This window comes from Tupaia chinensis, unplaced genomic scaffold, assembly GCF_000334495.1.
Source record: "Tupaia chinensis unplaced genomic scaffold, TupChi_1.0 Scaffold138568_1, whole genome shotgun sequence".
Lineage (NCBI taxonomy): Eukaryota > Metazoa > Chordata > Mammalia > Scandentia > Tupaiidae > Tupaia > Tupaia belangeri.
The window spans coordinates 295,466-367,554 of record NW_006198462.1 but is presented as its reverse complement, the minus strand read 5'-3'; positions in this window follow the sequence as shown (position 1 = coordinate 367,554).

Genomic DNA, 72,089 nt, shown 5'->3' with positions numbered 1-72,089 from the left:
TTATTCAGATATTCTTTATGCTCAGTTTATGGTTTTACTCAAGAAAATTTTTGCAATTTTTTTTTCTAGAGAGCACATGAGCTTGCCAGAGAGAAACAGAGAGAGAGAGAAAGAGGAAGTGAGAAAACACCCCCCACATAAGGAATAATCATAACACAATCCTTTCCTCTCCATTTCTCCCTGCCTTTGGGTTTCGGGCATGCACATACCCAGTGTGTTTCTCAAGATGCCTGGTCGGAGACTCAAATCAGGTAGATGGCCATGTGGGATCTAGCCAAATTAACCACCACACCACAGGGAGCCCACAAATTTCTTTTTCAAGTTTTCTCAAAGTGTCTTAAATGTGTTGTTATTATAAATGTTTTGATTGATCGTCACTGCTATATCACAATTTTTTAGATTCTTAGTTTTAAGTGGTTTCTTTCTCTTGTTAGCTATAACCGCTTTCCAGTGGATTCTCTACGGATTTCTAAGTAGATAATCTGTGCTGTCTACAAATACCAATTCTAGAACCCTTATTTTGTTTTCTTATTTTTTGCATTATTAAGACCTGTTTTTGAATCACTGTGCAGATAGCATAAATTCTTGCCTTATTGTATTGGGAGTGTTTCCAATGTTGCAAAACTACAGTGCTTGCTATTGGTTTATGGTAAATAATATTTTTCAAGCTAAAGAAGTGTGGTTTTTTTCCTCTCAGTTTGCTCAAAACTTTAGATTTTTAAAAATTTGAGTGTGAGTTTGGATTTTTAAATTTTTAAATTGCATTAATCAAAGCAATTATATAGTTTTTCTTTGACGTGCTAATAAATCAAGGGGATTGCATTTAGAATCTTTTTTTTTTTTTCTGAGAGAGTTTTCTTTGCTGTTGTGTGCATGCACTCACTAGAGAAACAAACAGAAGGCAAGAAACCACTTCCCATGGGGGATGGCCATGCCATAATCCCTTGTCTTCCATTCTTCTCTTGTGATTTCAGACACACATGGACATGTGCCTGGTGTGAGTTTTAAGCCATCTGGTCCAGGACTCGAACCACGGTCAATAACGTGGGAGTCCAGTGACATAACCATTACACAATCTGCTGGTTTTATAATCATTTATAATCTTTCTAGGGAAATACATTTGGTTTTTCTTTGTAATTGCAATTAGAATTTCTCTAATGTTAAGTGTTTTTTTTTCATTCCTGGGATAAAATCTACTTCATGTTTTAGACTTTGATATCTTGTATTCTATTTTCTTATAATTAACCTAAGGCTTTTATGCTTACTTTTTAAAGTGAGTTTTGATCTATGCGTTTTCTTTCAGTTCTATTTATTTTTTCTTAATTTGTTATATGGTATATATGCTCTCTGGAGAGACAGAGTGAACGAGAGAGAGGGAAAGTGAGAAATCACCCACCAGAAGTGATGGCTACATTTCCATTCTTTCTCCTTCATTATCTTGTTGAGATTTTGGGGCATGCATACACCTGCACCTAATGTGTTTTTCAAGCCTCTGGGTCTAGGGCATGAATCATACAGCTGGCCATGTGGAATCCAGCTGCCCCCAAACCATGCCACTGGCTGGGCCTCAATGCCATTCTAATATGGCCTTAGATACTAGACTCACTTAATGAGTTAAAACTTTTTCTGTCTCTCTATGCTTTGGAGTGATTTATAAAGCATTAAAATTTACCATTCATTGAAATCTATCCAGATCTGTTGTCTTTTTTTTTTTTAAGTTTTTTTGTCATAGGGTACAACAAGAGCAAATAGAGAGAAATAGAGAGAGGGAAAATGAGAAATCACCCCCTGCCCTGGAAGGGTGGCCATACTGCAATCCCTTCTCCTTTATTGGGTTCCTAGATCTTTGGGCATGCATGCACATGTGTCTGGCATGATTTTCAAACTGTCGGGTCCGGGACTCAAAGTATGGTCAGCCGTGGGGGAGAAGCAGATATTTTACTACCTTTTCAATTTCTTCAGTTATCATTAGTATATTGAATTTTCTATTGTGATTCAAATTTGGTAACCCACATTTTCCTAAAAATTATTTGTCTAATTTATATATTAGTCAATTAATTTATTATACTGATATTTTATTTTAAAATATCTTTCATATCTCTATCTAAGCCAGCTTTCAAATTCCTAACACTATATGTTTATATAATGTCTTTCCTCATTTACTGATTTAAATTCCCAGGGGGCATATGCACTCACCAGAGAGACACACACAATCACAGAGAAAGCACCATCAATGGGATGTGGTCATGCTACAATCCCTCTCCTTCATTTCCACATCCTGTTGGGACTTGGGGCATGCATGCATTCAATATGGGCTGTTCTTCAGGGGAGAGTAAATGAGCAAGCCAGTTCAAAATGAATTTTTATTTTTTCTTTTCAGACTTTTAAGAAGAAGCCAGACCACTTTCCATTCTTTTTTAAGCATATCTTGAAAGCAGCATTAGCCGAAACTGATGGTGAATTTTCACTCCATGAACAGACAGTCCTACTACTTTTTCTTGATCATTGCTTCAATAGTTTGGTAATTTTGCTTTATGTCTTTAGGTGAATTGTCACGTTTTCTTGTCTTTTAGATTAAGTTTACATGGAATTGCTTCTATAGCCAACATTTCATTCATAATAATGGAGAATAAGGATAATGCTAAAAACTTGATTCTAGGGCCACTTCTCAGTAAACCTACTTATTAAGATAAACTCACTTTTTAATAGATTTGAAGTTAATATTTCCTTTTTTCTAACTAGACTCCAAGGAAAATAATAACGGTAACTCCTGAAGGAAAGCACAGAAATGAGAAGCAGCAGAGTCTGGTTAATACAGACTTTGAGTAGTGAGCTCTATGCTACAAGCTCCATACAAAAATGTAGTTTCACTTCTTTTTAGTTATGTTTCATACACAGGTTGGCTGTCAGTAAGAGAGAGGTTATTTGTGTTGACTGATTAAGGATGATTTTGAAAATCCCTTGTTTTGTATGATGCAATCTCAACCTTCTTAAAGATTATATTTTAGGGTCAGCAGGTGGCATAGTGGTTAAGGCGCTTGAGTCCCACCTGGCAGACTGAAGTTTGAATACTGGGCCCGGCGGCCTGAAACTCATGCTACATGCATGTGTGTGCACCCAAAATCCCAGAAGGAGAATGGAGGAGAAGGGATTGTGGCATGGCCATCTCACCTGGTGGGTGCTTTCTCAATTTCATTCTCACTGTCTCTCTCTAACTAGTGCACGTGCCCAATGACAAAAACCTTTAAATAAATGGTAATCTTACCTTTTATAAATGGGTATTTTATTTATTTATTCAGATATTCTTTATGCTCAGTTTATGGTTTTACTCAAGAAAATTTTTGCAATTTTTTTTTCTAGAGAGCACATGAGCTTGCCAGAGAGAAACAGAGAGAGAGAGAAAGAGGAAGTGAGAAAACACCCCCCACATAAGGAATAATCATAACACAATCCTTTCCTCTCCATTTCTCCCTGCCTTTGGGTTTCGGGCATGCACATACCCAGTGTGTTTCTCAAGATGCCTGGTCGGAGACTCAAATCAGGTAGATGGCCATGTGGGATCTAGCCAAATTAACCACCACACCACAGGGAGCCCACAAATTTCTTTTTCAAGTTTTCTCAAAGTGTCTTAAATGTGTTGTTATTATAAATGTTTTGATTGATCGTCACTGCTATATCACAATTTTTTAGATTCTTAGTTTTAAGTGGTTTCTTTCTCTTGTTAGCTATAACCGCTTTCCAGTGGATTCTCTACGGATTTCTAAGTAGATAATCTGTGCTGTCTACAAATACCAATTCTAGAACCCTTATTTTGTTTTCTTATTTTTTGCATTATTAAGACCTGTTTTTGAATCACTGTGCAGATAGCATAAATTCTTGCCTTATTGTATTGGGAGTGTTTCCAATGTTGCAAAACTACAGTGCTTGCTATTGGTTTATGGTAAATAATATTTTTCAAGCTAAAGAAGTGTGGTTTTTTTCCTCTCAGTTTGCTCAAAACTTTAGATTTTTAAAAATTTGAGTGTGAGTTTGGATTTTTAAATTTTTAAATTGCATTAATCAAAGCAATTATATAGTTTTTCTTTGACGTGCTAATAAATCAAGGGGATTGCATTTAGAATCTTTTTTTTTTTTTCTGAGAGAGTTTTCTTTGCTGTTGTGTGCATGCACTCACTAGAGAAACAAACAGAAGGCAAGAAACCACTTCCCATGGGGGATGGCCATGCCATAATCCCTTGTCTTCCATTCTTCTCTTGTGATTTCAGACACACATGGACATGTGCCTGGTGTGAGTTTTAAGCCATCTGGTCCAGGACTCGAACCACGGTCAATAACGTGGGAGTCCAGTGACATAACCATTACACAATCTGCTGGTTTTATAATCATTTATAATCTTTCTAGGGAAATACATTTGGTTTTTCTTTGTAATTGCAATTAGAATTTCTCTAATGTTAAGTGTTTTTTTTTCATTCCTGGGATAAAATCTACTTCATGTTTTAGACTTTGATATCTTGTATTCTATTTTCTTATAATTAACCTAAGGCTTTTATGCTTACTTTTTAAAGTGAGTTTTGATCTATGCGTTTTCTTTCAGTTCTATTTATTTTTTCTTAATTTGTTATATGGTATATATGCTCTCTGGAGAGACAGAGTGAACGAGAGAGAGGGAAAGTGAGAAATCACCCACCAGAAGTGATGGCTACATTTCCATTCTTTCTCCTTCATTATCTTGTTGAGATTTTGGGGCATGCATACACCTGCACCTAATGTGTTTTTCAAGCCTCTGGGTCTAGGGCATGAATCATACAGCTGGCCATGTGGAATCCAGCTGCCCCCAAACCATGCCACTGGCTGGCCCTCAATGCCATTCTAATATGGCCTTAGATACTAGACTCACTTAATGAGTTAAAACTTTTTCTGTCTCTCTATGCTTTGGAGTGATTTATAAAGCATTAAAATTTACCATTCATTGAAATCTATCCAGATCTGTTGTCTTTTTTTTTTTTAAGTTTTTTTGTCATAGGGTACAACAAGAGCAAATAGAGAGAAATAGAGAGAGGGAAAATGAGAAATCACCCCCTGCCCTGGAAGGGTGGCCATACTGCAATCCCTTCTCCTTTATTGGGTTCCTAGATCTTTGGGCATGCATGCACATGTGTCTGGCATGATTTTCAAACTGTCGGGTCCGGGACTCAAAGTATGGTCAGCCGTGGGGGAGAAGCAGATATTTTACTACCTTTTCAATTTCTTCAGTTATCATTAGTATATTGAATTTTCTATTGTGATTCAAATTTGGTAACCCACATTTTCCTAAAAATTATTTGTCTAATTTATATATTAGTCAATTAATTTATTATACTGATATTTTATTTTAAAATATCTTTCATATCTCTATCTAAGCCAGCTTTCAAATTCCTAACACTATATGTTTATATAATGTCTTTCCTCATTTACTGATTTAAATTCCCAGGGGGCATATGCACTCACCAGAGAGACACACACAATCACAGAGAAAGCACCATCAATGGGATGTGGTCATGCTACAATCCCTCTCCTTCATTTCCACATCCTGTTGGGACTTGGGGCATGCATGCATTCAATATGGGCTGTTCTTCAGTCCTCTAGGCCAGTCTTTGAACTGCAGTCACCCATGTGAGATCAACATTCTTCACCACTAAGTTACAGGGCCAGCCATCTTTTCTCCTTATCAAACACTTCAAATATAGGTATACATATATATATTTTTCTGTTTGTCTCTCATAAAGTCTTCTACTTTTAGTAAATCTATTGGTTTATTTTCTACTTAATTTTTTTTACATTTAATTTAATTTTTAGTTCTTTATTCTTCTGAGGATTTTTTTATTAATCAGATTTGGCTTCTTTACTTAAATTCTTAGTTCATGTACTGTTCATCTTTCTGTTTGTTATATAAGCAACAAAAAAGTGTGTCTTTTTTTAAAATAAAGGATCTTACTATGGTGTTATCCTCCCACCTAATCTAAGTAACTGGGATTATAGTTGTAAACCATTATAGCTGTCCATCATTTTTAGAGTGGATTAGGAATAAAACCCAGCCCCCCAGGTGGCTTCAATTTTCTGAGAAATAGTATCTACCAGAGCACAGTAACAGTTAGGCAAAAAAATGTGTTTAATTATTTGATTATTCCAATTATTATTTAATTATTCCAAGCACTGAGTTTAATGCTGTAAATGTCACTCTAAATTCTGCTTTGGCTGCATCAAAAAGTTTTGATATTGTAGATTATTTCTAAAGAGTTTACTATTTAAATTTTAATTTCTTCTATAATATAAGTTACTTACAATATAATTTATTTATGTTTATTTCTTTTAGCTTGTACTTTTATTACACTATGACCAAAAAATAACTGCCTGGATTTTATTGATAAATTTATTATAGTTAATCACAATCAAACTTTTTTTAACAATGAGTACAAATTAATACATATTCTCTGAATCGAGGGTGTATCAATTTTTGTGCTTAATATACTATCAAGTTCATGAATGCTGACAGTGAAGACAGTATGTAGTATTTGATTTGTGGCAGATTAATTACCACAAAGTTATCATTTGTGCTACTTTATTTTATAACTACTTGGACTGTTGATCTGCGCATGTTAAAAACTCCTAAGATGACGCCCAGCCACAATGACATATTCAGTTATGACACTATGCTCTGCAGGCTGGGACCATATCATTGGCCCAGATTTAATTCCTAGTTGAAACTAAGGTTAGTTATGCATCTGTAATCCCTCAAAAGACTGAGGCAGGAGGATTGGAAGCTCAAAGCTTGCTGGACACCATAGCAAGAACCCGTTTCTAAAAAGAACTAGGCATGGTGGTCGCACCTGTGGTCCTGTCTGGGAGGTTAAGACAGAGGTTTGCAATATGCAAGACCTTGTCTTAAACAAAACAAAACAAAACACACTCTCAGTAATTGTTGATATATTTATTTATTTATTTATTTTGGAGAGGTTTTTGCCACAGAGTGTGTGTGCTCACCACAGAGACAGAGAGACAGAAAGCGAGAAATCACCCCATCCCACTCCTCGGGGGATGGCCGTGCCACAATCCCTCCTCCTCCGTTCTCTTCTCGGTATCTTGGGCATGCACACACATGCAGCCGGCATGAGTTTAAACAACCGGGTCCAGGACTTGAACCGCAGTTGACTACATGGGAGTCCAGTGACATAGCCATTATGCCAACTGCTGGTCCCTGTATTTCTTGTTTTAATTATAAAAATTTTGCTTGATGTATTTTGAAATTATTATTTTAATAACATTCTTGATGAATTATAGCCTTTCATCAATATAAAGTATACTTCTTTGTTTCATAAAATGCATTATACACTAGAGATTATCTGGTGACCAAGTTTTACCTAATCTCTAGTGTTTTGCCCAAGGTCTTAGAGTTTAACTTGTTTTTGGACTTTCAACTTCATTATTTTAACTTTAATTCCTGAGCTCTTTGCACTCTTCTTTATGGATAGGAGTAAGTTGGGTGACTTTCTCAGGAAACATTGTTTTCTCCTCTAGATAGACATGGTGATTTTTATTTGTCCATTCCAGTGTAGTGATACTTAAGACATCTTAGAAATATCAATTAACTCTGGCAACACATAGTAGTTTTCTGCCAAAATGGAATAGAAACAAAATAAAATGAAGAGCAAATAAAGATACCCTAAGAAAATAATAGACGTAATGTTTTGTCATGTACTTTTCTTATCCTTTGTAGGCAAGGCCACTACAACACTGATAAAATTTAAAAGAAAAGAAATCACATTTAAGGCAAAGTCTAAAATGCGGCTAGTAGTGTTGTAGCCTATCCTCAATATTCACATACAGTCATTTTTTTCTCTTTAAAATATGTCCATATGTATCTTCCACACGTGAGAGAAACAGAGAGTGAGACAGACAGACAAGAGACAGAACTCCCAATATGGTTTTTTACATCAAAACTCAGTTTCAGTCAACCACAGATCATGGGCCCATGCCCAGGATGTTCAGGGAGTTCTCTGGATATGAACCTGGGATTTTCCCATGTGGGTCAATGTCTTAATTCAGTTTTGTATTGTTAACAAAAATACCTACAACTGAACAAATTGAAGAGAAGAAATATTTATTTTGCCTCATAGTTCCATTAACTGGGAAGTCCAAAGGCATCACAAAATGACAGAAGGCTTATACCATGACCAATAAAGACACAGAGGATCATGTTCATACAGAGAAAGACAGCTGAAACAACTCTCTCTCTCTTTTATAGCAACCAGCTCTCACAGAATAAACCCTTCTCAGAAGAGCTAAAACTCATTTGGCCTTCCCAGGTATCATTAATCTCTTCACACAAATGTGCCTCCATGGTGCATTCACCATTTATCCCATTACCACCCACCAGGCCTCACCACCTCCCAACACTGAATTCTTTGATAAAACTTTGGGGGATAAACCATTATCTAAACTACTGCATTGTCAGAAAAGGTGATGCATTTTTGTATCATGAAAAATATGTCATGACTTTTCCAACAATCCAATTTAATAGTGTTACTGTCTGGCCCACAACCTCTTTTAATCAATAATTTACCTTGGAAATTCATGAACCTTTAGATAGCACATTAGGGCAAAAAAAGAATGGTTAGTTTAAAGCTGTGCTTCCTCTAGTTCCGTTTCCTTTCCCCAGTTTTTCCTGAAGCATACACCGCAATCACCTAGAGAGCTATTTAAAGATCACAGACCCCATTCTCAGAATTTCTGATCTCCAAATTCAGAATGGGACCTGAGAATTTGCATTTCTAAAAAGCGAATTCTGAAACTGCTGGTGCAGAAATCACATTCCACTCGAGAGCCACTAATTTAATAACAGTAGACTGAGATACATGACCACAAAAGACTTCGTTCCCCAGGATCTCTTGCAGCTAGGTGTGCCCACTTGCCTGGGTTCCCCACTCAGTGGGTTGTGAGTGCATGGAATTTGTGTACATCTGCGTCATGTCTTTAAAGACCAAGAAACATGCCCTCCCTTTCTCTTCCTGCTTTCCTTCAGGTTGGTGAGTTGTAGTGGTGAGCTGTCTTTTGACTATGAGAAGATGGGATGCACCCTGGGGATAATAGAGCCCTGAAACACTGCTGAGTTATTTTACCAATCCCAATGGCAACCTTCACTGTTTTTGCTTTTTTCGTTTTCTTTTTTGGAGAGGTTTTTGTTATATGTGCTCGCCAGAAAGAGAGAGAGAAACAGAGAGACAGAAAGTGAGAAATCAACCCCAGGGGGGATGGCCATGCCACAATCCCTTCTTCTTCATTCTCCTCTCAGGATCTTGGGCACGCACACACATGCGCCCAGTGTGAATTTAAGCCACCGGATCCGGGACTCAAACCACAGTCGGCTACATGGGAGTCCAGCAACATAGCCATTACACTAACTGCTAGTCCCAACAACCTGCACTGTTTTGTGAAATAAATAATCTATCTTTTTTAAAGTCATTGACTTCTGGGACCTTTTAGGACTGCAATCCAGACTGAGCCAAACAAACACAAATATTTAGCTGTGTGAGTCTATTTTTAACACATCAACCAGAGAGGTGTTTTTAAACTGTAAATCACATCTCAACACTTCTGCACTTGAAAACTTTTATGGAGTCTCAATCCAGTGTAAAAGCTAGAGTCATACTGAACCAGGACATATGCATCAGCTCCTCCTTTCCTACTCCTGCCCTTGCACTCTGCTCCAACCATGTGGGCCGCCTCACTCTTCATGGCACACAGGTCAGTCATGGCTGCCTTCTTCACTCTTTCAGATCTCAGCTCCTTCTCAGTAAGGCTTTCCCCAGTGACACCTATTTTAAAATGGTCACAACAACCTTCTTTCCCTCAGTACTGTCTTTGTCCCTTCCCTGCTCTATTTGTCTTAACAGCATCATTCCATCTGACATTATGTGAATTTTATTCTTATTTGTAATGTCTGTCTCCCTTTGTTCCAGAAGAGTGGAAATTTTTGCCTATTTTGGTCACTGCTCTGTCCCAGAACCTATATGTAACTTGGAATCTATGTAGGTATTCAAAATACAATTGCTCATTAATGAATTAGTGCATTCTTGAACACATGCACACATATATGAATTTAAAAATAAAAACCTTACAGGAGGCAGCACCACATGATGAAAAGCAGATACGGGTGTTGATTAATAACATTGACTTGAGGACAAACTTGTGTTTAAACTCCAGTTCTGCTATTACCAATTTTGTGACCATATGACCTTCTTCATCTTTTGAATTACTTTATGTAATCAGAATAAACATAATACCTATTTACTGCAATTGTTGGGAAGATCAAATGGCCATGTGTTTAAAGCATGTACCATAGAAGCTGATGGTGGCAGTAAAGTGAGATGCTGTAGGGCTGACCCACATGGAAAGGTTCCAGGTTTGTGTCCAGAATCCTCCTTGAGTACAATGGATATATGCCTGGCCATGATTCAGAACTGGCTAAACCTAGAGGACCTAGCAAATCTATACATAGGGAAACTACCCAACAGGCTGGAACTGGTATCAAGAATAAATTATGGGGTCGTTAGTTGGCATGGTGGTTAAGGCTCTGGATTCCCATATGGCCGACTGCAATTCAAGTCTCAGACCTGGCAGCTTGCTCTCCCACGTTCCCTCTCTCTTGCTCTCTCTAGTGAACACATGTGCCTATAGCAAATAAAAATAATAATAAATAAAATTTTTAGAAGTATTTGTTAAAAAAGAAAGAAAAAAATTTTAAGGTGCACTAAAAGGGGACTAAAAATTGAAAAAAGGTAGCAATATGCATACTTTGAAAAACTTTAAAAAGTTTTTTTATTTTTAATTATTTAATTATTTAATTATTTATTTATTTATTTATTTTTAAGTAACCCTTATCCTTTTTTCACATTGGCTCTTCAGAGGCACCACCCTGTGGAGGTCCTGACAGCTCCATCTTATTGCGTAAGTCTAGGTCGATTTTGTCTACAATGCTGCCTTCTTCAAGAAGAACTGTGGGAAGTCAGAGAACCAGAACAATAAAAGCAAAGGATGGATTGGTTAGGAGGCAAGGTGAAGGAAATTGCATTCATAATGGCGGCAAAATAGTCCAGGATATGAAAACAGGCTGAAGATCTATACCAAGCTGATGGAGAATATGACACAGAAAAGATTAAACATGAATCAAAGGCAAATAGATGCTGTAGGCTGCAGTATGTCTTACAGTGTGCAGCTTTGCACTCTGCTCAGTAATTTATTTCTTACTTGGACAAGGGCACAGATATCTAAGTCTCTTTATTTTTTTCCCAGCTCTAGTCTGATCTTTTGCTTGTGCTTACTTCTGTGTAATGCAGGCTAACTTTGTTAATGGGGTCACTAAAGTTCACTCTGTCCACCTCCTGACCTCTGTGCAGTTCACAACTTTGACCTGTCAGGACCTGTCATGACCTCAGAGACTGAGGCTACTGGGGGCCTTCTTTTAAGTCCCCTCTAAGCCTAGCCTATCTCTCTTGTACTAGAGCTAAAGATGTGATTTTTACAGCAATATGTGAGGATATTTAAAATTGATCCTTGGTGTAGGAATTACTTCATTTCCTTCAGTGATGTGGTTACTTATTTTGTCTTCACTTAATTCCATGGGTGAGTGCCATATAGCTCTGGCGAGTTGTTTCTTAAGTTAGGAATGATCAGAAACAGTCTTGGCCTCTGAATTGCCCTGATGTATGAGCACAGCCCTGATGTGAGTGCAAAACTGGGCAAAAGTCCATGAATAGGAGTGTGCCAGGGGATGGATTCCCAAAAACTTCAACTTGGAGAACTTCCTCCTTTTTAAGATTCCTAACAGACAACATTCCTCATTTGTTGGACACGTTTGAGGAAATTCAAAGTTACAGAGTGATTCTCCACTTTGTGGGATACTGATGAGAAGCTTCCAGGCAAGTAGTAACCAAGATTGGAGAGAGAATGTTCTACCAAAGCACACTGAGAACTTTATGAACCTACAGAAGTGTTTGTTTTAATAACCCCACAAAGCAAAACAGAATTGTTTCTTAGGAAACAGATACAGACAGCACTGTCACAGGCCATGAGACTTAAGTCCTGCCACTTGGTAACTAAGTTCCCCAAATAGTTAGAGAGAGACCCATTATAAGAAACCTATTCTATTTTTTTTTAAATTATTAATTTAATTTTGTTTATTGTTATTATTATTACTAACTTGACTAGAGAGAGACAGAGAGAGGGAAAGTGAGAAAGCAAGACACCAGGTTCGGGACTCAAACAGCAGTCAGCCATGTGGGAGTCCAGAGCCTTAACCACCATGCCACTTGCTGGTCTCAGACTAGACTATTTTTTTAAAAATTAATTTATATGACTTTTTAAAATTTTCCGGAGGATGCATATGCTCACTGGGAGGGGGAGAGAGAGAGAGAGAGAAGAGAGAGAGAAAGAGAAAGTGAGAAAGAATCCTCCCTTCCCCACCATATGACATGGTCATACCACATTCCTTTCTCCATTTATCCCTCCTTTTGGGATTTTGGGTATACACACACACACACACACCTAGCATGTTGCTTGAGCTGCCTATCAGGAGCTCCAAATGCTTGGTTGGCTGCATGGACTCCAGCCTCCTCACCCACCACTCCACTCGCTAGCCATCACTATTATTTTAAAATTTTAAACTTTTGAAGCCTGAATTCTGTAAACTCAGCTCCTACACCTTCCAGGCACATGACTTTCTATGTGCACTATTAAAATGGAGATGCTTTGGCCTCACTCCACATCTCCTGAGTCTTAACCCATAGGGAGAGGCATGGCCACATGTGCATTGACAGAGTGCTCCAGATATCTGTGATGGGTGCCAGGGTTAAGAACTTCAAATGAACCCTGTTTCTGAAAGAAGGGAAAACCAGTTTAAATGACTCCATGTGGTTGCTTTTCTTTTATTTTCTAAGATTAAAAATCTTCATGACAGGGATCAACAGATAACATAATGGTTATGTTGCTGTACTCCCACAGAGTCGACTGCATTTCAAATCCTGGACCCAGTGGCTTAAACTCATACTGAGTGCATGTACATGTATGCCCAAAATCCCAAGAGGAGAATGGAAAATAAGAAATTGCAGCGTGCCCGTCCCTGTTGGGGGCAATTTCTCACTTTCTGTCTTTCTGTCTCTGTCTCTTCGGTGAATGCACAAGCCATATAGACAAAATCTCTCTCTCTCTCTCTCTCTCTCTCTCTCTCACACACACACACACACACACACACACACACACAAACAAAAACAAAAAACAAAAAACACAAAAACATGACAAAAACAGGGTTTTTTTCCCTCAGATACAATAAATTTAAACTTAAGTATTTAGAACAGCAAATATTAATACATCCTGTTCTAAAGACAGGCCTCAGAAAAGCTGAATTCTTTGCCTATTAGAGAAAAATACTTCTAGAAAATCTAATTAGATTCATCCTCTCTTACAGTAAACATTAGGAATGAGCTGGTGTGTGACCTGAACCTGGTAGTTTGGCTGGCTTATTGAGAGTGTCTTGGGTAGAAGCTTTTGATTTGTCCTAGAGGACTTTATTTATTTCAGTACAGCAAAACTGAACTTAATTTTAAAATGCAAATGCCATCCTTTGTAGTCTCCCTATATGTGAAGGAAAAAATAAGAGATAATGCACTAAACAAAATGGGATAGGGTACTTATTTTCACTTATTTAATATCTTTGCTAAGACTTGATACTGTCATTGTTTTTAACGTTAGCCATTCTGGTAGGTATATAGGGATTTCTCATCATAATCTTTATCTGAATTTCATGATGTTTAAAGACATTCATCACTTTTTCATATATTTGTTAGATATTAGGTGTCCTTCTAATACTGTTATATTTTCATTTTTATATTTTTACAGAAAGATAGAGGCAGAGGGAAAAAGCACTCCCCCCCCATGAGGTATTATGCTACACTCCCTTATCTTCCATTTCCCTTTCCTGTCAGGATTTTGGAAATGCACACACATGCACTCGCGTATTTTCAGTCTGCTGGGGCTGAGATTAGAATCACATTTGGCCATGTGGGATCCAGCTCCCTTAACCACTAGGCCACAGGGCTAGTCCTAAATATCCTCTTTTGTGGAATTCTTATACAAGTGTTTTGTTCGTTGTTCTATTAGGTTATATATGTCTTTTTGCTGATTTTTAAGAACTTATGGGCTTTTTCACTTTTCAATGACATTGAGTTATTGGAAAAGTCATGAATACTTCTTTTTCATAGAAGTATTTTTCTATGCAAAAGTGAGTCATGACTTCCAATAACCCGATATTTATTGATAAATAAAGTTTCTAATTTTAACCTTGTCCAATATACAAATATTTCCCTGTATAGTTGGTGCCTTTTGTATTCTCTTTAAGAAAGCCTTCTCTCCAGAAAGAGCATAGACTCTGGAATTATAGGGTCTGGATTTGAATTCTAATACTGATATTCACTAAAGTGTAGTTTAAAGTGGGCTATTTAACCTTTATATGCCTCGATTTCTCTGCTAACTCATGGAGTTACAGGAATTAGGCAGATTGATATATAAAAAGTGCTATCCAGAGTGCCTAGCACATTGTAAGTATGACATTAGACATTTGCTAGAATTTGCCTCTAGTACATCATTTTATAGACTCTATCTTGTCATTTTCTAGATTCAACTTCAGCATGAAGTTGTGATTATTCCCATCTGACTAGGTGATTACATGCCTGCCTTCAACATGAAGCCTTGTGAACTTGTCATCTTCATTCCAATGGTATCTCCTGATTCAGCTAGAGATGACCAGAGAAATGAAAATGACCTGTAAAGTAGCAGCAAGTTTGTGAAGAACAGGGAATATATCAAATTGGTTTTCTCTCCCTTCATCCTGGCTGTCAATAACATTAAACATTAGGTTTAAAGTCTTGATTTCAATTTTCAGGTAATTAAAAGGCACATTTTTAGTTGCCCTTGAGATTATTATACTCCTAACTTCTCATTAGTGCTCTTGACCTTTAGTAAACACAACGGATAAAGCTCTGTAACTTGCTATGCTAATGATTTTATCATAGGACTATTGTATTTATTTCTACTCTAAGAATCACTAAGAAGTACTCTTTTATGTAATTTGTGGTCAATATGTTACCAAGGTAAGCTCCTTTAGTCAAGACACTAGGTATTTTGGCAGGTATAATTTACCTGTCAGTAGTTCATCATGAGTTGACAATATTGATTTAATGAATATTTTATATATATATATATATATATATATATATATATATATATATACACACACACACACATATATACACACACACACACATACACACATATATATATATCATACACACACACACATATATATATATCACACACACACACACATATATATACACACACTACACACACACACACATATATACACATACACACATATACACATACACACACATATATATACATATACACATATAATATATATATATATTTAATGAATATTATATATTATAACATAATATAAACCCTTATTCAAATGCACTAATTGGGTAAATAAGTGAATACTTCACTTTTCTAATTTAAATTTTTTTTTCATGAATGAGGGGGAGAGAGCATGCAAGAGGGAGAGAGGAAAAGAGAGAAAGAGATATTTTTATATAATGTCACCACTGCCCAAGTGTCCCATTTAGTTAGGACTACAGGCACACACTGTCCTATTTTGGATGGGCCAGGAACCAAACCTGGTCTTCCTTGCAACCTTGCCACCAGGCAGCAGTGCTCTCTTGCTTGTGTCACTGTGGCAAGGCCTCTAATTTACATCTTGATTAGGGCTCAGCTCAACACTGGAGGGAATGTTGATTGAAGCCATGAATTACAATCAACAGGCTTCAACCATTTGGATTCTAACATGTTTCCAGTCCTGATTTATCCATCTGAGCATCAGAATATTTGTCAGTTGCATAATATGTTTAAGGCATTGTGTTACATATTGTGGAGTACACAGAAAGTAAAGAGATGTGTCTGTCAGTTCTTAGAGAAATGTTTACTCAGGTGAATGACTCCTGTAAGCAGTAGTGATCAAATTTTAGTTTTAAAGAAATTTCCTAGAAAATATTTAAAGTGCTCAGGCTCCCCTGGCAAAATATCCACTTAGTAGATCTATGTTTCAGAGTAAAAAATCTGCATTTTAAACAAGCTCTCCTCATAATTCTCAGAGTGTGGCAGGGTCTGTAGTTCAGGAAACATGGTTCTATATGTAGATGAAAACATTAAAGGTAGAATTTTAACTGCTGCATACTACTAAAGTTGAGGCAGTAGACTCCAGTGGGTGGTGGGAGATATCTTTGTCTATCTCTAGGTCATAGTGGGGCTCTTGGTCTTGTCTTTACTTTGAGAGCTGGGCTCAAGAACAACTGAGGACTTGGAGCTCTGAAATGTAATACTCAAGATAATGATGGAAACGTTCTCAATACCAAAACCTACAAATGGTATATAAAATACAATACATTTAGTAAATTTTAATGCATAGCTCTATTTGCCAGATACTTAATGGAAATCCATAGTTGCCAGAAATAGAGATAAAAGACAAAGTGAAAATAATAAATGAGCAGTCTGATATTGCTTTAGCTCTGAAAGGTAGAAAATAACACCTAAACATTTGGGCCTATATGAAACTGAAAGATGGAGCTGAGACTGGATAAAGCAGGGACTTCAGTAACTCACTGACTCAGGAAAATTACTAGGAATCTTGTTCCTATCCCAGTACAAGGGGCAAAAATAGTCTCTCATGAAAAATTGATGACCAAGCCTGAGAGTCTTATGGGTTTAGTCTCATTTTATATTATTCATGTAATTCTAGAGTTCCCAGGACCAAAAACTAGCAAAAGATTAAAGAATGACTGACAGAAGAAAACAAAACCACTGAGGAGGAACACTTGCATAATTCAAAACATAAACATTTCCCAAAGTAAAAAAAGAGTCCCAGTGAACATGAAATCCCAATCAAAATTTACAAAATATATGAGCAACAATAAATCATGAATAAAAAAATCAGAAGATGAAACAAATAGATAAAATTAGGTGTCCAGAAATTTGGAACAATAGAATAGCAATCATAAAGAAAATAAAATAATAAGTAAATTTAAAATGATTAAACAACTCAGAAAAAAGAGTAAAAGTGCTTAAAGGATAAAACTAAGAGAAATTTAAAACCAGACAAGTTAGTAAAAATTTAAGAATTAATTATGGTTTAGACAGCAAATTAGCAATAGCTACAGAGAAATTAATAAACTAAAATATGGTACTAAGGAAATTACCCTTGGTGCATATCAGAGAAAGTAAAGACTGAAAAATGAATAATTTAAGAGACAGGAGAATAGGAAAAAAATGAGCTATTATTTAACATTTGTCTTACAAAGAGAATAATAATAATTAAAGATATAATGGTTGCACGTTTTCCAGATTTGATGAAACTTACGAATCTTAAGGTTGTAAAATCCTAGAAAGCCCTAAGGAAAAAAAATTTTTAAAAAACTCTAAATCAAATGATTCTTTAGGGTAACTTTAAGATACCCTAGTGTTCCAAAGGAAAAGGGAGTCTCGAAAGCAAACATAGATAAGAGATAAATCACTCATACAGAAGCAATGATAACTAGAGCATATGTTTTAACAGTAATGAAAGGCCCATCCTCTGTGGTACAGCTAGTAATGTGCCAACTGAGGAGCCGGAAGACACATGCCAACCGCAGTTTGAGTCCTCAGTACGGTTGGCATGAAAACTTGCCAGGCATTTGCACATGCCCAGGATCTTGGTCTGGAAGACTGAAGGAAGGTGTGTGACCAGTTCCTATGACAGATCCTTTCCCCCCCCACTCTTTTTTTTTTTTTCTTTTGAGAGGTTTTTGTTATAGGACATGTGTGCTCACCAGAAAGACAGAGACAGAAAGACAGAAAGTGAGAAATCATCCCCCAGTGGGGATGGCCATAGCACAGTCCTTTCTCCTCCATTTTCCTCTTGGGATCTTGGGCACACAGGCACACACGCCTGACGTGAATTTAAGCCACCAGGTCTGAGACTCAAATCGCAGTTGACTATGTGAGAGTCCAGAGACATAGCCATTATGCCAACTACTGGTCCCATCCACCCCACTCTTAAGTGTACATAATCTGTTTAAAAAAATATGAGTCAAAAGACAATATAATAGTATCCTCCAAGTGCTCAGAAAGAATAAATTTCAATTTGGGATACTAAGCCATCATTCAAAACTGAGAAAGATAAAGGCATTTTTCAAACAAACATAAGAGATTTACCACTAATGGAACTTCTAAAGGAAGTTTCTCAGAAAGATGGAAGCTGAACTCAGAAGAGAGAAGGAAGATGCAAGAAAATGCTGAAAAATAATGACAACATAGCACATATGTGAATCAATGTAAAGAATACTTGACTGAATAAAGAAAAAAGAATTACTATTATGGCAGAGTAGTTACAAATAGAATCAAAATAAAAATAATTAGGAATATGGAGGAAGATAGTGATCTGAATTAAGTAATCCAAGGTCCTTATATTATTTGTGAGTAGAATGAAGGTTTTGATTAATTTCACACCTTGCTAAGTCAAATATTCATGTTACATGTTTAAGGGTTAACATTAAAGAAAAAAGAAAGAAATAGGTTTATATAACTTCCAAACTAATAGAGGGCAAAAAAGCAATAATAAAATTTGTTCTAGCTCTTTGGTCTCAGCCACAGAATCGAGATGACAAAAGGAACATCATTTGGGAAGTGTTGCAATAAGATGCACACCTTGTGCCTCCGCTGTGGTTCTAAGGCCCATCACTTTCAGAAGTCTACCTGTGGCAAATGTGGCTGCCCTGCCAAGTGCGAGAGAAAGTATAACTGGAGTGCCAAGGCTAAAAGACAAAATACTACCGGGACTGGTCTAATAAGGCACCTAAAAATTGTATACCACAGATTCAGGCATGGATTCTGTGAAGGAACACCACCCAAACCCAAGAGGGCACTGCTGTGGCATCCAGTTCATCTTAAGGATTTCAATGATTAGTCAGGTAATAAATGTTCTTGGTAAACAAACAAACAAAAACAAACAAAAAACTTGTTCTAACCAATATAAGAATGAAACACAAGAAAAACTAATGGTAAGTAAAAATAGCAAAAGAATACAAAAACAAAATCCAAATTTATTACTAAGCCCTGTTAATGTAAAGAGTAAAAAGAGCAGTTTTGTTTTTTTGTTTTTTTTTTTTTTTTAAAGAGTGTCCCATGGGTCCGCTGGTAGCATGGTGTTTACAGTGGTTTGAGTCCTGGCCTTGGAAGTTTGAAAAACACACTGGGCATATGTGTGTGCATGCTCAAAATTCTCAGAGGAGAATGAATGAGAGGGTTTATGGTGTGACCATGCCCCCACTTCCCCTTTCTTTCTGTCTCTCTCTCTCTCTGGCCTGTGCATACAGCCTGTAGCAATAACTAAAAACAACAACAACAACAACAACAAACAAAGAACTTCCCAGATTTTTTAAAATAAAGGCAGCCATATGCTTTTTTCTTTTTTCCTTTTTGCAGAAGGAAGTTTATTTCTATAACCAGTTACAGGGAGTCACAATCAGTAAATAACATCATACTGATCTGAAAAGCTCAACATGTTCTTGGTATTTATATGTACAAAATATAATCATGTGCAAATCATTCCTCACTACAATCAGAGTCAATCACTTTTCTTTGAGAATTATCCTGGTTCCTATTTAACTTCAAATACCCATTCCTAGTTTCCCATCTGTTTGTTCTCATTAGAAACCTTTTTTAATTTCAAAATGGCTGCAGTCCTGCTAAATCTGAAACTGGCATTCTTCAATCCCCACTTCAAACATACCCACAGTTTCTATTAAGGGGGTATTTTATTATGAAAAAGCTGAAAGGTTTCTCCCTGACCACTTCTAGTTTTATGGAATGATTGGGTCATTATTGTTAGTATATTCAAAACACAGTACAAACTGTTTTTTTAATATTAGATAACCAAACAGTAACATCAATAAACCTATAATTACAATTTTCTTATTCCTATAAGTATCAATATATTTCTTAGTCTGTTTGGGAGCCAAGAAAATACATTTAAAAACCAATTAGCAAGTCTCCTTTAACAATGGCATGTTGATCTAGAGTGGTTTAAAACCAAGTTGCCTGTTGTCTAATCTTTTCAACATCTGAACCTAGTTAAGAGTATGTACCGGGGGGACCAGCAGTTAGCGTAATGGCTATGTCACTGGACTCCCATGTAGTCGACCGCAGTTTGAATCACGGACCCAGTGGCTTAAAACTTACACCAGGCACATGTGCATGCATGCCCAAGATCCCAAGAGGAGAAGGGATTGAGGCATGGCCATCTCCCTGGGTGGTGATTTCTCACTTTCTGTCTCTCTGTCTGTCTCTGGCGACTGCACATGTCCTATGGCTAAAACCTCTCAAAAAAAAAAAAAAAAAACCAACAGTATGTGTACTGGGGTCAGCTGATGGCATAGTGGTTAAGGTGCTGGACTCCCACATGGTCTGAGACCCGGACCTGGCAGCTTGCTTTCTCACTTTCCCTCTCTCTCTCCCTCTCTCTCTGTCTCTCTGGTCCAATAAAGAGAATAATAATAAATAAAATTAAATAAATAATTCTAAAAAATAGAGGATGTACTTATGTAAGAACAACAGGGAGTATTAAGTGTCATATATACATCATCATTTTCAGCTAGAATATAATCTGATGTCATTTTATTGTCTAGTACAACTTTTGTTAGAGAATTTAAATACAACTGCAAATTATAGATTTGGCAGTTGCATTAGTCAAAATTAAGAGTCTTAGATAAATTTCCTAAGACATGTTGGTGGGTTGAAACTCCCCACCAAGCTAACAGAGCATAGTCAAAGCCATCGGGTATGATCCCAGTACCACCCTGATAAATCCCTCTGAGTTTTAGTGGTAAGTAATCCCATAGTACTGTTCCAGTGCTCAGTCTCAAAATAATTGTGAATGGTGATGGGGGCCACCAGCATGGACAAATTCCAAGGGCAGTAATATGCCCATGGTATGAACTGTTGCCTGTAAACAAATGCCGACCATAGTCTCTTAAAAATAAATCTAGAACATGCAACATAGATAACGTGAAAGTAAATAAACAGAAAATCATATAACTAACCAAAAACTAAAGAGAGCCATTACATAATCTGAACATAAACAATTTCCCAGGAAAACATAATCACCTTGAACCTGTAGACATTTAACAAAATAGCATCAAGATTTATATGAACAAAAAAGATAGAACTATAAAGAGAACTTGACTAATCTCTAGTTATAATATAATGTTTTTTATTCTATATCTTTAGTAATTAATTAATAATGAAAACTTAGTGCAAGCAATTAAAAAATTAGTCAGTGACCAAGACAGCTAGCTGTCCACCTAAAATGTGTGTTCCTCTGATGCTGCGGCATCATCACCATGAGTGACTGTCCATCCAGGACTTCCCTTCCCAGTATCTTTGAAAATAGGGTTGACCATGTGACCTTTTTTTTCCTAGTCTCAAAAGGATGGGAGCAAAAATGACAGAATAAAATGTCACCGAGTTATTATTTCCTGCCCAGTGAGTAGACAAAGCCTTAAGTCTTCTAACACCAACTACTGGTAAGGACATGAAAAATAGAATCTAACATAATGTTTCTGTGAGTACATACTAGTAAAATTACTTTGGACTGCAGTTTGGCAATATTTTGAAAACTGGAGATGTTAATATTTAATGTTCTGGAAAGTCTAGAAGACAGAGAATTTTAAGAATTGTATAAGGATATTCATTACACCACTGTTTGTTAAAACAAAACTGGAAACAATCTAACTGTCCTTCAGTAGGAAATAGTAAATACATTGCAGTCTATTCATGTGATGGATATCATAAAGCAATTACAATGGATTGGCCAGATCTGCATGTATCATCATAAATAAACCTCAAAAATTAGTGAAAAATCATATTCTAAAAGGATATGCCCAATGAGATATTATTTATGAATCTATTTAAGAACATGAAGGTATTATATAGATAGTAAGTAAATAAATGCAAAGTCATGCATGAAACATTGCATACTCATTTCAATATAGTAGCTACCTCTGGAGTTCCGGGAATGGACAGATGATGCTTTGTCTTAATCTCTACTATTTTCATTTTTTTAATTAGAAAAGTCTTAAGCAAATGTGGTAAAGTATTAACACCTTTTAAATCTGGGAACTAGGGACATGTGTCTATTATATGATTTTCTATGACTTACAACAAATTTGAAACATCTCAAAATAAAAACCTTCTGAGCTATAAGCATGAATAAGTTAAGCAACGAGCCTATAACTTTTATGCAAGATGAGGTCAGATGTCACAGGTCCAAAGTATCCCTGATCAACACAATCTTGACTATTTTTTTCTTTTTTTAATATTTTTTCCATAGGGTTCATGTGTTCACCAGAGAGAGACAGAGAGAGGGAGAAAGTAAGAAATCTCTGGGTTTGCAACTAGGCACCTCCTTGAGTTTGTCAGGTATGTCCGTGCTCATGATCTTGGGTTGACTTAAACTGGTGGTAGATAGTGGCCACTATCTCTTCTCTTCCTGTTTCTCTGTCTTTCTGTCTCAGTAAGACATAAACTGTCTAAAATGTAAATGGCTTCTTGAAACACCAAAATCTAAAATTTTGGGGTAAGACTTCTTTGGAGTTGAGCTCTCTAATGTGAAAGCAAGAGAATATCGATTACTCACCATATAATGTTCTACTTCATCTGTAAGACAAACACTGTCTTCAGATGTTGTAAAAGTAAAAGCTATATTTTTAATAAGGGCAATGAAATTCATGCTCATTGTTGTAGATTCTTCATGATCAAGATTATGATCCACTTGATAGTGTATTTCCTTTTCTCCTTTTTCTTCTCTTCCTTCCTTTCTTTTATTTCCTTTCCTTATTCTTTTTCCATTCTTCCTTCTTTTTCTCCTCATTCTGCTTCTTGCTCTTTTTTCTTCTCTATCAATTATGTAGCACTATACTAAATAATAGATAACACATTTTATAAACATTATCTCACTTTTTACAGCAGTGAAGTAGGTATTTGTATCCTCATTCATCAGAAGATAGAACTAGACTTCAAAAGGTGAGAAACATGCACAAGTCATGCATATACTAATTTACAAAGTCAGAAGTAGAAACCAGGTCTTCTTGAGGTTTAAAATGTGTGATGTTGGGAACCAGCAGTTAGCGTAATGGCTATGTCGCCGGACTCCCACGTAGTCGACCGCGGTTCGCGTCCCGGACCCGGTGGCTTAAAACTCACGCTGGGCACGTGTGCGTGCGTGCCCAAGATCCCGAGAGGAGAATGGAGGAGAAGGGATTGCGGCGTGACCATCCCCCCTGGGGGGTGATCTCTCGCTTTCTGTCTCTATGTCTCTCTCTGTCTGGCAAGCACACGCGCCCTATAGTGAAAACCTATCAAAACAAACAAACAAACAAACAAACAAAAAATGTGTGATGTCAAGTACTATGCTGAAAGATTTCCTGAAAAGTTAACTCACCTGAATGACCATCCAAACTGAGTATGTTTACCAAGTTTTATTTTTTAGAAAGAGAAGCTTATACCATGAATGGACAATTTAAACAGAAATCTGGTAGGAAGAACAGCTGTGAACCAGGAACAAAAATTCAGAAAGTTCTGAGAACCGTAAGAAGAATTTGTGGATGTGTGATAGGCTCTTTACCAAGCCAAAATAGCTCTAGCAAAATAATAATAATAATAATTTATTCACTGAAGATACCATCTCTTTTAGTGGCCCAAGGTAAAAATTATTTATTCAGGCATGGATGGATTCAGATTACAGTGTCATCAGACTTGCTTTCTCCCAACTTTGCCACCTGATGGGTTCCAACAGAGCCAGACTCATCCAAGGGGTAATAAGAAAGCTATGAGTCTGAAATTCATAAATTCTCCATTTTGAGATTAGAAGTAAAGACCAAAAGACCCTTGCTTTTTCTGTAAGTCTCCTGAAAGAAACGGTGTGTGAGGTGACTTAGGTCAAGAAACCATTTCTAAATGATCAATATTCCCTGGAAAGTATTTTGTTTGTCTAAGTCTTTATCACATGGTCTACCAGTGAAGTCAAGAACATGTGTAGCTAGAAGAGGAGGAGATGCTATGGAGGGAAACAGCCCTATCCACTACACAAAATAAATACAGAATCCCAGGGCCTTCGCTCTTCTACATCTCTCATCTTTCAACCTTCACTTTATATAATCAATCACTATATATTACTAGTATTAACTATTAAATAAATAATCCTTTTTTATATTCATATTACAACTGCATTGTTTTTTTTTTAATTTTTATTATCATCATAATCTTCTTTATATTACATTGGATTACATATAACTTTACAGTGTATTACATTGCTTTTTCAAAAGGGAATGCCATGCATGTCAGGCAGTACACAGACATTAATCTTCCCACTTCAACATTCCATATTTTTTCTGTTTTCCCCAATCATTATTTTTATTATTCTAATTATTTTTATAAAACAGACAACTGCATTGTTTTGAAATACGTATTTAGTGGTTCTTTTCTTCCCAACGAGTAGTTGGTATTTATAATGTGCCAATCACTGCACTAGATGGCGAAGATAAATAGATGAATAAGACATGAGTTTTGCCACTAAGGAGCTCACAGTCCCTGTAGAAGAAGTCATAGATTATTATATTTTGTGATAGAAATATAAACAGGATACCATGGGAACAAAATTGAAGAAATAAGCAAGGATCATTAAGAGAGATGATACCTAAGCTGAGCTAATTAATGAACATTATCACAAGCAGAGGAACAGCTTGGGAAGGGTAACTGAGGTAAGGTAACAAACAACATAGTAAATTTCCTGGTTTCAATAGTGCATTATAGTTATATAGGAGATATCATCAGGGGACAATGGGTTACAAGCACAAAGGATCATTTTATTCTATTTTTTCAGCCTCTTACGAGCCTACAGTTATTTCCCTCCAAAATTAAAAAAAAAAAAAGCATATGATGTATTCTAAACCTGTCTGACACTATTGAAGCATTTGTCAAAAGGCAAGGTTTGAAAGAAGATGTGGTAGGAGAGGTGGACTATGCCATCTTGAAAAATAGGCTCATCAACTTGGGCTTTGTACCATAGTCCTAGAGAACTTTGAGGGGGTTAAACCTTCTGGCACTGACTTGATGCCTTCTATTTGCCTTATGTTTTACTTAATATAAACATGGACACTAAACCTTATGCTATAACTATTTTCTTAAGCCTTAAGTGCATTGCTTGCTTTTCTCAGATTTTTTTAATAGTCTTTTAAGCTAAAAACATCAACAACTTTGAACTTTGGTACGGAGACTTGGCTTATCTGAGTTACCTCAGCAAGTTCTTCAAGGCTCAGTTTTCTTCCCAAACATACATCTTGAAGCAAACTTTGCCACCACACTGGTGTCAGCTAACCTTGACATCTGGGTTAGAAGGTAATTACAGCTGTCAAGTAGAAGTCAGGATGGATAAAGCAGTGTTACCAAGGAGTCTAGATCACCAAGAGCAATAACAAGTAGTTACAAAAACAATTTCTAGTTTACCTCAGTTTATTCATTAACTCATGCATTTATTTTAAAATATTTATTGCACACTATAGTAAGTATGGGAAACAGAGAGAGGATTAGGACATTATTCCTCTCCTCAAACACCTTCTGTTGAGGGGTTAAGGATATAAAATAATCACAGTAGAAGATAAGAGCCATGCTCGTAGTTGTAAGCACAGAATATTGACACAAAGAGATAATCAATTCTTACTGAGAAGGACGGGTCACTGAAGAGGCAAGAAATCTTATGTAACTTATGAGGCATGGAAACAGTGCAGTAAGTAGCAATGACCTGCAGCCCGTGAACCATATTTGTCTTTATGTCCTACAGAGCCATCCATTTTGCCTGTTACAAAAGCAGCCTGGTATCCTTTGCAGAATGAAATATAAAAAGACTTCAGCAACACTTTCCTGTTCTGCATATTCGAATGGTTAGCAGTTCTAAGACACAATGGGAAAAAATCATTTCCCCTCAAATATTTACAGAAGAAAAACATTCTCCAAAAAAATGAAAGAATCTAAATACGTGGCAACTATTTTAGATGAGATAGAAGAAAGAGAAAAGGAGGAAAAGCCAAAAAAAAAAATGCAGCCATTAATTTACTCATTTAATAGATGGTTATTGAATCCTACTCTATCCAAACTTTTCTTTTTTTGAGAGACTTTTGCTATACGGCATATGCACTCACCAGAGAGACAGAGAAAGAATAGAGAGACAGAAAGTGAGAAATAATCCCCCAGGGAGATGGCCACGCTGCAATCCCTTCTTCTTCATTCTCTTTTCCTGATTTTTGGGCACACACACACATGTGGCCAACATGAGTTTCAAGCCACTGTGTTGAGGCCTCAAACCATGGTCAATCATGTAAGAGTCTAGCACCTTAACCACAATGCCATGTGCTGGCCCCTATCCAAACATTTTAGTACATGTTAAGCATCCCTAATCTAAAAAATTTAAATCCAAAATGCTTTAAAATCAGAAATGTTTTCTTCCCCAGCTCTGAAAAGTACTTTCACATTGCTGGTGCTGCACTTGGGATATCAAAAGATCATCTCACTATTCTATCAAACCAGCTACTTCAGGATGATGGGTAAGACATGTTAAAACAAGTGAATTCCATGATCATGAACAAGACCCCATTGCTGCACTTCTTTGGCTGTGAAGTATGTTCCTTGGTCAGAAGCAATATTGTATGGAGTACCATGATGGCAAATCAGGCATTTGGTGTCAAAAGCATTGTGTTCAGGGAAGACAAATCTATATCCAGAGGAAGTGTCTGTTCCAGCAAGGACAAAACACTGTCCCTTTACTATTAGGAATAGTCTAATATAGTCGACCTGCCGCCAGGTAGCTGGCTGATCATCCCAGGGGATAGTGCCATTTGGCATAGCTTAGTGTTGGTGTCTGCTGCTGGCATATTAGGCACTCAGCAGTAACCATAGCTGGGTCATATTTGATGAGTGAGTGTCCATTTGTTGAATCAATGCATAATCTCCATTTCTGTCACTTTGTTCATGAGGCCATTGGGCCATAACAGACATGACTAGAGAAAGAGGCTGACTGGTATCCACAGAATGAGTCATTTAATCCACCTCTTATTAAAGTCCCCTTTTGCTGAAGTCACTCTTCAGTGAGCAATGAGATTTTTGGTTTCTTGCAGAATTACTCTATAAAAAATACTAAAGGAAGTTCTTCAGGCTGAAACTCTAGATTATAACTGTAAACCATACAAAAAATGCAGTGCAGTGGTAAAGGTAACTAAATACTAACTATAAAACATAATATAAGTGTACTTTTGTGTGTAACTCTTTTTTATGATTTGAAAGATAACAATATTAAGCAATAATATTAAATCACTGTTGATGGGTTTATAATGTATTAGGTCTTCAGAAAAGCTATGACATATTTTCTGTTTTTCTATCCAAAAATGTGTCATGACTTTTCCAATGACTCAATACAATGATGTAATCTGTATAAAAATAACACAAAAAAGGAGGGGTAATGTAAGGAAATCCTGTTCAGGTGAACTTTTTATGTAGTATTTAAATTTACTCTAAACTTGATTATTTTAAATGAAGATATTTAATATTGGACTAGTCCTATGGCCTCATGGTTAAAGGAATCCTAGCGGATCTCTCATGGTCAATCACATGGTTTGAATCCTGGCCCCAGCAACTTGAAAAATACACTGAGTACACATACATGTGTGCCCTCAATACTGACAGGATAGACAAATGGAGGAGAAGGGATTGTAACATGACCACACCCCATTGGAGAGTGCTTTTTTTCCTCTCCCTTTCTCCATTTCTGTGTCTCAGGTGAGCATATGCTCCCTCTGACATGTAAAATATAAAATAAAGATATTTAAGATCAACATTGGTTATTCTGTTATAATATGGTAAATGTAATCTCCAGAAAAAAGTAACTAAAATATATAGTAAAAAGAACAAAAAGGAAATTTAAACATATTAGAAAATATTTAACATCTATGGAAGTATTAAATAAAGGAGTAGAGGAAAAAAATGCATAGTATAAACAAAACAAATAGCAAATTTGCAAGCATAAATCTTAACAGTATTTATCAATGATTACATTAAGTCTAAATTAAATTCTTAGTTCAAATGGCAGAAAATGACAGACTGGATTTTTTAAAACTATCTTTTTAATGTTTGCAGGATTTGTACTGATACAATGTGTTTAATCCTAAATATTGGTGGCTTGTATCTTTTCTCTTTATTTTTGTCAGTAGACTGGAAGTTTATCAGTTTATTGATTATTTATAGAAATAACTTTTTGTTTCTCTCACTTTCTCTCTTGTTTCCCTCTTTTCAGTTATCTATGTTTTATTCTACCTTTTCTAGTTTCATAGGTAAGAACTACATTATTTCAAATGTAAATTTACTGTTTTAATTCTCCCTCAGTACATCTTTAGCTACATGCCATGTATTTAAAATAGTTTCATTAAATTTTATTCATTCTATGTATTTTTTATTTCCTTTGAAACTTCTTCAGTCTGTCAATTATGTAGATGTTTAATTTCCATGTTTTGAGAGATTTTTCTGTTGCTTTTCTGTTATTTGATTCCATTGTGAACAAAGGGCTCACTCTGTATTACCTGTAGTCTTTTAAGTTAACACTGCAATCCTTTCTCCTCCGTGCCTTTCTTTTTGTGATTTTGGGCACACACACAAATACAGAATGTTTCTCAAGCCACTGGGTCTGAGACCCAAATTGTTCAGTCATCCATATAAGAACCAGCTGCCTTCACTACTAGGTCATGAGCCCAGCACAATTACTTGAACTTTTCAAGAAAAAAATATTATTTATATATAGTGATTTGAGTATATATTCTTGTATAGTTTTCTTATTGGTTATGAACATTACAAAATGTATTTCCTCTCTTTATAAGGACATTCAGTCATATCGAATTGGTGCCCAGACCTACGACCTCATTTAACCTTTGTTTCTTCTTTAATGGTCCTATCCCCGAATATAATGATATTCTGAGGTAGTGGGATTAAAACTTCAACATATAAAATTTGGGTAAATACATTTAGCCCACAACAGTGCCTTTTTTTTTGTCTGCTTTTTAGGTTTTTGCCATAGGATACATGTACTCACCACAGAGAGAGACAGAGAGACACAGAGAGAGGGAAAGAAAGAAACCACTCCCCAGGGGGGATGGCCATGCAGTGATCCCTTCTCCTTCCTCAATTCTCCTCTTGAGATTTTGGGCACACATACACATGTTTTTGGTATAATTTTCGAGCCACTGGGTCTAGGAGTTAAACTGTGTTTGGCCATGTAAGAATCTAGCACCTTAATACTATACCACCTGCTGGTCCCAACAATGACTGTTTTTTTAAAAAAATATTTATAGTCACTCATTACTTAAAAACTGATTTCTGTTCCTACAATTAGGTATTAATTAAGCAGATCGGTCAATGTGTGTAACTGTAAAGTGGATTGCTTATGGTGTGTTGTGGTGCCACAGTGTATATATTTTAAAAACGATAGCATGTAACACCACACTAGAATAATGTAATTCTACCCATACAGAAATTGCACATCAGGCCAGGAGGTGACATGTTGGTTAAGGCCCTGGACTCCCACATGGGTGACCATGGTTCATGTCCTGGACATTAAAGCTTATTTTCTTACTTTCTCTCTCTGTGGTTAAAATAAAAAGTAATAACTAATAAATTTAATTAAATAAATAATTATTTTTAAAAAGTATACATCATATGAGTACAAGAAAGTGGCAAGACATTCAACAAAACAATAATAGAAGTCCAGCATAACCATTTTGTATTTATTCTGAATACTACTATGGGTACACAATAACATACAATGTAAGAATGAAATATGTAGTCTTGCATGATTGTGAACACTGTGAAGTGAATACTAATCTACTGCAGAAACAAGACAAAGACTAAGAAAGGGAATCCTTGAGACTCACATAGACTGAGAAAGGGGATCCCCCATGCTGGAGAACTGGTAGTAAATTTAAATGGTCATTAAATAGATAGGTCACTAAGTGAGGGGTTTATTTCTTCCATGAGAGAAAGAGACTTAGAAATAGATAAGCAGGCAGAGACAGCATACCAACAGCACACCATGTGTGAGTCCAGTGTTTTTGTAATCCACCCCACAGCCTCAACTAGCCCCAGAGGAACAGGCATACCCAATGTACTCAGGAACATGTCCAGAAGCAAATCTGGGATCTCTCCATGTGGGTCAGGCTTATCGAACAGTGACTTAATTACAATCTACTGCTATTAACATTTAACCACCTCTAGTAAAGTGTGAAAATCCTGTGTACATTTGAGTTCATTTATCTTCTCTACTTTTTAAAGTTTCTTTCTCTTTTTCATTTTTCCTTTTTTACATACACACACACACACACACACACACATCTATATGTATATATATATATATATACAGAGAGAGAGAGAGTGATACCCTAGAAAGTATCTCATCACAGCAGGATCCAGCCAGCGAGGATCATGTACACATGTGTTGCACCCACATGTGTTTGTCACCCTGAGACCTGTAGCCAGTTTCTCATACAGTTCCAGCATTGTGCAACCATGCCCTACCACTGCAGCTAGGTCATGATGGATGGTTTTTAATTGCATCCTGTATATTGCGCCCATTATATTAGTAAACTCTGGGTTCTATTTAAATCTCTGATTTTAGAAGGAAGTTACCACATTTGGGTTTAGCATACAGAACCCGGCCTAATTTGTGGGCTGTGGTTCCAATAGCAATTTAATTTTCAAGACTGTTGCAATGTTATTTTAGTGCACTTGGTTTGTCCGGTGCCACTGTGCTTATTTGTCCCTGTTGATGGTGTATGAAAGAATAAAAGTTATTTCTCCAGGCCAGCTTGTCAGGATCATTTTTTGGATGTGGTACAGGTAGAAAGGGATGTGGGAAAATGGAGGGGGGATTTGGGCCTATTCTGATGAAGACACTTCCCAGGAGGGGTACTTGTCATGGAAGCATTTCTTTTTCTTTTTTTTGGTCAGGACCTGGTGTCTCTGGGTAGGGAAGCGGAGTCTAAGTCTGGCTTCTTATTGTGACAGGGTATGTATTGCTGGGCTTCCTCTTCTTCCTCAGATGTCTTGTAACTCTAGGTAGAAGAGAGGAGTCTCAAATCCATGGGGACAAATAGATTTCCTTGGTCAGGCTACTTGCTAGGGCAGGATTGCTCTTATGAGTGCTTCTGGGCCATGTCAGTATCTCTTGACAGGGAAGAATTCTCACTACAAGTGGGAAGGAGAGTGTTTCCCTTGGCCTTTTATTATTGCCAGGACAATTGATTCTGTTTACCATGTTGCTGAGCTTACCTGCTGTTGCTTTAAGAACTGTCCCTCTAGGGTGAGGAACAAGCCTCTCTGCCTTTCATTGATGGGTTGGAGGATAGGAAATACCTGATCTAGGTCATTTTCTTCAGTTGGATGAGAGTGGGATGTATAATTTAACCTGCGATTGTGTTGTTCCTATAGTCCTGGGTTTATAAATAGTTTGTAATCCTCTTAGCACCTTTGAGATTTCTTCTTTGGTTGCCTCTTGTTCTATTTTGAAGGATGATAATTATACATATCAGGGAAGAGCAGAGAGTACCTGGGTATAGACAATCTTTTCTAGACTTAAAGTATCTTCTTTTAGGCTAACTTTTCTGGGTGATGAAAATGTTCTAAAATTCAAATGTGGTGATGATTGTATAACAAACTCTGTGAAACACTGAAACCTCTGAATTGTGTACTTAAGTGGATAATATTTATGGTATGTAAATTGTTTCTCCATAAATATATATTTTTAAAAGGAAGCCAAGGTTCTTTTCATAGAAAATGGCTTTGGACTTTGCAAAGAAACTTCACAAGGAAGAAAGCACATTTATAGACAGGCTACTGACTCCCTGGACATCACAAGGGAGCATCTACTGAGAACCACCAAACCCACTGGCTAGTCTTGGTGGTTACTCACTGGATGCTATACAGAAAGCAAACCCAGGGTAACATTTGTGTGATCTTGAACCCTAAACTGAAAGAGTTGCCATTTAAGTGCAAGACACTTTCTCTTTATTTTCCCAGCCAAAATAATAATAATACAGAATAACTCATAAATTTCAAGAAGAATTTGTTGATTCAGTATTTCATTCATTAGTTTCAGTCAAGATGATTTCCAATTCCACATATTTGATTAGAGGATAAGAAAAAGACCCACGGGAAAAATATTCACAAGACAGTAGTATGGAAGACTAATGATATAACACAGTAGAAGAATATATCCAATTATCTCAGAAAATAGTAACAAGTCAAAAATAATTGTTCAGTAAAATGGGAAAGTAATATACAGAGGCATATAATAAAAGAAATATAAACACAGATATTAATAAAAGATTTGTCATGATTTATCTCATTCTAGAAATAAAATAATAGACATCATCCTTTTAATTTTGCCACAGGGCATGTGTACTCCCCAGAAAAAGACAGACAGACAGATGGACAGAGAAATCACCCTCCAGGGTATGACCATGCTGCAATTCCTTCTCTTCCATCTTCCTCTCAGGATTTTGGGCACACACACACACACACGCACACACATGCCTAGCATGTTTTTCAAGCCACCAAGTCTGAGACTTGAACCATGTAGTTGACCATGTGGAAACCAGTGCCTGAACCTGAGAGTGTAAAAAAGAACCAGAAGTGATATTCTTTGGGGTATGTACTACAAGTTTTTCAGTTTTCTACCTGGACAAGTAAAGAATAGAAATGATGTTTCCTTAATGTCCATCATGGTACCAGCACTGAAGGAAGTCTTCAAATCTCTGAGCATCTATTGACTGATGGGATTAAGGAGTCTCAGTGAGAAACCTTTTAGAAGTTGTATATTAAGGGTTGGATCAAAACAATGAAAAGTGATGCTATATACAAAGGAAAACAATATTCTTCTACTATTCTACTATAGTTCACATACAGGGACCTGAATTCATTTCTGGTTCTAAATTATAGGAGGAAGTTTGACAATTAAAGCCTGTTCCTAGGAGAGTGACAGGAAAAAGAGTACAGATGCCATGTTATATGAGAAATTCTGACAGACACTATGTCGTACAAGTCTTGTAAATAAGGCTTAGTGAGACAAGATAACCATGTGAAATTTGGACACATGAATTGTAGATTGGCAAATAATGAGACTCTCGGAGGAAACAAATCTAGCAACTGTAATCATGGAAATAGTTAATAATTCTAGTCCAGTTGGAGAATAATAAGTAACCTGCATTTTTGGTTCTCCCAGACTTAAAATCAATGAGAACTTAGGTTAGAAGTGGAGTATTATCAGAGGGGCATAGAAATCATTCATAACTGATGGGTAAATAGTTGTAGACAATAAAATTCTGAAATTAGATCAAAACTTTCTACATAATACCTATTCTGACGTGTCTAACTTCTTTATGACACTTGGTTTATTCATTCTTTTAGATTTTTTTATTTGTATCTTTATTCTCTTGGAATTCTGCCTCAAACTTTCTAGAAGATGAAGAACTCTCACTCTTAGCTCTTAAGTACAATATTAGAAAAAACTGTCAAGTCTCTCTCATGCTGACAGCAAAACTCAGATACACACAAGGTACCATGGTTGGCCAGAGTTGTAATAGCATATACCACCCTATTTGTAACTTATAGGCTACAAATATTAACAAATCTTATGAAATGGCAGGAGTCTGTTAAATCTCTTTTGTCCAAAAAAATCTATTCAAAAACATACTTCAGATACTTTACACAATATTAGCGGCAAATACAATGCTGTGTGTTTACCAAAACCTTCCTTTCCTTCCTAGGCACAGATCTTGTCGACATTTCTGAGTCTTATCTACAGTTACTTAGGGATGTATAACTCAATGCTGGTCAGTAGAATATGAGTGAGCACAGCAAGTACTACTTATGACCTTTGATCCTCTATACTCACTCTTCTCTCTCCATCTTTGAAAACAGGGAAAGATAAACAGAAGGTAAAAGAGCTATATGATGTGTGGAACCTGGGTTCCCTAATGACTAATGTGGAGCAAAGCATCCCGCCAGTTCACACTAAATATAAAGTAAGCAAGAAACATTTTACATTTGAGACTCAGATTTGGGATTGTTATTTAGTCAGCCAATCCTGATATTATAGAAACTGATTTCTAGAAGTAAAGTGGTATCATAACAAAACCTATAGTATGTAAAATTGGCTTAGGAGGTCACCTTTAACAAGATCTTCATGAGATGATCCATCCCCCAGCCTTGTAGTCAGCCAGAGATGAATAATAAAAGAGCCTGAGGTCCTGAATGTCTATGTGGAGCATAGTTTCCACCAATTCATATTGAGCTACAATATGAGTGAAAAATAGAGGTTTATTCAATATATGTTCCTCAAGTCAAGACTGATGTTATGCCTGATAAATAAAGGACAACTAGACACTATATTTGGACATCAAGATAAATAATATCTGAAACTGACCTTTAAGGAGCTCACAATATGGTGGGAGACAGATATACAGACAATTATAATTAAATAAGTGCAAAGACAATGGATTTGATACTATAGCAGAGAAATAGGACCCAATATTAGAGGGTTAAGGAAATTTTTCCAGTGGAGGTAATGCCTAAGCTTGGCCTTAAACCAGAAAAAAAAAAAATCACAGAAAATAGAAGGGCATTAAGGCAAAGAGACAACAACAATAACAAAAAAAAGATGCAGAGACAAGAAAGGTAGAATATTTGCTCAAAGGCAGTGTATTTGTTCAACTGTCTTTCTTTCAAACTGTAATTTGGACTCCAAGCAGAAGGCCTTGGTGAGTATTAATCTTTAATTTTGGAAAGGCAGAAGAGAAGGACAGAGCCAAGTCATGAATATGTGTGCAGAGGGGAGAGAAACGTGGCAGAGCAGCTCATAGTTTGTAAATCCCTTGAATTTGTGAGCTTCCTCTCAGATGGTTCAGATATTGCTCAAGCACTGGGGAGAATTCAGTTCACCCAAGAACTTTCATGATCTGTTGCTCAGATCTAAGCTCCCAGCTTTTCTTCCCTCCCACCACCCAGGTAAATTATGTGAATTGTCAATTCACTTCTTATGTGTAGAACTATCACAAGTTTGAAAGTATTTCTAAGACTCTAATTAGTGTCTACCTATCAGATACATCCATGAAAAATTTAATTTAATTACATGTTGAGAGAGACAGGTGAAGGGCATTTGCATGGACAACCTGGGTGAGTTAGTATAGTTCCAGAACTTGCAGCAGAAACCTTTTGACCCTGAACTATTGAAGCCTGGTGGAGGCAGCAGCTCCTCTACAGTCCAGTTTTGTAGTGTGATTTGGGGTTTTCCTGGATCTTAGCTTAGTCTATTTCTTCAGGCTACTCAATGATACTGTGCCATATAGGTCTCTTAATAAATCCTCCTCAACTTAACATGTACAAGTAGATTTTATTATCTGCGGCTAAGAACCTGAACTAATGCACTCACCAAAGAAGTTCCCAACACATGTGAAACTGGCACTGTTCTTTGGTGAATAAAAGATTTATCCATTTAACTAACCTTTATTGAGACCTTATCATAAGCTGGATATTGTGTATCATTCTTTATACTTTCATAATTTATTTATCCATTGGTCATAATGATAGTATTAACAACAGTTAGAATGTAAAAATTACTGGATAAGGTTTGAATTTAAAAAATACATCAAACATCTTCAAATACAAAGTACCATTACACTCATGTAATTGTTATCCATCCTATTTATAATAACTTAATGGAATATATAAAAATAAAAACTTTCCTTGGGCCAGTAGAGGGCATGGAGGTTAAGGCAGCTGGATCCCAAATGGATAACTGTGTAGTTCAAGTTCCAGACCCAAGAGCTTAAAAAACATGTTGGGGGCATGTGTGTGCATGCTTAAAATCCCAAGAAGAGAATGAAAGAGAAGGGATGGCGACATGGTCATCCAACCTAGGAGATAATTTTTCACTTTCCCTCTCTCTATGTCTTTCTATGGTGAGCACACATGCCCTATAAAACAAAACAAAACACCTTTCCTAAAAAGGACTAAATTTTCGAGTAAGTGTCCCATCACAGGAGTAGTTTGGAGATTAAATAATAATCCAACACAGATACTGTATACGAGATCTCTGCATTATAGTTAAGTTCAATTAAATGAGACTCTAAAGATCTCTATTTATCCAAGTAGGGAATCCATATTTCAGTTCTTACATCATATCATCAAAGCAAAGCAATAGTGATTTGGAGATGACTCTCCAAGATTCTCATTCTCCTTTACATGTGCAATTGGACTCTATGGCTCATTTTGGTAGACAGATGTAGCTTGGTGGGCTTCCTTTGTTCCTAGTTATTCCCCTTTGTTCCTAGTTATTCTTGCCCTAATATGGCATTCTGTTTCCTAACATGGCAAACATCTTCTCCCTGGTACCGCCTCCACCTCCTCCACACCAGGGGAGTGTGGGAGAGCATTCTGTAGCCAACTTGATGTACCACGAGTGGTCCTCATTTGGACACTGTGTTCTATATTTTCCTCTCCTCCTCCAGGTGGCTGAACCCATGCTTACTGGTAATTACAATACCAGGATCTAGCTGGGGAGGAAAAAAAAATCCAGCAGCTTTGCAAAGCTGCATCTCAAATCAGACTCCTAATATTCTATGTCATTAGTCACAGCTCATTTGGTTATGTTGCAATGGTAGAAATGGTTTGGTGTGGCTTGGGGGAAAAAAAAGTTTCAAGAAAAAGAGCTATATGTTCATGTTCCTAACATATTTATAAAGTCAATTTATCTAGTATTAGATAGTTACAGTTTGAACATTTCAAAGTCCAAGGATCACAAAAGGGAAACAGTTACAAGCCTATGTAGAAATGATCCTGGTGAACTCTGTTTCTGTCTAATAAACCATTCATATACCGATCAAGGTCATCTGTAAAGGTCCTTCTCTATAGAATTGCTGCCCACATGAGGGACTTAAATCTGGTTGGTCTCTTTGGCTCCTTCCAAGTATTGAAATGTGCCCCTCGGGGGTAGTGGGAAGCCTTAGAAGCCGCATGACGATAAACACTAATCTGCATAGCCAAGACCTAGAAGAATCTAGCTTCATCCTAATGAAAACCAGGCACTGGGCCAACTCCTTTTATATTTGGTTTTCATGAGAATCTGTCTGTGGGGGAGCTCTGAGTGTTTTTAGTGCAATAACAAGCTTGTGTTCTCTGAGCCAATTAGTACGTAATTAGGTGTTGGCTAATGAGGAGGAGGATAAAAGGTAGAGCTGGCAGAGAGAGTAGGTGTGGGTGTGACTCTTGTGCATGCAGGTGGTGAAACAACACATGTTGAGAACTAAATTGAATTTCTAAAACCCAATAATTTGTTGCATGCTTTAGTAAGTGCAGTACTAGACCTTTAGTGACTTTTTCATGTCTCTAATGAAATGCGCTTTTATTCTTCCTTGCAAAGTAAGATGTGTTCAGCACAGATATTTGAACACTTTTCTTGACCACTTTTTAAAAGTTTAAAATTAGGATTGATTGTGATATTTGTTATGTATTGATTACCTATAATAAAGACAAAAGAAAATAGCTCCTTCATTCTTCCACTCAATATATATTTCTCTATATGTTAATCAGTGAATTAAACAAAGGTCTCTGCCCTCATGGAGTCTATATTCAAGTAGAAAGAGATGGCTCATAAACCACAAACATAACAAGGAAAGCAGATGCTGTTTTAGAATGTAATGAAGAAAATTAATGGCATCAACAATCCACAAAAATGTTGTGGGAAATGTATAAGCTTCAAAAGGGCAATTGGGGTAGACTTCACTGAGAAGATAAGATTTGTGGTGCAGCACTAAGTACAATGTGACTGTCAGCAAGGCTGACACATGAGAAGATTCCAGGTTCCCATCTGGAGACTTCTCTGAGGAAGCCAGACACACGAATGCTCACGATCCAGAGCTGGCAGAAGCAGGGGGTAAATGGTAGCATTAAGAATCTGGTCAGAATGGGACCAGCAGGTGGTGTAACAGTTATGTCACTGGACTTCTACATGGCTGACCACTTTTCGAGTCTTGGACCCAGTAGCTTGAAAATCACACCAGGCACATATGTGTGCATGCCCAAGATCCTGGAAGGAAAATGGAAGATAAGGGATTATAGTGTGTGCAGGCTCCCTGGGGGGTGAATGCTCACTTTCCCCTCTCACTGTCTTTGTCTCTCTCTCTTTCTATCTCTCTGGAGAGTATATGTGCCCTAAGGCAAAACTTCTTAAAAAAAAAAAAGACTGGAAGAAAAATAATACTGTTGGGAATGATGTCTCTCTTGCTCATGAATGAAATTATCTTTAAAGGAAAATGGGGTAAATTTGAGTAAAGATTTGAGGAAAATATGGAAAGAAAAGTTGGGAGAAATTAAGTAGGAACTGACACAAATAAATAATATCATGTGCCCAAGATAACTAAAGAGTCAGTAAAAAGCTACCTGGAAAAAAACAAACCAAAAAAAAACCCCTCATTTTCTTGCTATAAAAGTCTATTTTGTGGAGGCACTTTGGATATTTCTGTGGCAGAGTTCCTATTCTCTGCACTCTCACATGACTTTTTTTCTTTATTTCTTTCTCTTCCTTTCTTTCTTTCTTTTTTTTTCTTTTTAATATGTGGAGTGTGAAAAGAAGCAAGAACAAGGAAGTTGAAAAATGGCCTTAATGAATGTAGAGAAATTGTGATTTGAATTGCGTGAGTGGATTAAATACTTTTCTTTCAGGTAGAAAATGTATCTTAACTCTCAAGTACTTCCCCAGGATCCTAGACACTGTCACATGGGTCTTTTGTGAACCAATCCTTCACTCCATCTTTTATTAACTCTGGTTTCTTTAAAGCTTCATTGCTAGGAAGATAATTTTCTTGACTATTTAGACTGTTACTATCTGTTAGAGAGATTCTGTAAATGAAAATACCCAACAGAGTGTAAAATACTTTAAAAATATGAGATGTTGAGATCAGCAGATAGCATAATGGTTACGTCACTGGACTCTTACATAGTTGACTGCGATTTGAGTCCTAGACTCAATGGCTTGAAACTCACATTGGACACGTGTATGTGTGTGTGTGTGCCCAAAATCCCAAGAAAAGAATGGAGGAGAAGGGATTGTGGCATGGCCATCCTCCTGGAAGTGATTTTTCTCTTTCTATCTTTCAGGTGAGCCTATGTGCTCCATAGCAAAGATCTCTAAAAAAAATAAAAAATAAAATAAAAAAAAAAGATGTTGCTTAGTTGTTTGCTTTTGTTGTAAAAAAAAAAAAAAGAATTCTAAATGATGATGAATGTGCTTGTTCTCCTTCTCCAGGCAAACAAGATGATAATTTGATTTTCAAGTTAACCTGATCCATTTTTATAGTTGTAAAGAGCTCTAAAATTGAGATAATCCCCAAATGAAGAGTCAGTTTTGAAATTATGGTCTGTTTTCCCCAGATTAATTGAGTAAGGCATCATCCCCACTTCCCATCAAGGGACTTCTCACTCGCCTATACCAAATGATATGCCAACGGCAGAAACCAGAGCAAAATCAAATCCTTTTATTCATAGGTTCTCTGCATATTACCACCTTTCTATTGTATTCATACATCATCAAGGAAATCACATTAACAAGAGATGTTTGTGTTGTGTTGTGTTGTGCCCCTGGCAAGCTGATAATCTGAAACTAATATCCTTTCATTATTTATCCAACATTTGGCAACAGTGGGGTAGCACTAGTAAAGAGTGTTTATCTTTTGGCTTTGTTTTTAGTTTCTGTACAAGAGTGCTTCTTTATTAGAAAGGGAACTAATTTGCATATCTCCAATTATGTAAGAAAATGCATGTGAAAATATGGCTTAATTGCACCATAGGTCCAAATTATTCCAGTCATGTTTGGTCCTTCTTATAACTAGCTCTGTGGGAATAGCCTCACTGAGCTATTTTCTAAAACCTACCCACTATGAACCTCTTTTCCAATCTAACTTTGCTCTTACATTAAATCTTGCTAATTCATTGACTTCTCTTAATCATCACAGTTAACTGCAGGTGCACATTTAATTTCCAAACAGCTGAATTTAACATTAATATTGTCCTTTGTGTATGAAGGTGACCCTACTGACTGACCAGCCTTGGGGAAAACATTTTGATTTTTTTCTCCAGTAGTCAGTATAGATTTATTCTGGCATACTTATGCCCTTGCCATGTAAAGCTAAGGCCATGAATCAGTGTAAGGCTGATTGGCCTCCATAGAGCATTGACCACATGACCACATAATTGTTAGCACTATGGGCTAATCAGCTACATTAATGGTTATAGATGTGTTTGATATCCAAACCAAAGTTGACTTTTGAACAGAGCAGACACTGTGCTAAGCACCAGACATGGATCATTGTCTGAACTCTACAATTTTATCTACCTAGAGTGAGAAAATGAAGACTTTAGAAGAATATGTAATTTATCCAAGATGACGATGAGCATAAGTAGTAAATCTAGGATTTGAATCCAATTTTACTATAGAGCCATCCTTTCTAACCTCTACACTAAGCTTTCTATTACTAATGGCATATTACATAATTTACCCCATAGTCTATACTCTAATCTCACTCTATAATAGAGTCAAGATAGGTCTTCTATACTTGGACTAAAATATATCACATCTTTGCCAAGTCCAGGGGAGGGGGCAGGCTATCTTTGACCAAGTAAATCCTCATAGCTTTAGATGAAACTTTCTCCTAAGAGATAGCCATCGAGAATGTAAGCTAATATGTGGTAGATTGTCCTGATATTTAAAATACGTTCTGTGAGAAAAAATTCATTAGGAAATTGATTTACCGAATAGTCATGAGGGTTCTATTATATCTACTGCTGCTTCCATGAGCTGACCTATTCCTTAGAAGCAAGTTCCTTCCTGAAATCTAATTTATTGAGTCCATCAAATTCTGGTTTAGAGAATGTACACAATAAGCACAAATGACTTCATTTTCAAAGATGAGCTTATAAAAATTGGACAATTCAAGTATTAGAATCCTCTACTGGCAATCAATTAATAAAAATGTCATGTTTTGACATATCATTGCAATTTAGGGGGAGAAAAGTATATTTTTCAATGAAAAATACTAGAAGGTATATGTGGAACATAATATGTTTAAAATTTTAAAAAATTTAAAAAATAGACTAGATTCAGAAATGTAGTTATTTCTTACTCTTTAAAGTGTTCAAGATATTATGGAGATACCAAAATTTTCTGAGTTGGGACCAGGTGACATGGTGAGTAAGGTGCTGGACTCCCACACACCTGATTGTGGTCCAAGTCCTGGAAGCAGCAGCTTGAAACTGATGCCAGACACACATGTGTGCATGTCCATAATCCCAGGAGGAAAACTGAGATGGGATTGTGACATGGTATCTACCTGGGTGGTGATGTCTTACTTTCTCTCTCATTGTCTCTCTCTCTGTCTCTCAGGTAAGCACGCATGCTCTATAGCACAAACTTTAAATTTTTTTAATTTTTAAATTTTTGTAGAGTTTTTACCTTAGGGCATGTGTGCTTGCCAGGGTGGGGGAGAAGAGAGAGAGATAGTTAGAAGGAAAGTGAGAAGTTGCCCCCTGAGGGTGTGGGCATGCTGCAATCCCTTCTCCTCTATTCTCTTTCCAGGATCCTGGGCACTCACTCACATGTCCCCTGCATGAGTTTCAAGCCTGCGGGTCTGGGACATGAATGGCAGTCAACCATGTGGGAGTTCAGCAACATAACTGCTATGCCATCTGTTGGTCCCATAAGGTTTTCTTTTTTTTTTTCCTGAACTTCAGAGAAGAAAACATTACATCAAGAATTATAAATTAATTTTTGTTCTTAAAAGCAAAATATGAAATGTTCCATAAATTTTATTTTTATTTGTGTAGCATTTGTTTGTTTTACTTTGTGCAAGGAGCACAAAGCATCATTAAATAAGTTCAAATAGTAAGAAATTTTATAGAAAGTAGAAAACATCAGTCAGAGGTCTAATCCAAACTCTAACACTTACTAGCTGTGTTACTAAATTAGTAAGTTAATTCTCTAAGTTTTTTTTTTTTTTTAAGTTTAATATAGGGACTGGCAGTTAGCATAATGGCTATTTTTCTGGATTCCCATTTAGGCTACCGCGGCGGTTTGAGTCCCAGAACCAGTGGCTTAAACTCATGCTGGGCGCATGTGCGTGCGTGCCCAAGATCCCAACAGGAGAATGGAGGAGAAGGGATTGCGGCATAGCCATTCCCCCGGGGGAGGGGTGATATCTCGCTTTCTGTCTCTCTGTCTCTCTCTGTCTTTCTGGCGAGTGCACGTGCCCTATAGCAAAAACCTCTTCAAAAAAAAAAAAAAAACGTTTAATATAAAGTGGGGCAATAACCTATAAAATCTTGAGATGACAAAATCACATCATACTATGTGTGTAAAAGCATGTGCATAGTGCATGCCATATAGCAATTGTTCAATTAGTGTTAATCCCAATCTTTTGCTATCTCAATTCTTTATTTTAATAAATGAAAGCAAATGTCAATAGAAAGAAGGGTAAAATGGAGGAGACAATACCAGAAGTAAAGATAAAGGCAATATTTATTTCACGGGATCTTAGAAAAATGCAGAAAGCGATCCAAAAGAAAAAACTTTTTATATAAACATAATATTGGTGTTTTCAAAGTTTTAAGAGAAAAGAAGGTACTCTTTTAATAATATAATAAATATAATACCCAAATTTCATAATGAGAGCTAAGCATTCTTAAAATGGGTATTAAAATGGTTTATTATGGCTCAGCTGTGGGACAGTGGGAAAGGTGGATGTTTATCACATGACTCACTATGCCGTTTGATTCTGGGACACAGTGGTTTGAAAAACACACTAGGAACATTCACTGTATTTATGCTGGGAAAAAACATTTTTCACACTGTAAAGATGTATGATGATTAAACGTAATTTTCTAAAGATGAAAGAGATGGTGTAATGGTTACATCACTGGACTCCCATGTAGTTGACCACAATTTGAGACCCAGACCCAGTGACTTAAAAATCATGTCTAGTATGTGTGCATGCATGCCAAAAGTGCTGCAAGAAGAATGGAGAAGGATATTGTGGCATGGCCATTCCCCCCAGGGGGAGGGTCATTTCTTGCTTTCTATTTCTCTGTCTCTCTCTGTCTCTCCAGTGAGCACATGTGCCCTATAGCAAAATTATCTCTCTAGAAAAGAGAGAGAAATGGGAGGTTTGAAGATATAATAGTAGGGAGGACACTTGTAGATTCCAGAGACTGTATGAGATGGTGGTAATTAGTAGTGGGTGCATGAGGGGTGAGATTTCAGAGAAAAAGAAGTAACAGACAAAAGTTATCTGTTGAGAATGATTATATGGTATATGGTAACATTGTATGGTAACATCTTTGACTTGATTGACATGCACTACATGCATGCTTTATAAAAACATATCGTATGCTATAGAGATGTAAAATGATTAAATGTAAATAAGAAACCATACAATAAAACATTTAAAAGTTAAAAAAGAAAAAAAAAAAAAAAACACTTGGCAGATGTACATGCATGCCCAAAATCCCGAAAGGAGAGAGAAGTATAAGAGAAAGGATTGCAGTATGACTGTCTCTCATGGGACGTGCTTTCTCACTTTCCCTCTTTCTCTCTCTGCCTCTTTTCAGTGAGTGCATGTGCTTGCTAGCTAATTTTTAAAATATATAGTTTAACTGCTACTTAAGATATGGAAGCATAAGACTCAGTAAAGCTTCTTTTTATTAATCTCTAGTAGAGGAAAATCTTACATTTCCATTTTGAGGAATATAAGCTCTAATTTTACAGGGAAAGCTTTTCTTATTTCCTTGAACATCATCTACAAAATGTAACCTTTTAAGATACCATTGCCAAATCATTTAAAGCTGTGTTTTATTTTCTCAACTCTTAAGCATAAATAATGGCCATCATTTCTTAGAATTTCCTTCTCATGTCACAGTCTAAGTAATAGACAAAGCCACAGTTCTAAACATTGCTCCACTTTGATCTTGCAAAAGAAGCTTCACTTTCATTATTTATTCCATGTTCCAGCTTTCTAGCATCATCCAGGGACTTCACAATACCTTTGGTTTGGGGTTGGAATTTTTAATGTGACCAAGTAGCAAGTTATGTTATCAGAAACTTTAATAGGAAAAATGATGGAATATAGAAAAGTGGAATGCAAGGAAAAAATAGAATAAGGTAAAAATTTTTACACCAGATGATTTTAGAGTAATTGATGTTCCTTTCCTACCTCCTGCCCCTACTCTATACCCATCCATCTCTCACTTCTCCAATAAAAACTGATTTGTTTCAAATAGCAAAGACAGAAAATTTTTCTTTCTTTTTTTTTTGAAGAGGTTTTTGCTATAGAGTGCGTGTGCTCACCAGACAGACAGACAGAGACAGAGAGACAGAAAGTGAGAAATCACCCACCAGGTGGGATGACCATGCCACAATCCCTTCTTCTCCTTTCTTCTCGCAGGATCTTGGGCACACACACAGAGGCGCCTGGCGTGAGTTTAAGCCATTGGGTCCGGGACTTGAACCGTGGTCAACTACGTGGAAGTCCAGTGACATAGCCATTATGCTAACTGCTGGTCTCAAGACAGAAAATTTCTTAAAACCTAGAATATTTGCACATAGCTTCTGTGGTTTGAACGGCCAAGTCCTTGTTCTAATTCAGTAAACAAGACAGAGACACTTGTTTCTCAAATTTTGATACCAAATATTTTCTACCTGTGTTAGAGCATACAAAAAGATTTAACCATTAACTATAAACACCTGAACCTCTGCCTTTTATCTTCTGTCTAGACCACAGTGGATGATAAATACCTAAGATCATAGCACTTTGTCCAGTGTTGTTGTTCATTATGTAATAATGGGTGCTTGGGGCACCCTAGAGCTATGGAGAGACCTAATGTGAGTAACTTACAAATGATTACTCTAAATGAGACATTTCTGACCTGATGCATTATTTCTACTTCAAAAAGCTATTCTTGACTTATATTATGATTTTCACAGTGGAAGAAATAGCTAATGAAGGCAAGGACTTGTGTGTGTGTGTGTGTGTGTGTGTGTGTGTGTGTGTGTGCATGTGTGTGTGTTTGTACTCTCTATCTCAGTTGTTTTTTTATTTTTTCTTCTGTTCTTTTCATCACTAGTAAGATTGTTATGGGAGAATGAGGAGCTCTTTTAGGTGAAAGGTTATGGCCCTTTGTAATTATAACTTTGGTGAATCATATTTTTAAATCCCATAGAAAAGACACCTAAAGTGTCAAATTCAGCAGTAGTCTATTGGTCAGGATCTTAGCAGTAAACATGGTGCTCAGCTAGGATGCTGAAGTGCATTCAGTGGTTTTTGTACATAGGTGTGGGTGGGACTAAGGCTACAAACAGATATGTCGACACACTCAGTGACTCAGAATCTATTACTGCTTGTATGCATAAGAAATAAAGAGAAGACGTGAGGTTCCTAGAGCTCAGTGAGAGCTGGAACTCAGGAAGGAGGATAGCCTGACAGGACCAACCTCTGCCAGGGCCCTAGAACTAAAGAAGGAAAAGAAATACTGACTTTTCTCTGTTCCTACTCTAATTTTCTCCCTGTGTTTCATGGGTAGGTCCAACCAGAAGCCAGAGGGTAAGATGCTCAGTTCATGTAGTCAATAAAAGTAAAACTCCTGAGCCAATGAGGCTAGCTGGTGGCACTGAAATAAAACTGGATGCTCTGTACAACAGGCTTGCATGAGAAAGTTCCAGGTTCACAATGGAAGACTTCCCTGACTATGCTGGATGCATGAGTGTGCCCATGATCTGGGGCTAGAAGGTCATGAGTGAACCATGGCATTTGAGAGCCTGTTGAGAGTGTGGTCTCTCTGTTTGCTTTCTCTTTCTCTCCCTCTTTGTCTCTCTCACTTATGGAAGAAATAAATAAGTAAACTGATTCCCTGAAGCAAAAGCAAAACAGAGAAAGTAGACATATTGGAGGTGGAGTGCCGATATAATATGTGGAATAACCACTCAACACTTCAGTGCCAGCAAATCATAATGTTGCTTTTGGTTCTGTGCAAAATCTTTACTTGAGTAAAGAAACAGTGCCAGAATTTCAGATATGTGAATAGGAAAAGGCTGAAGTCTGTAATGAATCAACAAGTCTGGATACAAAATTATCTTGACAGACAAAAACTAGCAAAATGAAATTTAACAGGGAAATTGGAGAAGTTTTCCATTTAACGTAATTAACATTTTTTAAAAAATGTTTTTATAAGAGAATGGGGAGAGATGGGAAAAAAACGTGATGACAGTCCATGTCCTAAAAGATAGGACTATCAATCAAGGATGGGCCATGATTGCTTAAAAAGTGAATACATTCTAAAGGTTGCATTGTCAGCTGCTGCTAGACATCTCCAGCTGCTGGTCCCACATACTCTTCGAACTCTGCTTGCCAAAGCCTGATCTTGCTACCTTCCCACCTCCTTTCTTCCAAGACTGTCTGGACTCCTTTATTCTCTCTTTGGTTACTGGTACACTGTCCACAAAATATCTCAAAATTGTCATCGGTTTCTTTTTCACTTCCCACACTTAATGAATCATTAAATCATGCTGAGTGTATCTCAAAACATCTTGAATACCCTACTTCCTTTTATATACCTTTGTGCCTGCTTTTTTTTTCAGTCCGTTCTCCCTACAGCTGCAAGAGTTACCTTCAAATAAACAAATGACCATTTGTCAGTCCTAACTTAGAAAAACCCTCTGCTCCTATTGTGGTATATAGGATTAAGGGTGGATTCCTTATTTAGTGTGAAAGATACACTCCAGTCTCATTTACATGTACAACATCACTCCTACCACACACACCTTTACTCTAGTGATGAGAACTCTTCTGCAAATACTTCAAGCCCTTATGCTTTTGTACTTTCTCATTCCCTCTGCCTAAAATCCTTCTAACTCTCTGCTATTATTTTATTTTATCTTATTTTATTTTTCACGTTTTTGCCACAGGATGTGTACACTTGCCTGTGAGAGACAGAGGCAAAGTGAGATATAACCCCTCCCCCCCCAGGGGACATGGCCATACCACAGTCCCTTCTTCTCCATTATCTTCTCAGGATTTTGGGCACACACACACACATACCTAGGAAAATTTTCAAGCTGCCAGGTCTAGAATTGAAACCACGGTTGACTATGTGGGAGTCCAGCACCTTAACGATCATACCACTCTCTGCCATTATTAACCTAACAAGTTATGTAGCCTCCATGGCATCTTCCAAACATCTAAATGTAACTTCATCATAGAAAGAGTGCACCCACAGTTCTGTGGTCTAACCTCTGCAATTACACTTGCTTATTAGTCTGTATCCTCCCATCATCACTTCCAATTAATTTTTACTCCTTAGCACTCAGAAGACTATCTGCCCCATGGGAAACATTCAACTAAATCTTTGTTGAATTTTAAATGCATCAAGTAACTAAAGTATATCATTTGAAGTATGGAAGATAATTATTTCACTATACTTCCTATTGGTCAGTCTACATGCAGTATATATTGCTTGATTTGGTCATTGTATATTAAAAGATTCACAGCCAAATTAAATTGTAATCAGGAGAGGACAGATGCCATAGAAACCGTATTATGCATGGTCTTTCCATTGTTCTTTCTCTAAAAGAGAAATACATAATTTATTCTGTAGCCACCTCATATTTCTAATAAAATAATAACAAGGCAAAAACAGCCTTTCTAAGGGCCAGACCGTGGAAAAGGAGTAATGCAATTGGACCCACGTAAGAATGGTCCTGGGTTTGTATCCAAGGAACTCTCTTAGCACACTCAATGTGCACATGCCTGTGATCCAGGCAGTGGAAACTGAGGGTGGACTGAGGCATGAAGGCCTCTTGTAGATGCCTCTATTTTTGTCTCTTTCTCTCTCATAGAAAAAAATACATTAATATATTTTTAAAAATAGTCATTATAAAGTTGAGATAGTACAGCAAATTTATGTGGTGTTTACATGCCTGACACATAGTAAGTATTCAATAATTACAGAATTGTAAAATTATTGTTGAGATTTCTAATAGTATATAACATGTTAAATATACATCTTACATATCATATTATCTTTACCAGTTTACAAGATAGTAGTCCTACATGAAATAGGTGTCATTGTATTAATTCTTGGCCAAAGACAGTACTTTTCACTCAATTACATCAGGGACAGAACACTTCTATTGGATTGTTAGAAAAGTCATAACACATTTTTGCACAGAGAAACAGAAAAATATGTCATTATCTTTCCAGAAACCCAATAATGTTATTCATCCTCTGCTTTCAAGTTGGATTTCTTTTAAATTGCCTTAGATATTACAGTTTAGCTCTCTCTATATCAAATTTTATTTAGGTGCACACTCTAGAAACACACTTAGCACAGCCAGCAAAATAAGTCAAATGTATTTGGAGGAAACCAGGGCTTTGCCTGGAACCCAAGATCAGGAGGTCAGCCAAGATTCACAGAAACCAGTAACTCTGTTCTCCATGGCACCTTGATGTTTGTTCCTGTGTATCTGATTGCACTGGATGACTTTTTCAGACACTAGGAGGACTTTAACTACTTCTAGGGTTCATGATGAAGATTGACACTTCATAAAATCAGATTGCTTCCCAGTCCAGTGTCCCAGATAACAAACTGGACTTTCTGAATTCTGACAGCACATTTCTAGGAATGAAAACTGATCTTACTTAAGTCAGTTTTCCCACGACCTGTCTACTAGGGCCAGTGACAGAGAGAACAAAATACTCTGTGGGCACCCATCCCTGTCTGCAGGAGCATCATTTTCAGAGTCTGGGGTTTGTGGGAAGGCCAGCCCTCTCAAATCTTTCTATTTCACAATGCAATTTTCCATATCCTCAAAGTAGGCAACTGAAAGAGGTTTAATCCCCATTCTTAAATCTTTTTCATGCATAAAACCTTCTCGTTAAGACCACATTAAACAGTTACTGTTTAATAACTTAAATTATTTTTCAGTTCATACTGCACATAAAATTGCCTGGTCATGTTAATTCTCCATAATAACCACTCAAATAAGATTATCAATTATTTTGTGACCAGAGACCCTGTGAAATTATTTCTATTTCAATTTCTAAATGTTTAAAGATAATGAATGGTAAAAGTACACTATTTTGACTATTCTAATATTTCTCTGGAGACCTCTGGGCTAAGGAGGTCATTTACTGATAGCCTGGAAGGTAATGAAACTGAGAAAATCAGCTCTCCATAAGTTATTCACATATGGATATCCACTGAGCTTAGCTCAGTCACCAAGAAAAGAAAAAGATAAACAGAACTGGATTTTAAACAGGAAGAATGGGGATTCTCTTTCAATTATCCTCAGTGATAATCAGGGCTGATGCTATGTGACAGAATATAAATGCTGATAGTGTGAGGCAGAATAAAAGGAAGTGTTTGACTCAAGGTGGACTAGAGGGGCATAGAATAAGGGATCCAGGTGGGACTGATGTATAGGGTAAATTGGTCTCATATAAAGATAGTGTCTTAGTATTCTGGCAATAACCATGTGAGAGGATGTTCTGTTAGAAGAGTCAGAATTTCCTCAGGGGGAAAAAAATGCAAAATTTATAGTATTGAAAAACACAGTAGGAAGAAAGAACAGAATCTTCTAAGGCCAAGAACTGTAGAAGAGCTAGCACAAGGTGCAGGAGACCTCTGCAAGGTCAGAGCAAGATGGCCTGAAATCAGTGACACATACTTGGGCCAGACACAAATTTTTTCTTATTCACAAGCATCCAGGAAACATAATATATCCCAAGAGGGCAGATTAAGGGACAGAGAACAAGCAGTAAAGCCCAACGCATGGGGAAACCTGTTCCAGATACCTTCCAGCAGAGTCATAAGCTTCGATGAGTCTAAGAAAGTTAGAGGAAGGACTGTTTTTACTGAAAATAAGACTAGCTCCAGACTTTAGAGTGCTAGCAATCTAGTAGTAAAGCCAGGCTCTTCTGGATAAAACTACATGAACTTAAATGTTACTAGTTGACTATGTACCTCAGTTCTTTCACCTGAAAAATGGAAAGAGTAATAATCTCTATTTCATAATACTGTGAGGATAGAAATACTATAGAAGTTTCGTGTTGAAAAGATCAGGTGATAGGAGCCCTATCTACTATGACTTCAGCTTACGACCTTGGGAGAGTTTGCAAGCCAGTATACAGAGAGGGAGAATTCAGGCAAAGTCTAGTGCACTCTCTAAGGAGGTAGAGCTGAGAGACTGGAGAGGCCAAGGCACTGAGAACTCACAGGCCAAAATATTGGCATATAAAGAACTTCACGGAGAAAGAACTCTAATAATCTGAAAAAATTATTACTCAACTACTCAGCTGAATAATGGTCAATGTATGCATGTGAGGAAATGATCAGGGCATGAATCTGAGACCAAAAAAAAATCATATTAAAAGATTAGAAATAACAATGTTTTGTGCTCATACAGGGATGGGAAAAGTGCCTAGTCTCAATAGCCAAAGCATAAGGCCTCAAGGTTCACAGGGCACTAGATAGTGAACACAGAAAAATCTTACTTCAGAAATGTGGAATCATTAGCCTTAGATATAGCAATGCTCTGATCCCACTTAAATCTTAAAAGAACCAAAAAGATAAAATGTTTTCAGGTAACTTAACTACACTACAGCTAAAAGCCCAAAAGTATTTCTAAGAACAAAAAATATCTTGCACCCAATAAGTTAAATTTAACAACGTGTGAGGCCATCAGGTAGAGTAGAGGATAAGGCAACTGGATCCTACATGGCCAACTCCATGGTTCATGTCCCAGGCCCAGCGGCATGAAAATCATGCTAGGCACATGTGTGCATACATCCAACATTCTGAGAGGAGAATGGAAGAGAAAAGATTGTGGCAGGGCCATCCCCCAGGGAGTGATTTCTCACTTTCCCTCAGTTGTCTCTCTCCAGTGAGCACACACACTATGGAAAAAACAAAAAACAAAAAACAAAAAACAAAAAAAACCCCAGAAGATTCCATTCTCCCTACCCACTATGTTTTTCAATACTATAAATTTTGCCTCTTTTTTTTTTTTTTTTTGCAAGCTGCCAGGTCTGGGACTCAAACTTCAAGTGGGAGTCCAACACCTTAACCACCATGCCACCTGCTGGCCTCCTGGAAGTATACTGTTTTAAGGATCACATACTTCTACTCAAAGGTAGACTTTGGTATCTTGTGTATAGTCATGCATTGATTTATGGCAGAATTAAGTTCTGCAAAATGTATCATTAGGAAATTTCATCATTGTGTGAATATCATAAAAGTAACCATCGTAAATGTCTATGAACAGATAATGGATTGAAAAAAGAAGTGTGGTACATGTACACTATGGAATATTATTCAGCTGTTAAAAAACAACAACAACAACAAAAAGACCCTGTTATTTGATAAAAAGTAGATACATTTGGAAGACTTACTGCTAAGCAAAGCAAGCCCGTCTATGAAAGAGAGGCATTGTATGTCCCCACTCAATATAAAATGAATGTATGCACTCTAGGCCAGAAACTGAAAGACTGGAAAATACAAAAGCATGGAAAACAACTGTGGATACTAGAGAGGTGTGGGAGGAAGGAGGAAAATGGGGGGGGCTGTGGGTTGAGAGGAAAAGAAGCAGAGGGAAAAGAAAGAAGCAAAACATTTAAGGAATACAAAAATGGAAAATTGTCTGTTGATGATAATGTGTATGATAATATCTTTAACTGGACTAATATACCATGTATTCATGATGGGAAGATTCACTTTGCATGATGTAATGATAAACAGTGATTGAATGTATAAAAAAGTAAGATTAAAAAAAGAGAGTACACTTACACAAACCTGTATTGTATAGCCTACTACACATCTGCACATTATAAAGTCTTAGGGGTTCACTGTCAATACATGGTTTGTCATTTATTGAAGTATCATTTTGTGTTACATGACTGTCACATAAACTAACTATAAGATGAGAAAACAAAGAGCTATAATTAATCTGCCTAGAAAGAAGATAAATGGAATTCAAATTTAAATTTTTTAAATTTTATTTATTTTCATAATCTTGTTTATATTACATTGAAACACATATATCCTTACAGTGTATTGCATTTCTTTTTTCAGAAGGAATACCATGCCTATCAATCAGGACAAAGATATTACTATCTACATCATCATCATCAAATAACTTTTCATCATTTTTTCCAGATTATTATTATTCCCATTATTTTTTTAAATATTCAATCACTATATATGTATTTTTTCTTTTAAAAAGAATTTACTCAACATGCAGTCCAGTTGAGAATACTATACATGTTATCATCAACAGGTAATAAACCATTTCTGTGTCCCACTAATGTCATGCCTCCCTATTTGTTCTTTTGCTATCCTTCTCTATACTCTTCCCTTCGCCCACCCCATTCCATACTATCTTCAGCATCTCCAACTATTTTCACAGCTTTTATACCCTACAATATTTCAATCTCTACCATAACGTGCAGACAGTCAATATATATTAAGTGGATATATACTATATCTTTCTTTCATATCCTCGCTTGCTTTACTCAGCAATAGATCCTCCATATCTGACCACTTTCTATTAAATGCCAGGGCTTTGTTTTATTTTTTTAAGACTGAATAGTATCCCATAGACTATATATGTCATACTTTTACAATCCAGTCATCTGTTTGAGGACATTTGGGTTGGTTCCATGTCTTAGCAATCATGAATAATGCTGCAAAAAATGTTGATGTGCCTGCATTTTTCTGGCTTAGCATTCTCCTGTCCTTTGGGTAGATACCCAAAAGTGGGATTGCTGGATCAAATGGTAGTTATAAGAGCTAATTCTTAAGAAAAACTAATAATTCAAGTTCTTACATGCTTAATCAAAAATTAAAAATAAAACATGAATATATATTATTTGAAAATAACTGTGGGTATCAATAAAAATGAAGGCATTTTGAAAACTGAATCACTTGGGATAAGCAGGTAGCATAGTGGTTAAGGTGCTGAACTCCCACATGGTTAACTGCAATTGGAGTCTCAGACCTGGTGACGAAATTTCCACTGGGCACACGTGCGTGTGTGCCAAACATCCCCTGAGGAGAATGGAGATTGTAGCATGGACATCTTCTAGAGTGTAGTTTCTCACTTTCTCTCTCTGTGTGTCTCTGGGGAGCACACAAACACTATAGCAAAAATCTCTCTAAAACAAAAACAAAAATGAATTACTTTGTTCTACAATAGGAGTTGACAAATTTGTCTATGAAAGTGTCAAATTTTGTAAATATGTTAAACTTTGTTGGTAACATACATATTGAATTTTTTTGTCTGTTTGTTTTTATAGCTTTTAAAAATGGAAAAATTATTCTTAACTCATGGACCACACAAGTACAGGCTATAGACCATATTTAAGCCCCAAATTTGGTTATATTATGAGCTCTCTAAAACAATCACTAAACTGTTTCTAATGTTATATATAAGGATATAAAGTGGTGTTATACTAAATTCACAGTAAATACAAAATAAGGCAGAAAAGAGAAAACGGGAGAAAAAACAAATTGGACAAATAGAGACTAAATAACAACAGGGTAAATTTAAAACCAATGATATTTATACATTAAATGTAAGTGATTTAAATACCCTCATTTAAAAGGCAAAGACTGTCAAATTGGATAATAAAGCAAGACTCAACTGCATGCCACCTATAAGAAATGCACATAAGATAGAAATAAAAGAAACCAAAAAATATGCATAACATTGGTACTCGTCAACAAGTAGATGATGGGACCAGCAGTTAGCGTAATGACTATGTCGCTGGACTCCCACGAGGTTGACCACAGTTCGCGTCCCGGACCCAGTGGCTTAAAACTCATGCCGGGCGTGTGTGCGTGCATGCCCAAGATCCTGAGAGGAGAACCCAGGAGAAGGGATTGTGGCATGGCCATCCCCCCTGGGGGGTGATTTCTTGCGTTCTATCTCTCTGTCTCTCTCTGACTGTCTGGTGAGTGCATGTGCCCTATAGCAAAAACCTCCGCCCCCAAAATAAAAGTAGATAATGACCAATAGATTTAATGCAATCCCAATGAAAATTATGGCAAGCGATTTTATAGTATCAACTACCAGTTGAATCTAAAATTTTTATGGAAAAGCAAAAAATCTAGAATAACTAGTGCAATACTGAAGAACAAAGCAAAGGATTGACACTGCCTTGCTATGAAACTAGCGTAATTGTGAAAGCATGGTTTTGGTGAAAGAGTAGACAAATTGATCAATGAAACACAATGAGAGCCCAGGAATAGACTCACACAAATTGATCCTTGATAAAGAAGGAAAGGCAATTACAGAGAAAAACGCTTAGCAACAGTGGCACACACTGTTAAAATGCTGCAGCTCAAACGTGGCAGTCAGATGGAAGGCCCTGGTTTGATTCATGGCCCAACCTAAATAGTCTACGCATGGTGGCTTGCACCTACAGTCCTAGTTAGCTGAAAGGGAAGAGCAAGAGGATCCCCACATGGGATAGACACAATAACAAAAATGCAGTCCATATAAGAAAATAAGTGATATGTTGAACTCTATTAAAATTTAAAACTTCTGCTCTGTACAAGACACTGTTAGAAAATGAAAACCCTGTCAGGCAAATTTCTCTTGCACTCTGTCTCTCATAAATAAACTTTTTAATAAGTAGAAAAAAGGTAAAAAGGTAGTCTTTTCAACAACTGGTGCTAGAAAAATTGGATATCCATGTGCAAAAAAAAATAAATAAAACCTAAACAAAGTCATATATTCATAAAAATTAACTCGAAAGCAGGTTTTAGGCTTAAGTTCAAAACATAAAAATAATAAAAAAAAATTCCAAAAATAACATGGGAGACAGGTGACCTTAGATTTGGTGATAATATTTTAGACACAATAACAAAAATAGTCAATAAAAGAAAATAATCAATATGTTGAACTCTATTAAAATTTAAAACTTCTGCTCTGTACAAGACACTGTTAGAAAATGAAGAGACAAGCCACAACTAGGAGAAAATATTTGCAAACATATATCTAACAGAGAATTTGTATCTAAAATATACAAAGAACCCTTAGAATTCAACCCAATAAAAAATTAGGACAAGGATTTGAGCAGACCTCTCACTAAAAAAAGATATATGGATACAAATAAACATGAAAAGATGTTCATCCTACTAGTATGTCATTAGGAAGTTGCAAGCTAAAACAAGAATAAGATACCCTATTTACCTGTCAGTGTGTACAAAATCCGGAAAGCTGATAGCACCAAATGTTGATAAGGATGGAAGAGGAACACTCATTCATTGCTGGTAGAAATGCAAAATAATACACTCACTCAGATTGATTGACAATTTTTTAGAAAGCTAAACACAGTTTTGTCATACTATTCAACAATTGTGCTCTTAGGTATTTATCCAGATGATCTGAAAACTTATGTTTACATAAAAATCTGCATGCAAATCTTTATAGCAGCTTTATGCATAATTGCTAGAAACTGGGAGCCACCAAGATGTTTTTCTGTAGATCAATAGATAAACTGTGGTACATACAGAACATTATTCAGTGATTAAAGGAGGTTAACTATCAAGCCTTGAAAAGACGTGGAGACATCTAAATGCATGTGGATAAGGAAAAAAAGCCAGCCTGAAAGGACAACGCACTACATAAATCCACCTATGTGACATTTTGGCAAAAGCAAAACTACAGACAGTAAAAGATTCAGTGGTTGCCATGAGACTGAGGACAAGGAAAGGAGGAATGAATGGGTGAAGGACAGGGCCCCTTTAGGTCAGTGAAACTATTGTGTGTAACTGTGATGATGGGTACATGTCATCATACATTTCTCAAAAGCCCTAGAATTGTAAAACACAAAGAGTAAACCTTAATGTAAACTATGGACTACTCTTAAAATAATACACCGATATTAATTCATTAACTTTTAACATACATATCACACTAATGCCAGATGTTAATAATAAGGGGATATGTGTAAAAAAAAGTAAAGTCAGCATGAGTATATGAAACTCTATGTACTGTCTACTCAATTATTCTGTAAATATTAAACTGTACTAAAAAATAAAATCTATTAATGAGCCAGCCATGATGGTATAACAGTTATACAATGCTCTACAATGCCAATGCCATATGGGAAGGTCCCCAGGTTTCTGTCCTGAGGTGTCCCTATACATGCCAGGTATGCACATGCATGCCCATGATTTCGGCTACCCAAAGTAGCTGCATAAAGATCTTATAGGGAATGGCTGTATATTTCTCTGTATGTCACTTTATTTTCTCCTCTCTCATGAAAAAAATAAATAATCAATTAAAGTGTATGAATTACTTTTAAAAGAGAGAAGAGTAGGATATACATCCATTTTTATATTGCAATAGATTATTTCTAGATATAAGAATGTAGAAATAGTGATTATCCTCAAAGATGGGAGTACTGAAAATCTTGAGGGAGGGAGGAAAGGGCGGGAATGACTTTTTCCTATAAAACTTATTTCTATTTGAACTTTTAAAAATTAAGAATGTACATCATGAAACCAACAGATGGCATAATGCTTATGCCGCTGGACTCCCACATAGTTGACTATGGTTCTAGTCTCAGATCTGGTAGGTTAAAATTCACTCTGGGTTTGTGTGCACGCATGCCTGGAATCCCAAGAGGAGAATGGAGGAGAAGAGATGTCAGTATAGCCATCTTCCCTGGGAGGGAGTGATTTTTCACTTTCTGTCTCTGTCTCTCTAGCGAGCACACACACCCTATAGCAAAAATCTATCAAAAAAAAAAAGTACATCATTTTCTCAATCAAACAAAAAGGAACCTATCAAGATACATTCCATTGACATGGGATTGGCCAAAGACATTCTGGTGGTTCAAAAGTTTGAAATCCATTGAATTAAGCAGAAAAGAACAATTTGCTGCTACAGAGAATGCAAGTGAGTAGTGACCAGTCAAGGAGGGCTATTAGCCAGCCTCTGTGCTCCCTTTCACTTTCTAGGGATCTGTGAGAACAGTGCTACCCAGTCTATTCTATGAGAATCAGATGGAGAGAGCCTCAGTGCAGGGCCTTGTTTTTCACTTCTTTCCCACCGCTCCTGTGATGCTCCGTACCCAGTAGCCACAGAAGGCCACCTATGGCCAGTGTACTCTCAGCATGCTGCCATACACCATGCTGGTGCTCAGCAAAAGCTTGTTGACTGCTTTTGAACAGGATTGCAACCCTGTTAGCAATTCCAGACCTGCAGAGCTCTTAAGATAGAGAACAAAAGAATGAATGAATCAGAAATGATGAATGCCTGTAAAGCTTCCTGGCTCAAGAGAAGTCTAAGAAGCAGAGTTGATTGAACTTGGAAAAAAAGGATGACTCAATGCTTATTTTAGAAAAGCAGAGTTAATAGGTGTTCTGTATTTGGATTTTTTTTTCATTTGGAAAGGGTGAAAGGGGTAGAACAAGATGAAAAATGGACCTCTTCAGTATTATAAAATGCTCGTTTCATTCAAGAACATAGGATTTCTTGACAGTTCGTGCTCTCTCTGTCTTAATACCATGAATATTGTCCTTCATACACATCTTACTCATCAAACATCTGATTGTTAGAGCTGGGGTTTTTATTAGTAACATAATCACCCCAGTGTACTCTTTCATTTTTATCCTTCTAAAGCCTGTTTATTTTTAATGTTTTTATATTTACTGCCATTAACATACCAACATGACTGTTTTCCCAGTTAAAAAATGTCATCTCTTCCTTTCATAAAAAGCAAAAGAAAAGTTTATGATCCCTAAATGATCTTGTGTTTATCTTTTAATTAAACAGAATGCATATGAGCATCTTAAAGATACATAAGCAAGGGGGACCAGCTGATGGCATAATGCTTATGTTGCTGGACACCCCCATGGCCGACCATGGTTCAAGTCCAGAACCCAGAGGCTTGTGCCTGTATGTGCCTGAAATCCTGAGAGGAGAATGGAGGAAAAGGGATTGCGGCATGATCATCCCTCCTGGGGAGTAATTTCTCTTTTTCTACCTGTCTCTCTAGCCAGAGTACATGCCCTATAGCAAAAATCTCTCTCTAAAAAAAATAGATACATAAGCAATATTTATGGATTGCTATACATCAATCTAGATAGGTATTATTATCATTCCTATTTTAATATTTCAACATAGTATTTTAAAGACATCTCAGAATTAGACCTTGTTAGTAATAAAGCCAATGCAAGTAATATTACTTGATTTTAATGTAATTAAATACTTTTCTTCACATATATATGTATTTGATTTCTTAGAAATATTTCATAAAGTCATGAGATTTTCTTTCTTGTAGTCACAAATAACATCACAAGTTTTCTTATAGTCCTCTTGAAAGTGTGAAAGCTCCCCTTTGTGCCACTTCTTTTGTACTTTAAATATCATTCTGCTGTCCTTACTGCTATTTATTCAGAAGATTATGCCCCAGATTTTTCCTGGCTAGCTCTTTCTTTCAATATAAATTTTATTGCATTATTTTCTTAGCGGTCATTTGCCTTTCTGACCAAATTGTGTGCTCCCATAGACACACAAAACACCTATGGAGAGAGGCAAAACCACAAATGTATTTGTTAGAAAGTGCCCTGGTGAACCCATATTTATCCTCACTGCCTTGCAGCAGACATTTGCAGAAATTTACAGACACCAGAGCTTACAGGTGCACTGTTGCCTTTGTTCCTTTCTTTCTTCTCATAAACATTCCTATTCCCATTCTGATTTTCTGGTAACCTAGTTTAAATGACCCATTTATTTTTATATTGTCAATGAGCACATGGTTGTCTAGCAGTTAATAGTCCACTTGGAACAAACTTGGCTTTATAAATGTTTTCAATATGTGTTGGTATTTTGCACAGGACCTAAATCTCTCTTTTGAGGTTTGCACATTGCAACCTATAAAGATATACCAAGGGCCCCACTGCCACCTTCTTCAGAAGCATGTGACCCACCAAGCATACAGTTTCACTAACTGTGATTGAAATCTAACTTCCTTTAACTGGGTCTATCTGTGTCACCTTACTCTAAATGGTCACAGCTTGGGGCAGATTTGTATTACCCTTCCAAAATAGTTTCTATTTAATTTTTCATTATACATTTTATGTAAATTCAAGTTTTGTGATAAGCCAATGCCTGATTTATTTGATTATCAAATCCTAGAACAAGGAGACTATTATAGGTCAACTCAAAATTAGAGTCCACCTTATATTCAAAATTTCTAAAATACTATGCCTCCATGCAGACTCCTTGAGCTTTGTTAGCGTATCCATAGTGAAAGAGGTGAGAATTAACCTATAGACATATGACATATGATACCTTTCTGACAAAAGAACTTCTCAGTAAAGTCATAGTTCATAGAAGTCTGAAAAACATCCAGGAATAAAAAATCATTCTCCAAAATCCATGAAAAGCTTGTACTAGTGGGATCTAAGTATAACCCTTTTTAAAAATTCAATTTCAATTAATGTTATTATCAGAGGACCTTTGTAACAAATACATTACAAATACAAGTTGGAAGTTCTATTTGACCTAAGCGAAGTCAGTGAGACACAACATTGCTGGTTTTGATGGTGATGGAGGGGATAGTCAACCAAGGATCATGAGCGTCCTCTGAAAATTGGAAGAGGAAAGGAAATATGTTCTCTTCCTGAGTATTCAGAAGGAACACAGTCCTGCTGACACCTTAGTGTTATTCAGAGTGACCTGCATTTGACTTTTCATCTACAAAACTGTACCATAATTGATGTGTATTGTTTAAGCTACTAACTGTGGCAATTTGACAGGATGGGTGTGCTGTCGGGCTTTTAGGGACACATTTTCTCTCCCAATGGAATATTATGCTAGGACCTTCCATCATCTTCACACTTTCCCTATTCTTCTATCATGTACTCAGTCTCTTAAATACTATTCATATGACCCCCTCCAAATTTCCACCTCTACCAGGTTCTAGGGATGTTTCCCTTCTACCAGATATTAGAAATCTTGTCCTCTCAGCTATCTTATTCCCTCACCCATTTTCATTGTTGGAAAAGGGCATTCTCTGAGATGCAGAAGTGAGAAATATTTTCAAATGAATTTTGCAATGTTTGTAAATTTTAAATTTGCAAGCCTGGAAACAAAGCCCCTATTCTTCCCTAGCTAATGCACCTATTGTATGCCTGATTTCTTCACTTTATCCAACTCAGCTAACTTATAGTCAAACCAATCTTGTAATGATTTTCAAAAAAATTTACAGTGCTCTAAAAGAACAGATAAGAGTTCATTTATTTCAAAGGGATAGAAATTGTCCCTGAGTTGCTACTGGAGACACATCACTTAATTTTTTTTTTATTTGAAAGAGCTGCATTAAAATGTTTTTGTGGGCAGTGAATGATGCTACTCAGTGGAAAAGAAAAATAACTTATGATTTGAAGTTTTCAAGAAACTTCTAGGTACTTAGAACAACTAAAAGATGAGTGCTTTGGAGTGGACATGAGTGAAAATTCTCAATTTGTAAGTGGGACAAGATGAACTGTGAAGTGTCAGGTGAGTGGATGCCTGTTCATTCCTGTTGGTTCTTCTCCCATCTGGAGTCTAAATCTAATGGTTTCCATTGTAGTAGAGAGGCCTTACCCGACAGCAAAGATCTTGACCCAAATTGCTAAGTCTAGAAAAGCACTATTCTTGATGTAAAACAGAGACATTGGAACATTGGAGATGGTTTTCACTGCACCCTCACCTCGCATAGGGTGAAAAAAAAGTCTGACTATGGGCGGGTAGGGACGATTCTGGTGGGGGGGGGGAACCCCCAAATTCCCAAAAATTCAAAGGGATAGAAATTGTCCCTGAGTTGCTACTGGAGACACATCACTTAATTTTTTTTTTATTTGAAAGAGCTGCATTAAAATGTTTTTGTGGGCAGTGAATGATGCTACTCAGTGGAAAAGAAAAATAACTTATGATTTGAAGTTTTCAAGAAACTTCTAGGTACTTAGAACAACTAAAAGATGAGTGCTTTGGAGTGGACATGAGTGAAAATTCTCAATTTGTAAGTGGGACAAGATGAACTGTGAAGTGTCAGGTGAGTGGATGCCTGTTCATTCCTGTTGGTTCTTCTCCCATCTGGAGTCTAAATCTAATGGTTTCCATTGTAGTAGAGAGGCCTTACCCGACAGCAAAGATCTTGACCCAAATTGCTAAGTCTAGAAAAGCACTATTCTTGATGTAAAACAGAGACATTGGAACATTGGAGATGGTTTTCACTGCACCCTCACCTCGCATAGGGTGAAAAAAAAGTCTGACTATGGGCGGGTAGGGACGATTCTGGTGGGGGGGGGAACCCCACAATTCCAGAACAAAAACAATTTAAGTGCAAAGAGTAACAAAACAAATGCTGTTTGTGCCCCTTGACCTCTTAGAGAGGAATCTTAAAGGGGAAGGAGTGGGAGAGGTGGGAAGAGTAGAAACAAAACACAATTTCCTCAGGAAGTTTGGAGGGCATTTAAAAGAAGAAAGATCAGGATTATTTCTGTTTGTTAGAGGGCTCCACAAGACTAGGTTTGGAAAAAGCCAAATATATGGCTGTATGACACACACTCACACACTATCATAAGATAGGCCCCAGACTCATCCTCTGTAGTGGGCTGAACGGTGGCCCACCAAAATGTATGTTCAATCTTAAACTGTGGAACCTGTAATGTGACCTTATTTAGAAAAAAGGATCTTTCCAGATATAATTAAGAACCTCAAGATGAGATCATCCTGGATTATGTGGGTGAGTCTTAAATCCAATGACAAGCATCCTTAAAGAGGCATAAGATAAGACATAGAAGAGAAGGCCATGTGAAAAGAAGGCAGGAATAAGATATATAGCCACAAACCAAGAAATGCCTGGAGACACCAGGAGCTGGAAGAGGCCAGGAAGGATCTTCCCACAAGAGCTTTTGGAGAGACCCTGATGATGTGTGACTTAGGACTTTTAACCTCCAGAACTGTGAGAGAATAGATTTTTGTTGTCCTAAGTGCTAATTAGCTGAAAATAGATTTTTGTTGTTTTTAAGTGCTAATTTGCTGAAACAGCCCGGAAATATGCAAGATATACTCCCTCTATAGTAATTGAGGACCCAAGCAAGGTGTAAGGACTTGTATGTTTTATGTGCTTCTGGAATGAGAAAGTAACTTTCCACTGGCTCCAAAAAGGGTGGGCTGCCAGGGTGTGTAGAAGCAGCTGTGTTATCCACAAGGTGTAGAGGAGGAAGAGAGGCTTATGTCCCATATTTTATTGTGGGATATTCTATCTCCTGGAACAGTGCTGGAGCTAAACATGCCACCAATCAAAGCCACCCAAGCCACTACTAGGGGTAATCAGCACCATAAGCACAGGCCACAAAGTGGGACAGTGTGGGAACCTGAAGGGGAGGAGGGTTAGATAGTGTATGCTATCCCACCTGTCACTGCAAAGTCCACATCAGGCTGTGGCAATGAAAAGTCCCCAGTGCATTTGTAGTACCAACAAGAGCAGGAGAAAAACTCAGGTGAGCCTAAATAGTGCCTCTAAATTGAACAAAGAAATCACTGAACTTGAATTGAATTTACAAATAACCTAGCTAAGCTAATGCCAAGAGACAAACTTGGGCCTTGAAAACAGAATAAACCAATTGTTTTATAAATAAAATTCCAATTTTGGATACCTGCATTTTGTTGATTGTTATTAACAAAATGTTTCTTCTACTTAGTACAAAGCAAATCATTACTCAAATTATTTAGTAGTATACAAATAATGTAAATAGTACATAAATATACATAAATAGAATGGAACTACACCTAATTTGTGACGTGTTGGAGAGGTTTATTTACCAACAGGAAAAAGATTAAGCAGGGCTGGAATTTTGTTTTAAAGGGAAAAATTGGTACGACTAGAGAGTACTTTTTTTTAACTTCTTAAGTATTCCCCATCATTTGGTTGCCAGAGATCCAGTTTTTTCAGGTATTTACTTTCTTCATGAGAATGTAGGCCCAGGAAAGGCAATTCTATCTCCAAGTCAATCATTATCATTTAATTCTCTTTTCAGTGATTCACATATTTGAGATAATTACCTAGTTCTGGTTTTTGAGACATAAAAGAAAGTCTGCTAGAAGGCTTTTAGGAAAGGATTACTGGTAATAATAGATACACGGAAAAAAATTTCTCCTCTTCATTTATTTCATGTTGTTGTAATTATCTATAATTCTGGGAACCATATCCTTCATCTTGTGACTATGAGAGACAAAAATGACAGTCAAAGATGGCAGAGAAGAAAGATGGATAAAGTCTGAGGTCTTAAATTTGTAAGTGAACCTCTGAATTACTATCCTTAGGCTATATTTTTTTCTAGACATTTTCTTTTTTGAAATCATTGATCTCCATTTTTGTCCTATATGTCTACGAACATCCTAACTAATCAAAAATAAAATAATGTTAGTAAATTCTGGCATAAACCTCAAAAAAATGTAATTGAAGAAAAAGTAAAGAGATCCTACAGAACTGGGGCCAGCAGATGGAGTAATAGGCTACATCACTGGACTCCCATGTAGTCAACTGTGCTTTGAGTCCCAGACCTGGTGGCTTAAACTCATACTGGGTGTGTGTGTGTGTGTGTGTGTGTGTGTGTGTGTGTGCCCAAGATCCTGAGAGGAGAATAGAGGAGAAGGGATTGCAGTGTGGCCATCCTCCCTGGGGGGTAATTTTTCACTTTCTGTCTCTTTGTTCAAATTTTAATAAATCTTTAACTAATAATTCAGGCAAAGTATGTCAGTAGAAAATGATCAAAAACAAGGCATAAAATGTAATAAATTTGAATGAATTCCTATACAGATATATTATCATATATTCAGATAAATATTTCTATAATAAATAGTAGAAGGTTAAAGAGAACCTTGTTTGCAAAATGAAAACATATATCTCTGAGTATTGGTACACAGTAAGTAGAAGAAAAATTTCAAATAATTTCAATAGAAATTTCCTTCAACCAAGTAACTGAATGCCTATTGTATCCCACCTGTCACTGCAAAGTCCACATCAGGCTGTGGCAATGAAAAGTCCCCAGTGCATTTGTAGTACCAACAAGAGCAGGAGAAAAACTCAGGTGAGCCTAAATAGTGCCTCTAAATTGAACAAAGAAATCACTGAACTTGAATTGAATTTACAAATAACCTAGCTAAGCTAATGCCAAGAGACAAACTTGGGCCTTGAAAACAGAATAAACCAATTGTTTTATAAATAAAATTCCAATTTTGGATACCTGCATTTTGTTGATTGTTATTAACAAAATGTTTCTTCTACTTAGTACAAAGCAAATCATTACTCAAATTATTTAGTAGTATACAAATAATGTAAATAGTACATAAATATACATAAATAGAATGGAACTACACCTAATTTGTGACGTGTTGGAGAGGTTTATTTACCAACAGGAAAAAGATTAAGCAGGGCTGGAATTTTGTTTTAAAGGGAAAAATTGGTACGACTAGAGAGTACTTTTTTTTAACTTCTTAAGTATTCCCCATCATTTGGTTGCCAGAGATCCAGTTTTTTCAGGTATTTACTTTCTTCATGAGAATGTAGGCCCAGGAAAGGCAATTCTATCTCCAAGTCAATCATTATCATTTAATTCTCTTTTCAGTGATTCACATATTTGAGATAATTACCTAGTTCTGGTTTTTGAGACATAAAAGAAAGTCTGCTAGAAGGCTTTTAGGAAAGGATTACTGGTAATAATAGATACACGGAAAAAAATTTCTCCTCTTCATTTATTTCATGTTGTTGTAATTATCTATAATTCTGGGAACCATATCCTTCATCTTGTGACTATGAGAGACAAAAATGACAGTCAAAGATGGCAGAGAAGAAAGATGGATAAAGTCTGAGGTCTTAAATTTGTAAGTGAACCTCTGAATTACTATCCTTAGGCTATATTTTTTTCTAGACATTTTCTTTTTTGAAATCATTGATCTCCATTTTTGTCCTATATGTCTACGAACATCCTAACTAATCAAAAATAAAATAATGTTAGTAAATTCTGGCATAAACCTCAAAAAAATGTAATTGAAGAAAAAGTAAAGAGATCCTACAGAACTGGGGCCAGCAGATGGAGTAATAGGCTACATCACTGGACTCCCATGTAGTCAACTGTGGTTTGAGTCCCAGACCTGGTGGCTTAAACTCATACTGGGTGTGTGTGTGTGTGTGTGCCCAAGATCCTGAGAGGAGAATAGAGGAGAAGGGATTGCAGTGTGGCCATCCTCCCTGGGGGGTAATTTTTCACTTTCTGTCTCTTTGTTCCTCTTTGTCTTTCTGGCGAGCACATGTGCCCTATAGCAAAAACCTCTACAAAAAATAGAAAAGAGTGATCCTCTAGAATTAATTTCATGCTAAATATAATAGACTAGTAAAAACTAGTAACTAAAATGCAGGCACTGCATGAAATAAATTTTAATAAATCTTTAACTAATAATTCAGGCAAAGTATGTCAGTAGAAAATGATCAAAAACAAGGCATAAAATGTAATAAATTTGAATGAATTCCTATACAGATATATTATCATATATTCAGATAAATATTTCTATAATAAATAGTAGAAGGTTAAAGAGAACCTTGTTTGCAAAATGAAAACATATATCTCTGAGTATTGGTACACAGTAAGTAGAAGAAAAATTTCAAATAATTTCAATAGAAATTTCCTTCAACCAAGTAACTGAATGCCTATTGCTTTGAACTTATAGATTATTGTATTTTGCTGATATAATTAAGAATAAAATGTTAAGATACTAAACCAGAGGTCAGTGGCTGCTGGATTTTTATTTCTTTTTTGCTTTTTATTTTCTCAGCAGATGACATATGCACTCACAAGAGAGTCCGACAGAGTAAGAAGGGAAGGGAGAAAGCATCCTCCACAGGGCATGGGGTATGGTCATGTCACAATATTTTGTCTCTCCTTTAGCAATTTTGGTCCCCCTCCCACACACACACCTGAAGTGTTTTGTAAGCTACAAATCCATGACTCAGACACAACTAGCCATGTGGCATCCAGCCACATTAACCATGGGAGAACCCTGGATTACATTTTTGTGGAGAGCGGCCAATCTGAGCATAGTAACCTTTAGATTCATGCAAAAATGCGCTTTTGTGGGCTTCATTTGCATGGCTATGAAAGTATTTGCAATCAAAAATGGTATCTGCATGTTGCTGTCAATACCCAATACTGATACTATAGGGCAGTATCAGTCTAAAGGAAGTCACATGTGTTTATCAGATTTCGCCTAGAAAAGGTTAGAGAAATTACATAGTGCCAGCCATTTTCACATCTTCAGACAAGTTACATCCAAAAGCAACTGGCTCTACATTCCATTTCTTCTTCCCCCATTTTCTGCCCTTTAAAATAATAAATCTGAGGCTGGTTCCTGGTCGCAGCTTTCTTCATCAAAGAAGTTGGGCCCACCCAATCCTTGTTTATCTATACTTATGTGTCTTTGTGTTTTTATTGTTATGTTTATTTCTTATCCACAGCCTCTCCACTCAGAAAAACGTGTTCAGCCTAGCAGGTCCCAACAAGTGGTGCCCAACATGGGGCTGAGATCTAGTTCTGTACTACCTGGGGTTACTCAATAGGGATCTCTGATTGTGCCAGAAACCTCTGACTGGCTTGATTGTCCTGCATCCCCTGAAAGAACATCAAGAGTTCCCCTACAGTTTGAAGGGGCCAGGGTCGGCACATGTTCCATTTCCCAGGGTCCCTAGCAGCCTCTTCTCTATATCTGCTTTGGATCTACATTCACAGGCTCAATGTCTTCCACTCCAGCATCTAGAACATATTCCAGGGACCTGTATGGGTTGCAAGTATTAGGCCTTTTGGTTCTATAGCATCATATCCCATTGATTGTTTTGGGTATCAACGGTCATGAGCCATATGTTCTGGTCTGTTGCAATTGAAACAATTACACTTTAATTTCTGTTACATTACTTCCTTTAATGAAGCTGCTAAAACCATACCCTGAATTTGTGGTTTCCCAAAGTCTTGACAAAGTTTAATGAAATTATCCACTGTCCCTTTTTTTTATGTGTGGAGCAATAGCTGTTTTACAAGAGGCATTAGCATTTTCAAAGGCCAATTTTTGTTTGTTTTTGCTTTTTTTTTTTTTTAAAGAGGTTTTTCCTATAGGGCACATACACTTGCCACAAAAACAGAGAAACCAAAAGTGAGAAATCACCCCATAGGGGGGATGGCCACACCGCAATCCCTTCTCCTTCACTCTCCTCTTGGCATCTTTTGCATGCACGCACACGCGTCAGGTGTGAGTTTAAGCCACCAGGTCCAAGACTCAAACTCCGGTAGACTACATGGGACTCCAGTGGTATGGCCATTACACCAAATGCTGGTCCCCAAAGGCCAATTGTTTTAACAAAATTTGTCCTGCCTCCTGATCAGAGACCAGTCACAATATGGCTTGTGTTGAGTGGGAAATAAAATCCTGCTATAACTCACTAGGTCCCTATTGTACACTGATTCCTGTCCCTTGATCCTAACCAAGAAGCCTTTCCAGCATTTCAAGCATATAGTGCTAATCTGCTGATATGTCTGTGGTGTAGATCCAATTTGTGCACCATTATCAGCCTGCTCCCTTGTTCCAGTCAACATTTCAAATGTGATAGGTATTTCCTGTTGTTGATTCCTTTTTGCCTGTTCTTGGGCTTCCTCAAACCAGTCATATTTCCACAAAAAATAATCTCCTCCCTATAAGCATGTCTTGCCTAGCACCTTCTAGTCATTAGGGGTAAACACAGCTTGAATAGCTATCTCTAACACCGCAATTGTATACGGTACCATGGGGCCATATTGTGTAGGAGCCATTTTTAATCCTTTTAGAGTTTAAAAGGATATCAGCTCATACTGATGCTGATTTTGTCCTGGGTAGTCAGGACCAGGAGTCTCTATAACAAGGCACAATTTAAATTCCAAAGTGTCCTCTTCTCTATCTGTTACACAATGCAAAGCTCTCTGGAGATGAGTTAAAGTGAAAGCTATTCTTTCAGCCCTAGCACCATTTGATATGCAAGTAAGTTTTGACTGAGAAGCAGTGGACTCCTGCCTGAGAGCAAGTAGTTTTAGCAGCTGCATTAAAAGAAGTAATGCATGGGAACCAGCAGTTAGTGTAATGGCTATGTCGCTGGACTCCCATGTAGTCGACCGCGGTTCGCGTCCAGGACCCGGTGGCTTAAAACTCACGCTGGGTGCATGTGCATGTGTGTCCAAGATCCCGAGAGGAGAATGGAGGAGAAGGGATTGTGGCGTGGCCATCCCCCCTGGGGGGAGATTTCTCGCTTTCTGACTCTATGTCTCTCCCTGTCTGTCTGGCGAGCACATGCACCCTATAGCGAAAAAACCTCTCCAAAAAAAATGAAGTAATTCAACAGAAATTAAAGGGTAATTGTTTCAATTGCAACAGGCCAAAGAACAGCAGCTCCATTCTCCCAACCTGCAACTGCTTTTGAATCTGCAATCTTAAGTCTGTCTAACTTCAAAAATCTGTAGTTTTATTTACCAGGTATTACCTTTCTATACTTGTCTTTAGTTACAGACTCTGATTTCTTAGGTAGGAAGAAGGTATAGCCTTCTCTAGTTTGTCAGTGGAATTACTAAGCCAGCTCCTTTTTATTCTGGAGGGTTTTGTCTCAAGCTCTCCTTAATTAAACTCCACAGGGAGAAAGCAAAAATGGGAATCCTGCTAGGACCCTATGTTTTATATTGTTCCCTGAACTGTTCTCCAACCTTGTCCCAGGTCACCTCATAAACTGTTCCTTGCTCTGGGAACCAAGAGCATGTTTCCTGCACAAAATTTAGGAACTAATATAACTGCTTCATACTAACTTTATCACCCCCAGCTTTTAACATATTAGAGAACATTTAGACATACATATCTCTGTTTTTAGACAATCATGTCCCCATGTTTTACACCCAACAGTGATCAAAACCACTCCTTCTCTTGCTCTATTATCTCCTTATTCTACTCTGATATCTTTCTTCTACTCTGTTATCTCTTTCTTCTACCTAGTATCTCTTTCTTCTACTCTGGTTTCTCTTTCCTCTACTCTAGTATCTCTTTCTTCTACTCTATATTCTCTTTCTTTTTTTAACTCTATAGGTTCTTTACGTTATTCAATAATCTCTGGCTGGCTTTAAGGAGTGCCCTTTCATGACTCTTTTCCCATACTGGGCCACACGTTCAGGTACCACTAACCGGAGATTGATTGACTAAACATGTTTTTCTGAGTGGGGAGGCTATGCATTAGAAATAAATGTATCTACAAAGACACACAGGTATAGAAAAGTGAATACTGGGTGGGCCTGACTTCTCTGAGGAGGAAGCAGCAACCAGGAACTAGCCTCAGGTTTATTCTTTTAAAGAGCAGAAAATGGGGGAAAAGGAAATGGAATGTTAAGGCAGTTGCTTTTGGATGTAAATCATCTAAAGATGTGAAAATGACTGGTGCCATGTAATTTCTCTGATCTTTTGGGGGCAAAATCTAATAAACACATATGGCTTCCTCTAGCCTGATACTGCCCTGCCCTGTCGTATTTGTACGATAGTGCTTTTGTATGAAAATGTTTTCATAACCATGCAAATGAAGCTCACACAATTACATTTCTGTATGCATCTAAAGGTCACCATGTTTGCTCAGTTTGGCCACTCTCCACAATTTTTCATAAAGCAAATAACCCAGGCTGAGACACTTCATGGTAGTTCAATGGTAGTTTGAATTTCCATTCTTTTCTACAGGGAAATCATATCATCTTTACTGTCTTACCTCACCTTACATTCACCTTTAGTATGTGATGAATGCCAGTGTATTTGTTGTTATTAAAGGGAAAGATTTTGTTAGAAATATGCACAAAAAGTGAAACCTTTCAGGGCTTGTGGGAGTTAACAGGTCTGTAAATGCTTAAGAAATTGTCAGTTGCTACAAAGAGGTATATAATCATCTTATTTCAACAAGGAATTAGACTCTGAGTCATGTGATAAATTTTTAAAAATATGTTAGAAGATATGATACTAAGTACACAATTATTGAATAGTTATATAATGAAATGATACAGCTTAGTATTTAATATTTTCAGCAGTTACATAATAAAAAAACATCAATGGAGGGGAGATAGTCAACACCTGGAGAATGAGTCGGTGTTCCAAATGACCTACGTAAATTAATAAGTGGTCCAAAAGAAGCTACAGAGATTTAATAAGAGAACTTTTGGAAAAATTGTCATGGAGAAGAAATTTCAGTGTTAAAGGAAGAATTCAAACCCCATTCAAGTCCTACTCCTTTCATGAAGCTTTTTTCAACTATGCCTTCTAGCTTGACCACATGTCTACAGTACTAGATGAATACTAAGTCGAAATTAAATCCAGTAAGTCTTATAGGCTTCATGTATGATGTAAATAGTTTTAGCTAGTTTATCTAGTTTGGCTAGTCTCATATTTAGAACACGATTAATACCATATTAAGAAAATGATTAAGACTATTTTAGAACTGACCCTGTGACCTAGTGGTTAAGGGAGTCATATTCCACATGGCCTACTACAGTTTGAATCTCAGCCAAAAACACATCAGGTATATGTGCATGCATGCCCTAAGTCCCAACAGGATGAAGAAATTGGAGGTGGGGTTACAGTGTGACTACTTTTCAGGAAGAGGGGATGTGCTTTCCCTTTCTTCCTTCTCTCTTTCTCTTTCTGTCTCTCTGGCAAGCACCTATGCCTCTGGCAATTAAACAAACAAACAACAACAAAAACACAGAATATCTTAAATATTCAAATATTCTCCCTATGTGATATTCTTTGTTTACCTGGTAATGAATCCTCAAGGCAGAGATCATGTTTTATTATTTCTGTTTTTTTTTTCCCTTTCTATTAACCTATTACTAAATATGTAGACTACATTGAATGAACACTCTATCATTGGTTTGTGTAGTGTTTAAGAGCCCAAGCTTAGAATTTGCCAGATGAAATTTCAAATCTGACTCTGATACTTATCTTGATAATAACTGGGACAAGCCATTTTGCTTTTCTAGGCACTACTTTCATTATTTTGGCTTCTGTGAAATAACATGTAAAGCTACTCATAGGCATAAGTTCCTAAGTAAGAGAAATGTTTATTACTATAGTATATGAGTGATTATGAAGAGGAATGGGAAAAATAAGCAAAAAAAAAAAAAAGTCATGAAAGGGACTGTAGCTCCTAATAACCTAGAAAAGGCAGCCTTAGTGGAGCAAGTTAAGAATGTGGACTCAGAGCAAGGGACATGGTGGGTCAATGATACAGTGACCTTAATTATGTCAACATTGATAACCTACATTATATCTACCTAAAAATAAGAGAAGGAAAGGGAATTGTAAGACAACACAAAAGATTTTGGCTGGATACAAAGAACTTACAAGGATGTTAAAATATTATAATGTATTGTAGATAAAGATTATAAAATTTCTTAAGATAACTTGAAGATTGTTTATGGGGAAGGATGTCATAAGCCAAAAAATCAAAATGCTTTTGCAAAAAGTTATTGCCAAAAATGAAATGTCAAAAGTAGATTAATTAAAGAAATGTAAACATAAGAAAATTGAGATTAATCAAATAAGATGCTACAGTTATAAATATCATAGCTGAGAAAAAAAATATTTAAAGTAATTTACACTTGAGATGAAGAAAATTTGGCACATCCAGGGA